The sequence below is a fragment of the Oreochromis aureus genome, linkage group 23, assembly GCF_013358895.1.
Source record: "Oreochromis aureus strain Israel breed Guangdong linkage group 23, ZZ_aureus, whole genome shotgun sequence".
Taxonomy (NCBI): Eukaryota; Metazoa; Chordata; class Actinopteri; order Cichliformes; family Cichlidae; genus Oreochromis; species Oreochromis aureus.
The window spans coordinates 39,333,601-39,388,289 of NC_052963.1; the positions used below are offsets into that span (position 1 = coordinate 39,333,601).

General features: G+C 40.6%; 2 long non-coding RNA genes across 5 annotated transcripts; one reads left to right on the forward strand and one right to left on the reverse strand.

Annotated features, from left to right (window-relative positions):
• Nucleotides 1–12,998: 12,998 nt before the first annotated feature.
• LOC120436176 lies at nucleotides 12,999–22,681 on the reverse strand. 3 transcript variants are annotated; one of them, XR_005610210.1, is made up of 6 exons: nucleotides 22,548–22,681; nucleotides 19,810–19,877; nucleotides 17,758–17,815; nucleotides 17,578–17,667; nucleotides 14,451–14,481; nucleotides 12,999–14,372 (listed from the first exon to the last, which is right to left on the reverse strand). It is a non-coding gene; the product is annotated as an uncharacterized LOC120436176 (long non-coding RNA). The 3 variants fall into 3 exon arrangements; XR_005610212.1 differs by lacking the exon at nucleotides 22,548–22,681 and adding an exon at nucleotides 21,832–22,540; XR_005610211.1 differs by lacking the exons at nucleotides 12,999–14,372; nucleotides 14,451–14,481 and adding an exon at nucleotides 16,184–17,288.
• A 7,056-nt stretch (nucleotides 22,682–29,737) lies between these two features.
• Nucleotides 29,738–39,446, forward strand: LOC120436417. 2 transcript variants are annotated; one of them, XR_005610410.1, is made up of 4 exons: nucleotides 29,738–29,849; nucleotides 29,942–30,007; nucleotides 30,700–30,886; nucleotides 39,110–39,446. It is a non-coding gene; the product is annotated as an uncharacterized LOC120436417 (long non-coding RNA). The 2 variants fall into 2 exon arrangements; XR_005610409.1 differs by lacking the exon at nucleotides 39,110–39,446 and having other exon boundaries at nucleotides 30,700–31,930.
• Nucleotides 39,447–54,689: the final 15,243 nt, after the last annotated feature.

A 54,689-nucleotide genomic window follows, 5' to 3' on the forward strand; every position in this document is an offset into this window, starting at 1 on the left:
AGCTCTAAACATGCTAAACAGGTCAACAACGTCAGCTACTCATCCCCTCTAGCTTACCCTAAACCTTTATAGGGGTCAAAGGTCAGGAGCTGCCCTTTACTGATGTCCATATGAGTGTGGGTATAGTTCACCTGAGGGTGCCGCTGAATACAAACTTGTCACATGACCAAGTGAACTTTGCAAACTAATATACACATGTGTGTTGTAGCCAACACTTGATTAGGTTTTACATTATTACCTGCTGACATGAGGAACTAGAGCTACAACAAATTTAGATCCATGAGAGATTTTAAGCAAAACACTTCATTTTCAGCAGTCTGGGCAAAATTAATAATATATTTGTTTATTCTTGTGATTTTGTTTATTCTGGTTGTTTGTGATTCATCCAGCAAAGATAGCTGGAAGAGCATGGTTTTTGGCCAAGAGACTCCAAAAAGTGAAAAATTGTTGTTTTTGTAGAAATAAAATTGTTTAGAATTTGTGAATTAATGAGCTTTAGAGATGCACAAGGTGTGACAGAGGAGGAAACTAGGGACAACCCCTAAAGGGAATAGCCAGAGGAAGAAGAAGAAGGAGAAGTAGAAGAAGAAGAAGAAGGAGGAGGAGGAGAAGAAGAAGAAGAGACGGACATGACTGGATTCCTCTACTATTGTGCTGGGATAGCTGCTGCCATCTAACTCTTGGCAAGAAAGTAAATAAGCAGTCAACCCATAATTACTTTAAATATTAACACTTAAAAGAGCTAAGCTTTTTAAAAAACCTACATGCCATTAGCAGTGAAATGACTCTTAGCTTTGCTCACCTTCTGGGTAGTAAAGCAGAGAGTCCCCACCTGTTGTAGGATCTGAGCTTATCTGATGTTGAACAAAAACTGAAAGTCAAATATTTGCTGTTTGTTCTTGGATTACAGAAAATAAAATGTGACTTGTTTGAATAACCAGTGGGTATTTATGGCTCTCTCAAAGGTCTTAGTCTTATTCTTGATACGGTGTAGTATTTGCATTAGTGTGTTTAGGACAGCAGCACTGCGGTAACCAGCAGGGATCAAGGGATTACACCCAAAGCTCAGTCCAAGACATTCTTTGGCTTTCCGTTTAACTCCTGAATGACAAAACAAAAATATCTGAAAAATTGGAAATCCTGTTAAATGTTGCAGATAACTTTTGGGGTTACACGTGCTTTTCCACAAAAGGGCAATGTGATTAAAGCTCCTGTAGATATGGTAATGAAAGACAGACTAGTGTACTACCTTGTCTCAGGTAGGGCTTTGGCTCTTGACAGTTTTTTTAGTGGGGAATTTTTTGTAAACAGCTTAAGTTCAAGGTAACGGCAGCAGGACGGGGAAGAGGGGGTGGGAGGGTGGGGAATTCAGATCTCCAAATAGAAAGGGATTTCCCCGCAGCCTTACTTTCTCCGTCTGCTCAGTTGTCACCTGGACTGGATTTTAGGCCACTTACAGTGGGATTAGTGCCATGTTTCAAGCTCAGTGAGCCTGATCTTGGTCTAAAAATCTCACGGTGATGACATCACAGTCTTGTTGTCAAGGGATTATGTATAAAACACTTATACAAACAGGGCAGGATAATCACTCTGACTCTTTTTTGAAAAAACAATGCTGCTGATGGAGTAATAGACAAAAGGGAAAGCTATTTTGGAAACTAATCACATGTAGTGGCTGCTGGATAAATAACCAATCACACTTACAGAGAGAGACGGAGACAAATGAAAAAGAAAGAGACGGGAAAGGAAAGAGAAAGTTGACGGACGGAAAGAGAAAGATGGGATGAGTCATTCAACCTGCTATATGCATCCACCTGGAGAACTGGAGAGAACCGATTGACAGGGACAGACAGAAAAGCTGATGCCAGTAAGAAAGCAGAGCAAAGAGTGTGGAGGTGAAAGGCAGACAGAAAATCACTTTTCAAGTGTTGCCCAGCATTGGTTAACTCTCAGAGCTGCTGCCAGGGAGAAGTTTTCTGTGCCACTCCAGCACAGTGAGTCTTTGTAACTTGGGTTCTCAGAGGAGCTCAGCGCTGCTCCAGCTGGCCTGTACCCAGCCAGGCTTTCTCATGTCAGGACACAGACAATCAGGCACAGTGGGGTGTACTGGATGCTGGGGAATTTTGAGCATGTTTCTTATCTTAACTTAACAAAATACCAGCTAAAATCTACTTGATACCATTTACAGAACATACTGGGCAAAGGCTCCAGATCTGTTCTCTAGGATTTAACAGCAAACAGAGACCTTTTTAAAGAGAGGTCTTTGTTTTATTGCATTCACTGTTGTTACTACTCTGCTGGGAACTAAGCAGAAACAATACTTATACTGTACCAGAGTGAATAGTTTTATATACCAATGCCACCACACTGTACTGAGAAACTCAAGTTTGCCAACTCAAAGTACTTAACATTTAAACACTTATGGAAGTTAACTAATCAAAAGTACCCTCATACTGAGGTTAAGTAGTTTTTTATGCACTTGTGCTTTTTGGATGTCTTAATATAGGTTGCTCTACTTGACAGCGTTAATGCAGTAATGATAATTTTCCAATAGCAAGTCACTTTCAGGTATAATCAAGTAAGTATAATAAATGTAATCAATATTCATTCACTGACTGTGACTGAATGAAGGAGACTTGTAAAAGAATTAGGTGGATGTTGATCAGTCCACAGATTTTTAGACATTTTTAACCTTTTTTAAAAAAAAAAAAAAAAAAATTTCCTGCTTGCAGTGTAACTGGATTCATTTATTCATTCAGTTCTGCTCTGAAACATTGCTTGTAATGGCTTCACTTATTAATAGTGTATGTTGTTGATCCTGCATGAGGAGACATGCAAGGCTGCAGGTCCACCATGCTGACAAGGGCTGTAAAACATTTTTTGAGCTAAAGAGAAAGCAGCAAGACAAAGCAACCAGTGGCTCCTTTCACCACAAAACAGGAATAAACTCCCCATTATTTGCCCAGAAGGCTGTGCTAGCGGTACCACGATAAAGGCTAAGTGGATTAGCATTCTTTGACATTGACATATTAGTAAACATATTCTGAATATATATTTTATATTTATTCCATGCACAGACCATACATAAATTATAATTTTAGTGGTAGGACTTATTTGGTCCTTCAACTATATAGATGCCTGTGAAAATAATTTCCCTGCCGCTCACTTTTATAACCTCTGTGACTGCTTTGCTAATGAGATTACCTTCAGATTTTGTAGATTCATGTCTTATTTAATTCAGCATAACGCCTCTTAAATTTCATGTAGCATGAAATAAAAATTAAAGCCGGGTATTCTTAGAGCCTGGCTACCTTGTAATCCACACACTGCTATTGTGTTAGCATTCAGCATCCCTCAGTTTCTCGTTTAGACTCACCAGCATCTGTGAAGTTTTTCTAAAAATCAAGGTTGCCAAAAGTTGATACTTTGTTCACCATTTACATACACTGTGGTTGGATGTTGTTACATTTTCCTTGTAAATGCCAAGATATGGAAAAGAGCAACATCAAGGGTCTTATGAAGACCATTCGTCAATAGTACATAAGGGATAAGGGAACATTGGCTTCACTGTGAAAGATTTTGTGTTGTTATGAATAGCTGTTATATAAGGAATGTGGTTTAACATATTTCTTCAAAACATCTTATGTAGTCACCTAGTTTGGGAGCTGCTGACAATGATGGTCATATATATAATGTCCACAATTTTCATGCCCATTCAGCCCCTCTGTAAGGAAACTTTCATATGTATAATATTTTTGTCTTTGCTTTTCCATCTTTACTTTTGTGCCGTGTTAATTGAAGTCGTCTCAAAGACTGAGAGGACACCAGTTTCGGCATCAATAGCAACATTCATCATTCAGTAGCATGCACTATATGTTGTTTTGTCAGCGCTAAAAGGTGAATATATCTCACAGCTCAAAAGCAGAGTAGGGATGGGGGGATGGAGGGAGGAGGGTTGGCTCCTCCTCCTCTCCTCCTTCTGCACTGATGCACAGATAAGAGCAGACAATACATTTCTTTGAATGCATGCAGGGAAGAGAGGAGTTTGACTGATGAGCGCACTTACAGGCACGCACACACACATAGTAGCAGATTTGTCAAGAGGTCTGTGACAGGCACATGTTCACGAGTGTGCTATCATCTGTCTTTATGAGTCTTTGACAGGAAATAAGGCTGCACTCTAAATTACATGTCTCTCTGTCCCCAGTCCAAAACAGACACGTCTGAACTGTCTGCGAAACAAGGCCTTTTACAGTGTGTGGTAAACAGAACAAGTTATTGCAGGTACGCTTGCACGCGCACACACATAAACCAAAGCTTGTCCTCGGCAATGTTTGTGATGGAGGAGTAGGTATAAAACAAGCAGACAGCTGAAAGGGCACTTTGCCACTTGGCACACAGCCATTTTCCATTTAACGTCCCCTCCTTTCTCCTCCATTTAAACCCAAGTGCATCAGCTTGGGAGTCGTTTCAACTTTGTCTCTCTCTTTCTTTGGAAAACCCACTTTTAGATTTCTGCCCTTATGTTAGTGTGTGGCCAGGTTTCCTATAGCACCAAGAAAGCTCCTTTGTCTTGGTGATCGGATCCTCATCAGAGGAGAGGAGAGGAGGAATGAGGACAGATGTGGAGGTGGGGGGGAAAGAGCTGTGGGAAAGATTACCAGGACAGCTGCAGGCGGAGCAGTTACTCTTACAATACTTTGGCAGCAGTTCAGATTTCAGCTTTGTACCACCCTTCTTTTCAGTTCCCCTCCACTATCCTTTTCTCTGCCTCCACATAGCTGCATGAATAATGTCAAATCAAATCTTTTTCACCATCTTTTCTCCTCCAATTTAATTGTTGCGTTGCTATCACCATCTCCCTCCTACATTGCCTCTTTTTGCCATTTGCCAAAACCGCAACACAAGCTTAAAGTGGGCCTGCAGTTAGTTTCTGAAGGTCAGGTTTGATGTGAGAGCAAGGAGGCGAGGGGAGGGTGGGAGGAGAGGGGGAACTGCTTTCTGGCCGTGATCCATGAGTCCTCCACAACACAATGTCACGATGAAAGAGAGAGAGAGCGAGAGAGAGAGCGGAGTGAAGCAGTGTGGTTAGTTGAGACTCTATCATCGTGATGTAAACATGAATACAGCACCCACAGATGTGGTTACCTGAACACAGAGATAAACGATCAGTCTTCTGAATCACCTCCCCAGCCAACATGTGCGTCAGTGTGAGTTTCACTTTGATCTCAAGCGCATCTTTGCTGCCAGGTTGGTGGATGGAACTCTGATGATCAATTCTGACCGATATCTTCACAAAAGATCTAAAGTTTATCTTAGACTGTACCGTGTACAGTGGAGGATTGGCCTTTTACCTCTGACATATCTAAAATGTTTCTGCTTTCTCATTCAGATCAATGTGAAGTTATTTGTTTACATAGTGTGTTTGAATATAATGCAAAATTATTTTAGCACAAATTTGAATAGAATTTCCATACAGGTGTAAACATTAGTGAATATTGCCATCCAGAATGAATAGTTAGTTCTAGAGATAAACAGTTTGTGCCATAAATTGTATTAATTCAATAAAACCCACAGACTGTATATGCACAGTAAGAATCAAATGATGGAATCCATGAAGAAAAAGTTGTTTGATGGTTTCATTTGTTGCAAGCTTTTTGTCTCTTCAGAGAAATTTAAAGGATGCTTTACTCACATGCTTCATGTCACATTATTTTCAGCACAGTTATTTTCCACTGCACATTGGAAGACAGAATGTTTTTGTTGTTTTTTTGTCTGTCAGCAAGATTACTTAAAAATTACTGAGCTGAAAATCTTATAACTCGATGAGGAGGAGCATATAGCTAAAGGAAAAGACTATAAAACGTTGGTGCAGATCCAGATAACGTTCTCGATAATAAAAAGTGCGAGATGGGTTGTTTGCCTTGGCAAAGTATGCAGTCTTTCATTACCGTTTTAGTTTGATACCAGATGTATTAAACTGAGAACAGCAAGAAGCTATGTTAAACATCTACAGTAAAAGTAGATTTTTGAGTGCAAAATCTTAAGCCGTTCTCTCAGCTTGTCTGTGGAGCATCTGTTGGTCCACACAGGAGTCTCTCAGCAGACGAGAAACCGCCAGTCAGCCACACACACAAACACACGCACTCACTAATTCTCCTCAGTAGAAACCTGATCCCCCTCATATTTCAAGTTCAAACGCTGAAAGAAATGCCTGAGAAATGCAATTTGGTGGAAAAGCTTGGCAAGTCAAACAACAACGGCAGCAGAACCTAATGAACTTTGTGGGAAAAGATGAAACGCAATTAGTTTCGTGGCAGATATAATGCATGTGTGTGAGTCTGACTGAGGGCAGGTTCCCATACCATGGTTTTTCTTAGAATTAATTGAGCTTCTTTAACTGTTTAACAAAGAAGAAAACCATGTAACAATGTAACAGTAAGAAATTGTTTCTGTGCACAGATAAGCATGTGCAGATTTAAGGAAAAATGCAGTAATCACACTGTTTTTAGTATCAAGCATAATTGTTTGTTAAGCATTTATCGCTGATTGCAATGGCCAAGTAATGGGATACATGTGACGGAGAACAAGTGGAGGGTAAAATATTTTCTTTGCTGGTTGGTGAAACTTAAATTGTGATCCAATCCTACTTCACAGAGACACTTTCAGAGAGGTCTTCAGTGCACACACAGCTATTGTAGCACATCCATCAGGTTAGAGAACGAGGGGACTGAAATTAGCACTGTTTGTTTTCATTTCAAATGGACACATTTCACTGGGAGCCTTTAATAGGCATAAAGGGCCTGAAGGGATGGATGATGGATAGAGCAGTGGACAAAGTAGTGTAACAAAGAAAAGAAAAGACAAAAGGGTAAGGACATGTGAGCAGCCACCAAACGTATTTCCTAATCATCCTCACTAATCTTTTTTCAATACCAAGAATCTTGGTCCTTTTTAATATTCCAAATGTAGAATAAAGTTCAGGACATTATTCACGTTTATTCCTCTTCATCAGCTGAATGGTCGTGTACTGGCAGGTAGGCAGGCACTTTCTCATTGGAGCGGTGTAAGCCTGCCAAGCTATAAAAGCAGCCATAAAAATCACCTCCAAAACCAGCTCAGATGCCGGCCATATGGCTGTGAGTTTAACAAGGACAAACTGCACCTCCTCACAGCTGCTTGCTCTCTTGAGTTGAATCCTTTCTCTGAAACCCTTCCTTGATCACTTTTTCTGACTAACTAGCCCAAACTATTAACTCACTTAGCTCCCTGACACTGACAGCTATGTCACTGTTTCACTTGTGACACCCTAAAGCGCAAAATGTACTTCTTTTAAGTAGAGTGGACATTTGAGGCAGACCTTGAGCATCAGTTTCCAAAACAACATGCATAAATTTAACTTGACTCTTCTGAAAACTTTAAATTCAAAATAAGTATACCTCTTTGTTCACCAGACTTCGCCATTCTTCAACAAAGAGGATTTTTCAGTCTACAGGTAAACTCGTGCCAGCAATTCTCCATCCCCTGGGCCTCTGTTCTTTACAGCCAGGCTTCAATTGCCGCCCTGTTATTACCTCAGAGCTTTAATTAACGGACACACCTGTCACCATGCTGTGCACAGACCCAGCAGGTCATACTGAGGGCGCTGGGGAATTCCTGCTAAACTGTGCTGCACATCAGATTATGAAGTAGTTGCTGATCTGCTCTAAAGAAAGCAGCACTGTTGAGAATCTTTCCAGGTGTTGGAGTTCAGGTAGGCCTCATAATGCATACACGCTCTTATTTATACATGAAGGGCATTGACCTGGATTGATAGGAATTCTAATGGAGACATCTGTGGAACTGGAAGCGGTTGAACAGAAAGCCATCAGCAGCGAGTTTGCTGGTTGTCTGCCATGCTAACAAGCAGAGTTAAAAGCCCAGAGTGACAGCCCTATTAGGGACTAATGGAGGCAAAGACAGCTGAGACCCTGATGTACACACACACACACACGAACACACACACATAATAAAAGACCACCACCACACCCCAGAACGGCCAAGAACCTCCCCCCCACCCTCAAGCTTCTCCGGCTGTTTTTACCTCTATCACTCCTGTCCTCCATCCCTGTAGTTAAAGATCTTTATGGGTGAGGGAGTGGCATAGAGATGGGGCGATGGGATGGGCTCTCATGCTATCAGCAATCCCTGGAGGTAACAAAAGGTCAAGGACTCTCATTTTTCATCCTAGCCAATTACCCTTCCATTCCAACCTGGCTTTCCTCTGTCTTTGCATCTCACCCTCTTACCCTGCTGCGCTCCATCCAGTCCACTAATCAGATCTATTTTGCTTCACATGACCACACACATGCCTGTTACTCTTCACACACATGTGCCTGTAGCCCTACAGTGTCCTTCATATGAACAGCTGGAATAAATTGATATACGATAATTGTTAAAAGAATTAAGCCTGATTTAAAAAACAAACAAACAGAAAATTCCAATCCAACTAATGTTACATTTTCCACTATCATTCTGAAGTGTCCTGGGATGTAACCATAAAAAGAACATAAAAGATGAATGTAACCACCTTGACATTACCCACCCATAATAGCATTATTTGGGAGTATTTTTTTGGAGCCAGAAGTGACCGTGATTGGATGAGATGGTGGAGTGATGTTATCAGCTAATGGTAGTAAGCTGCATCCATAAACTGCAATGTGCATACACAGTTACTGCAAATTATTGCTAAGTGCCTACTGATAAGTAACAGACTAATGGAATATTAGAAAATTCTCTCAGTAAAACTGAAACGTGAGCATTTTGGATGGCTGCTGTAATAGTCACAGCTATTACACATACTTTGTCGTATCTGCCTTCTTCTGCAGAGTCTCCTCATATCATGGCCTGCAGGCAAACAGTTTCCCTTTCTGTAGACAGAAAGATGTTCTTATGATTTGATATGATTTTTTTTATGATAATTCCAGTATAAATGCTTCCAATATGATAAACACAGTTGTGAGAACCACTTCAGTGGCTCAGCTTAGTGTTGTTATCAATGAGTAAACTATCTACAGAGGCCAAAACTTTCAGCTATAACAGACTAGAAGATGGTCCCTGATGTATCCAGACAAAACAGGGGCTCCAAGTCTGAAACTGTGGTGGGGTTGTGTATTTGGACGATCCCTTGGGTAGAGTCCAGACAAAGTCCTTAGGGAAGAGGCCTCGGCAAGGCCTGACCTTCTAGCTCTCTTTGGTATGCTAAATATGTAGCAGGAAACAAGAAGGACATCTATCTGTCTACAGAAAGGGGAACTGTTTGCCTGCAGGCCAGGATACGAGGAGACACTGCAGAGGACAGAAAGCCGAGCTGCTGTTGTAGCTGTCAAATATATGTGTGTGTCTGCTTGGAGGCAGTGGGAGGGTATCAAGTGTGGGTGATGTTGGCGATTGCTTCTAAGAAGAACGACAATTAACCCTTGAATTCTCAGTGACCCTCTCATTCCCATACTTAACCCCTCCCAGAGGTCAGAGGTCAACAGGCTCTATGTGGCCTGTGGGTCTCTAAAAGGGGATTTCACAAATGAATCAGTCACAGTGAGACAAAAACAGAAGTCTGCAAAAGAGAATGATAATCAGTGCATTGATAAAGTAGTTACCAATCATAATTATGAATTTTCTACATTAGTATTACTATTATTATTGGTTTGGTTGTAGCTCAGTAGAGGTAGAGCACATCATCTACTAATTAGGAGGTTTCAGGTTCAATCCCTGGCTGCTCCAGTCTGCATGCCAAAGTATTCTTGGGCAAAATACTGAACCCCAAGTTGTGCTCATTAGAGTGTGAATGATGCCACATGACCTGGTTGTCTCGCAGTCACTGAGTCAACTATGAACTCTCTGTATGCCACACTATTCAAGAATCAAATGTGAGGCCATCTGTCTGACAGCTAAAGCTTGGAAGAAATAGGGTTGTGCAAAATCTATAACAGAATCGCTGAAAAAGAAAAAGAATCAAAGTGATGTAATTGCACAGTCAAAGTCCAGACTTCAAGAGACTTCAAGAGAGTTCTGCATAAACAAATGTCAACAAACCCCCATGAACTGATGTAACATCGAAAGAGAGACTGATACAGAGCCAATCATACAGAAAATCATTTTGAGTTATGGCTACTAAAGGTAGTCGAACATGGCGGAGGTGAATTGCTAAAGCCATAAGGCCAGCAAGAATAAAAGAACTGGCAATGCCAGCTGAAGTGTGATCGAGTATCGTAAGACTGTTAAGATGTCCTTTGTTTAGTTTATGAAATGCTACACAAACTGTACATAAAAAAACCTATTTAAAAAAAAAAAATCTCAGACCTACTGTAGTCTCCATCTTTATATACAGAAGAAGGCAGATACGACAAAGATAGCACGGAAGGAACTCTTTGTGCTAATCTTTACTGTAAAAGGTTGGGGATTGTCCACAGTGATCAAGTGTTAAAGGATTTCATGCAGGCAGATTTTAAATGAAATGCATGAAAATGAGAGACTGCTGGTTTTGTGACCTTTTGTTGCATTAGCAATGTAAGAAATGCAATCTTTTTTCTTTTTTTTTTTTTTTACATAACTTCAATTCCCTTCTGAGTTCAGACAAGGTTCTTTTTTTTACTGAAGGTCACATTTAGGAAAAGATTTAAGAGAGGCAGAGAGAGTGCGTGTGGATAATGAGTGAAAACGTTGGGAGAGAGACATTTTCCACAATAACTTCCCTGAATAAATTTCCACCAAACAATGCAGAATGTCAGCCAAGATACAGGATTTACTGTGACTCATTAACCGTGTTTGTACCGTGTTTATGACCACACATGACCTTCTTCTTCCAATGATTCCAGGACGATTAGTGTACCTGTGCCCCCAGGAGAGAATCACAGTTTGGCTATGTGCAGACCCCCTGGGTCATAGTGAGGAACACTGGAGCCAGGCTGCCTGCAGTAGCTCCCCAGAGAGACTGTAGGGGATGTGTGTGGAGCTTAAAGTTAAGGGTGTGGGGGTGAGTGAAGAGGATGATTTTTCCAGGAGATATGCAGTTGTCGACCATAGGTTTAAATCGAGGGTGGACATCTGCTTAATATACTCAATTAGTCACACAATTGATTATTTCATACAACACACACAAATTACAATCTGGACCATAGAATGAAGTGTTGCTGGACTCTTTATAGCTTGTGAAGGCTTAAATATAGTCTACACATGCATTGTGTGGACATAAAGACTTTGACAGTTCAACTCAGAGTGAACAATAGTGAAAGAGTCTAAAGAAAAAGCAGTCTTCAAAATGTTTGAAAGACCCTGTCAACACTTATTCTGATATGAAGAGAAAGACAGAAACTTAGGGAAAGACAACAAAAACACAGCTGGTGGTATGAGATGAGACCAAAAAGTCTCAGATTCGCGTTGTGAAAACACACTTTCGGTCTAGTTTGAAAACCGTATTCTGAGGGGAACTACAGTCAGCCATTGCTTTAATTGGCTCTCAAGTTTAAGATAATGTAACAACAAAGATTAGGTTAAGCAAGATTTAATTGTCATTTTCTGTTCAATTTAATTTTATTTTAACTCATATTAGTGTTCGCTGTTAATCTTATTGATAATGCAGTAACCATATCCCTTTTTAGTTCTGTAAGTAAGAGCCTATTTCAGTAAGCAGATGCCACATGTGATTCATAAGAACCAGATAGTAGCGCCTGGTTCAGAAAAAAAACAGGAGGCATAAGTGGGTATTTTGAACACTCATCTGTACTACTAATGTTTTAAGGAGAAACAGTCTTTTTTTAAACTCCACCTTTGCATAATTCTCTATTGCCCATGATTCGTTTTCTCCCTTTTTCAACTGTCGTTTTTCCAAAGCGGGACAAAAATATCTCCCTAGAAAAACATTTTTACTGATTTCCTCTGCCAGTAGACACTGTAGACTTTGGTCAGTTTGAGCAAGCTTGGTTTCCTGGATTGTTACTTTATGGGTTTGATCCTCGCTGTTGCTGAAGGCCTGCTGACAGAGACAAATATACTGCAGAGTGGACACTCACACATGTTAGAGGAGGATTTTAACTATCCACCTGAAATCTGTAAAACTCTGCACTTTCCAGAAATGATTCTTCTAGCCTTCTGAATGTAGCCAGGATTAAGTTGAGGCCAGCTGAATCCCACATTATATGTATATTAAGATTTTTAGATACAAGACAATTCTATATATTTAACCCAAGCATCACAGATCTACAGACTAAGTATTCTTGTTACAAGGGTATTAATACAAGATTTAAATAAAGCAGGAGTCTGGTAGAGAACAGGAATCTTTGCTCTCTTCTTCTGTCCAAACGTGACAACTGTGATTACAGAGAAGATACCCAGCTTGGCAGGATATCAGTGAGCCCACAGTAGATTATTGTTTGAATTACATGAACATAAGAACAGTCTTTATCTGTGTAGGTCTGTCATTTGCGTGGCGTGCAGTTTTGCTGGTGGGTCATTATGTCGTTCTCAACCACATGCACGTGCTTGCATGTGCACGTGCAGGGTACAGCCACACACGCGAATGTGTCTGTCTTTATCTCTAAATTTAAGGTCATCCTCTTCACATTACCTCTTGACTTGTCAACTTAAAGGCAAAGTGACATTTGAATGCAGCTAAATTGTCCTGCATTCAAATGCAGGACCGTTTGGCTGCATTAGAGTCGCAGTTAGCATAAAGCATATAACTGCCATTATCGCCTAGCTTTCTTTTCTGTGTTTTACAGATTTACTAATCAGATTGCCAAAATTTCAGTATGTACCAAACACTATATTAAAAGGACAAAAAGACTTTTTCAGTGTTTTTATTGACTGCGCCACACTAAAGCCATGACTGACCCACTGGCCTACCACATGCACAGATGTTAAAAAATGCTCCCCACACAGTATCCTGTATATCCTGAAATCAGTACTGAAGAAAAGTAATTTAACAGAACCATCATGGCTCACTTAAGCACCCCCCTCTCTCTCCAGCTGTCTCTCTTTCATCCCTTTCTCGAAGTGCCGTGGCTAAGGTCCAGTTTCATGGGCTTAAATTGAATCAGGAAAATCAACTTCGTCTTCATCCTCATCTTTAATGAGAAAGATGGTGGGATTTCCAAGGTGCTGCTCAGCTCTGTTTTCTTTAAAAACGTCTCACTGTTCTGGGAAGGAAGCCTAGAGAAATGGATTAGCTAAAACCCAGAGGAAGGAAGAAATAGATATACTAGACCACATCGCAGTATGCACACAAACTCATATATTGTAGGAAAAAAAACCTAAAGGCCAAGATAGCAAGGTGTTATAGGAGCTCTTAGGAGGTTATCCCCTTGCAGCTCAGAATCAAACAAGAGCAGAGAGGAGAGGGAAGGAGGAAAATCTAAAACACATTTTTACCCTTCGCCCCGACATGTGGAACCTGTACTGGGACTGTTTTCTTTTCATCTGGCTGTGATGGGGCTAAGGGGTTTCTACAGTGTCCCCTCTGCCCTCCCCTCCCAGGAGGGCTGTGCTGACCTAATTATCGACCAGGACAGCCGCTTGCTGAGAACAACAACGCCTTCGCAGCTTTATGCTAAGTCCCCATATCCTCTGCTAGCTAAAGTTCAGCACTATATCACCTTTATGCTAAATGGTCTTGCATCCTCTTTTGCTGTGAGTTGAACCCATGACCAGTCATACAAAGCTGGGACTTCCAGTAAGATTAAGGTCCTCACAAAATAGTGAAACTGCACTTTTAATTAACAGAAATATGTTGGCAAGAAAACTGGCTTCAGTATTGGCAGTGCTAGTGGGAGTGGTTCATTTCCTTATTGCTGCATCTGCAAATGTTGCTGGATGGCAACTGGTAATCAGCATATATGAAAAACAAACAAACAGCAGCAGCAGCAGCAAAAAAAAAGAGGTAACCCTGTAATTTTAACATACTTCATCTTAAACCACATGATAAATGGCGTCTATCACTTGAAGGATCATGTTTGATGGATGGAGATGTAATGCCTCTCTGAAACTTTCTAAGTGTGGTTCAGAACAAAGTGTGTGAAATGTAGTGAGGCAGATTAAGAGTGAGTGGAAGTTGGCAAAATCAAGTAAAGCAGCATCAGGTTTGAAATAGAGGATGTGTGGGTGTGATAAAGACCACCGTCTTCTCAACCTCAACTCTGTCTGTCAACCGTCAGTGCTCGCTCATGCACACAGACACATGAAATTTGTGCAATGAGGGCTTTCCTTTTCCCTCACAAGTTTCCCCCACAGCTGAGACACTGACGAGCAGCACTCTGCCCACACACAGCGTGGGGTCCATGTCAGCGCTCTGCTTACATTTGTGATCTTCTGCTGGGTTTGTGTCTTCTTGGGATCCCCTGTGTACCACAAAGTGACATTTAAATAAAATGTGGTATGGTAAAAGGTTGACGGATTATGGTAAATTTTTCTCTCACCGAAAACTCATCTGTCAGCAGCAGGTCAATTCTGAAAAAAAGAAGAAAATGAGTCCTCTGATTTACTGTTACACCCAGTTGCAGAGCATTTAAAGTACAATTCTGGTTCACTGCAATTTGGTGAGATCTGGGACAACAGCCATATAGTTTAAACATAAAATTGTCCATTATTTAACTCATGCTTTTGGTAAATTTCTACAAAACAAAAAACAGACTCTTTGCATTTAGTGCTCATGGGTAAATACAAGTCTGCTAACATGCTACCCTAGGTGGCAAAACCAGTTTTACAGTTGGTATTAAAAAATATAAATAATTTCCTAACCACTTGTTGTCAGATAAACTCTAAAATCAATTGCTAAAGCCTTGTTCACGCACGCCTTGTGTTTAGTGACCTCCCAGAAACCATCCATCACTTGGGAAAATATGTATTCTGTGACCAGTTGGCAAATGGTTGCTAGAATTTGCTGGTGAAACTGGTCACAAAAAGGTATATGGTGCTGCAGCAAAAACCTCCTTGGCATTGCTTTGGTTGCCACGGTTGCCTGTAGTTTGCATAGAAGTTACTGATTTGTCTGTAAACACCAAGTGAAAATGTGTGATGCAAACCAGAAACAGAGAACATTTGTCTCGAAAGAAAAAGTGACAACTTTTCAAAGGTGTTAGTTGCAGCTGTGAGGGGCAAAATGTACTTTGAAGAAAAACTTTCTCAGTTTACAGTTTTCAGCTTCCATGCAAATTATGGGCAAGTGCAGCAATCTGCTTGAGACCAAAGCAAACATGAGGAAGTTTTTTTTGCAGTACCCGCTTTAGGATTTTCCCTAGCGATCACAGGTTGCCATGAAGTATAAAGTTAGTATAATTTTTCACCATAGATATGTAATATTTATGCAATGTCGCGCTTTAGGAAAACTAAATATCTCATAGTTGCAAAAACAATTCAACCTGTCACTTAACTTAGTTTCACTTTTGCATAACTGAGAGTTTAAGTGCAGATTTTGTATTCGTTGTATTTGTGTCCTTATGCGGTTATGAATAGACGAGATGGGGGTCTCCTTATGGATTCCATAAAGATCAGGTAACCACATCATTTCTACACCTTTGCATTTAACTGACTCACAAACAGTGACATGCTCACCACAGTGTAGGCAAGAAAAACCACAAAGGAGGTGGGAGGTGACAGCGATGCAGGGGGGTTTAAAACTAACCATAAACTAGCTGGGAATCCCTCTCAGGCTGCTCAGAAGAGGTGTGGTGAGTTAAAGGATACAGATGTACGCATAAATTAAACCTCAGTAGTTGAAGTTGCGCTGTAGAGATTCAGTGCTCCGCAGATGGTGCAGAGGTGGACAGAAAGGTCAAAGGTTTCTTCACATGTTTACATTTTTTTTCATTTGTAAATTACAGCAAAAAATCCCAGCTGAGAAACAGCTAGGTTTAGTGGAAACTTTCCCTTAATTTCAAGTAAACCAGCTGTCACAAATGTCCTGAGAAGCCTTAACTTGATGTCTATATCAGTGTGTTGATACATTCCTGATATTTAAAAATGCAAAAAGTGAAATCATGTGATGCAACTTCATAAACATCAAGAGAGATCAATTTCACCTGGAAAAGGATAAAAACAAACACTGCGTAAACAAAGTGAGCTCAGTTTGCAGTTTCACAAGAAGGAGTCATACTGAAAATACAAACTTTTACTTCCAGTAAAAGTTAGTTCAGTTGACAAGCTTGGTGGCCCTGTGTTAAATGACCGGCCATTTTGACTGTTTGTCTTCTGGGAAAACAGCAATCCTCCCTTACTGTATGTGTGGGCACAAACTTGTGACATTTACTTGAATAGAACAGAAGCAAGTAGCCTAATTTGGAAATAACACACGCAGATGCGGTTGGCGTGTGGTAACTCAAAACACGTTGATGCTGGAAAAAAACGGATGCTGATTTAAGAATATTTCAGTTATCTTCATATTACACATATTCCTGTGCGTTTTATGTAGACATGCATCCTATGTAGTAGGTGTTGGGTGGCTTTTGCACATGGTTGGTGGCCCAATTACAACCCCCCTCGAGCAAAACACTGAATGTTGAAATTACTCTGCATGACAGTTGCACAGCAGCTCTCATGCCCATGTTGTGTGAAAGACAAAGATCCTCTAAGGTTAAAAGGCGTTACCACATATTTTAATATATTGCACTATACTTTTCAGCATTTAATGCTTTTGGTCCACTCACAAATTCAGAGTTGGGTGGAGGTATGATATCATGTCTTCCCGTTTGAGTGGTAACAGTCAGGTTAGTGGTTTTGTATGTCTGACGTAGTGGTACATCTGAAGTGCTAAAATGGGGTAAAATGAGTTAAAGACTGTGGGGTTAATGCCACGTTTCATAGGTCAGAGGCCTTGTTGCAGCAGTAGTGTGAGTGTTAATGTGCTTGGTTGGAAAGAGATGCAGACACGGGACTGGGTTGTCATTTGAAACCTAGCTTCTGAAAACAGAGCACCCTGGTGACATGTGAAACCTGAAGTGCTGATTGAATTTGGTCACAATCACGAAAGCACGCAATGACAAGAAAAGAAAGAAAGAAAGAGCGCAATAAAGAAAGAGCTCGCACACAAGCACACATCTTCTCCTCTCAAAAGCAGTCTGTGTTATTGCACAGCATGTGCATTTGAAGCAAACTTCCTCCAGATAAAGCTTGCACAGACGTCTGGGTTCCAATGGAAAATCCTGAATCCAGTACCACAGGCGTTCTTTCTTTGCAGCTCAAAAGCTCCTCCCATCTGCGCCCCACCTGATGGGTTTTCCTCCTCCTCTGCGTCCAGACGGACCACGCCAAAACCCAGACTGGAGTACAAACACAGGCAGGAGAGTAAAGGTTTGGCAGGTGTATAGAGAGACAGCAGGGTAAAGGGAAAGTTGGGCTGACTTGAATTGTACTTTCAGAGTTGGAGAGGGCGAGACAGGTAGGGTGAAAGGGAAAAGAAGGTAAGCGAGCGAGCGAGAGAGTGTAGTGACGAGAATGAAGTGGCTTGCTGTTGTGGGTGTGAGGGAAAGGAGAGAGAGGGAAACCCAGACACAAACATAAACACTGGCAAACACTTCAATGATTCCTCTTTCTGGCTTTAAACCTCACCCTTCACCTCCCTCGTCAGTGGCCAAGCATAAAAAAATATGACATGGAAAAGCATCAGACAGCCTCCATACATCGCAAAGAAACACCAGCCTGTGAGTGAACAAGAAAAAGCAAAAAGCATCATGGTAAATTTTGTTGTTTCCATTCAATAAAATGACCAATTGGATTAGACTATCTGACCGTCATTGCTACTGCCATCCCATTAGATGTCTGCTTGTGCCTCTTCATAGTCACAAACCTGAAATAGACGAGAAAAAACAGCAACAAAGTCTTGCGTTTCTTTACCAAGAGTGACACACAAATGCTCTCACACTTAAGAAATATATACCCAAAACCAATATCTGAGGGTCATCGTTTAATGATCGGACAGAGCAGACCACGAAGGCGTGTAAATGATACACAGACAGCTGAAAAAAAAACCCTATTCCGTCACCATACATATATGCATAGTCACACACTATTGAGTAATAATGTTAAAACACAAGCACATACTAGCTGCTTGGCTTTCTCCTTGAAAGGCACCATGTCACAGATTACTGCAGCTCCCTGGTCTGACTAGCAATGACATCATGCCTAGGCCTGCTCCCAAAGATCCCTATGGCTGGCAAACGACCAGTCCTACATCTGCAAGGAGCCCTACACATATGAACACACATGCACACGGATACCCACAGAACAGCATAAATAACCCAATGTTAAGAATCAGCCAATCCATTGTCTCTCTGGGCAAGAGTATGGTAAAGATGCTCTGCTGGTTCCAGTCCCAGAAAACAACTGTATGCTCATTCAATAGTGAGACTCAACAGAGCAAAATGATTCGGGTCAATTATGTCGACTTTGTTTTAGTGTTCATTTTTAATTAACATTTTCAAAGTCAGAGAATAAAATTTAATCAGAACCCCGTTAAATGCTGCAAAGCAGACCAAATTGTGCAAAATCCAAAATGGAAGAGCCAAATTGTGTGAACTGTACAGTGCACATCATCAAAAGTTTCCACTAGAAAGCCATGTGCATGCATGGAGGTTGACATTTGTGAACAGCTTCTTGTATAGAGATATGAATCATATGTTTACTACTCTAACAGCTGCATGCTCATTTTTGACTTTTTCAAAAATCACTCAATTTGTAGCAGAAAGAGTGGAGCTAAAGACTCTAATGAACTAAAATGCACCAGGAATTCTAAATATAATTACCAAATTATGAAACCTGTTTTAAATTTAGTAAAATCAAGTGTGTGGTTTTATGTCATCATGATGGGAAATCAGTAAAAATTTTAAATAGTCACTGCTACCAGCCACGAAAGTGCACAACAACTGATGTTTAGCATGCTAATTAGGAAGATTCGGATACAAATAGTGCCAAGCTAACAGAGTAGGCCTTTAAGCTAAGCTAAGCTAATCAGTAGCTGGCTGCAGCCCACATTTACCATAAGACTGGTATCATTGTTCTCAAGCATGCTCCTTATATGGAGTTCTAGCTTCCTCATGACCACTTCATCTTCAGCTTATGCGTGACTAAAGTGAATAACTTGATTTCAAAACATTAATTTCATATGTTGTATTTTGTATTTTGTTTGCTTCCGCTGTTTATGTAAGCCAAGCTACCAGATGCTTGGCTCATGTGTAGTGTGCAGCTATGAGAGTGGTATCTTGGCATGAACACTGAACATCTTCTGTAAGCCATAACAGAAAACAGCGGGATGTATAGCTTTCAACATGTGTTAATTTGCCATTTAAATAAAATTGACCTTTTAATTAAAGTAGTGGACAGGACATATTGTATCTTAATGTGCATGGGTGGGGGTTGCTACACAGTGAAAGACAGTTTAACATCTTGTTCAGCCACTTGACCTAGGATGTGAAAGTCTAGCAGTCCGGTCCTCTCCATGAGCTTCTTACATAGCTTCTAAAAACACATTATTGGGATTTTAAAATGACAGGATGATGCGAGTATGTTTAATTATATATTTCTAGCTTCTTTTAAGTAGACTGTTCTACCCAGTAATTTAGTGTCCATGTGTTCTTCATTTTCATAAAAGAGGAGTGAAAGTTTATCAGATGCATAGAGCCTGATTCACACAACACAACGTGGCACAGACAGACATAATAAACAGTGTGTGTGTGTGTGTGTTTTATGCAGACATCTCTGTGTATGCCTTCTTGTTTACTGAGTGTATGTGTGCAACCATATGTGTGTGTGTGCGAGTGTGTGTGTGTTGGTGCTGGATCATACCGCTGGGGTCAATCTGGGCCAGCTGCTTGGAGCTGACGGAGTGAGCCACACACATGCTCAGTTGTGACCTTAAGGGAAACAAGAGGAAAGATGAGAACTGAGAGAAGGAAGAAGGAAGAAGGAACAAGGGAAAAGAGGGGAAAGGGGAAGGGAAAACACCTTAAACACTGAGACACATCAAACTATGAGTGAATATGAAGCCAAAAAAACATGGCATGAATGTCTAATCAAGTGCATAAAAATATGCTTAAAACATACATTTTTTACAATGTTAATTACTTGTAATAACAGGTAATTTACCTGCTATACAATAAAGGGAAAAATGCCAAAAATGTTATTAATGTTATTTTTCATTTTAAAAATCCAGTTTTTGATATTGTGATATATGTTTCTTGTCGTAGTCTTTCAATGAATTTAAGGGAATTACCTACCTTTCTGCATGCAGCCTTCTTAGTCAGAGGCAGTCTGCTGTTGCAGACAATAACTGACTCACAGGAAATTATGGTTGTGTACGAAATGCAATGTTTGTCTATACAAAGGTTGCTGGAAGTTGCTGTGAAATCAACTCCTACAGACCCCTTTACGCAGGTCTAAAGACTGGTCAGTGACCCCTTGATAACAACTGGTCGCCAAGGACAGCTTCCTCGATTTATCTACGAATGGTTGTGAAAGATTGCTTGCTGTTGCTAGGTGAATTTGGTTGCAGGTTGCGATTCCTTAGGACAACAGCAGGATGCTGTGGTTGCCCATAGCTCAAAAACTAGGAGAAATACTGAAACTGTGAACACTGGGACAAAAACTGGAAACCATTTGCCTTCATAGTATAAATTCCACATTTGGAAGTGTGTTGGTGTCAGTGGTAAGGCACATGTTTTCCTTTGAAGGCAAACATACTGAATTTCTGGGATGCTTTGCACTTTTTCCAGATTTGGTGGTTAGCTAATGAGTACTTGCAAGTAAATTCACACCATGGGTGACCTTAGCATTCTGCTAGTCACCAACAATATCTCAAGGATTTTGGTGCAGCAACCTCTCTGTGACCATTTTCATTCAGCAACAACCAGAAACCTCAGGCAACCACGCGCCAACTGGTTGGGGAGGTTGTCAGGAGGTCACTGACCGATCACTAGGCCTATGTGACTGAGGCTTTAGGCTATAAATACTCTGATGGGGGACACAGTTCATGATACACATCACTAAACTGTTCAAAAACCCAACAGGCAAGGAACTTCCAGTCTTTGTATTATGTTTTTTGTGTTAATCTTTGTAACCTTATCTGAGGAATGTGATTACTGTTAAATGTTTTACCGTCCTGCAGTAATAATATTCGCAATTATAGCCTCATGTCCATTTTCATGCAAACAGTACATTTAAGAAGAACAGTTCTCCTTAACGATAATTGAGCCTGAATACTTTTGGCTGTCTATACAGAGCAAGTAGAAAGTAAAACTATGTAAAAGTCTATTTTTACATCAAGAGGACTGTGGTGTTCCAGCTTGTGAAGCCAGTAAAGGCCTCACACAGAGATAGACACCATTTCTCCACACACATACTGCTTCACCACCCACTGCATGGTGTTTGTTTAATATAGCATTTCAGTGTGAGAACACTATATCCCACTCCCATCTTTCCTGTATAAGGGCACAGCTAATACATTTGTAATTAGTCTCACACTACACACGCACACACACATGCACACTTAGTCCCTGCTGCCTCATGTCACGGTCCAGAGTTTATCCTAACTGAGAAATAGCATCTGCTTCATCTCTCTTTTCAGCCAACCATGCTGCTCACAGAAAATCACTAACACTCTCATTCTCTTGTACACAAACTCATCCGTCCTGACACTCGCGCACGTGCACACTCGGTCGTTAAACAGGCACAAACGTTATTAGGGCTGGCACCAGTGCTGAAACCTTGTCTGTCTTGCTGTGATGGCGAGAAGTGCTGAAAGAACAGATTTAGACTTTTGTGTTCTTGGTGTAAGTAGGCCAACTCCTCGAAAGACAGATTCCTGCTTACCGTTGGCCTGGAGTTGTCACTGTGGTCGTAATAAATACTGGAAAAACAAAGTATCATTTGCTTGAAATCCTTGTATAGCCAAGTCAGCTGGGTATCTTGTTGCCAGAGAACGCAACGGGTCATTTTTCAAATTATACTGAGCCGTTGCTAAATTCAACTCATAAATAAATTGTGTCAAACACCAATGCGTCTGATATTCTTAACGGACATTAAGACGTGACCGCTGGCAGCAGATGTGCGCTATATTCGGCTGACTCTGGTATTTAACAGGAGTGAGACAAAAGTTTGTCTTAGCTTTACGACCATGCTACTGCGGGCTGTTAAATAAAAAAGAAATTGTCTTACTTTTACTCATGCTAGCTGCATGCTAACTTTTGCCTCCCAAGACTGAAAAATTAAAGTTATTTAAGGTCGTAAATCACTCCTGTGATGTTTTTTGGGCCAGAATCAGCTTAAAGTTTAAATTTGGCCAATAGTTTAGTCTTTAAACAATTACATGCAAAGCTAATGCCATTAGCACCATAGCTTCAGTATGCTTTGTGAGCACCACTAAGTAGTAGCATATCTGTAGGGCCTAATTTCAGGCTGTGTGAAGGACAAAAATCGCTTAAAATCATGACAGGAAAAGTAAGCAAGCACTTTGTTGTGTATAGAAAAAAAAGCATGCTAAAATTAAATAGTTTTCCAACAGATTACTGGTTTATTCCATTACTTACTTAGACTTAGATCCTCCCGCGCCGATCAGCACATTGGGCGACAAGAGAACGCCATCGAACTAGGTCCACAGTTCGACCGAGCGTAAAACTTCGAGGAACGTACTCCTCCACGTTATTTTGGGTCTTCCTCGCTGTCTCTTTCCATTTCTCGGGTTCCACAGGACCGCGACGCGGGCGGGTCTCGGGTCCGGTAGCTGAAGAATGTGACTGGCGAATCTGAACCGATGCTTGGTGACTTGGACGTGGAGCGGCTTTACTCCCGCACGGCGATATACTTCCTCGTTGGTAACGCAATCCCAATATGTGATCTTGAGCAGCCGTCGAAGGCAACGCTGTTGGAATGGTTTATTCCATTGCCTTCCCAATTACATTACAATTATTTATTTAATCAATTTCTAAGGATTAATTATTGTTTTGGTTCGATTATATTCAGAGGTTATGTTGTTAGTGGGAGCATTTTGAAGTAGTGCTGAGTATACTTTCTGGTTTCTGGTTAAGCTAAGCCTGAAGCTTAATTAAGAAAACTGAAAAAAATGTACCACAATCAAAGTAAATGTGGCAACTTTGATAATCTAGGCCAAAAAAATTTAGAATTAAAAAAACCCAGTGAAACTGTCTTCATGACCAATGCTTTTGCAACCACCTCTAATCATTATTTTAACAGTAAAATCTGTCTAGACTTTAGTATGAAGCACAGTGTAATGAGAAAACATTTGGAACTACTTGTATAAAAATATTGGCTTTTAGTTTTGTTTTCACGTGTCTAAGCTCCTGCTTTTGGTCATCATCGTCTTGCATCCTACTCACGGGAAAAAAAAAATGCAACACAATCAGACAGAGGCACACAAAGACCAACTGGACATCTATGTTTAGCGGAATAGAGAGCGAGCGGAAGAAAAACCTCAACAAAAGCTGAAAGCAAATATCCTCTGAAGCATACAAAAGAAGAAGAATGATTTTGCATATAGAAGTGAGAAAACAGTCCATCTCAGAACACAGAGGAACAGGAAATATATATCAGGCTGGAGCCACTGCTCTTCCTTCCTTTTACAGAACTTACCGTCTTTAGGAGATAAAGATAGATTTGGGGGGGGCTGTTCAATACAGAGAAACTTTTTGGAAAGGGGAGATAACCCCAAAAGTTCTTCAGTTTCTACATAAGACCACCGTCATGCTTGATAGAGTTTTCTCATACAAAGGACTCATCTGAAAACACCTGGGGAAAAGTGTGTCCTGGAAATTGCAACCATAAAAAATGCACAGCGTACCACAGATTTCTGCCGAACCCCAGAACTGAAACTGATTTCTGAGTGAAACACACCTCCAGCTGAGGTTTGCTAGTCTAAAAAATCTTTAAAAACTCGTCATTGTGTATGAGCAACATCCAAAGCTATAGAACCAAAACTGAAAGGACATCCCAAAAGCTTCACAATTACCAAGCTGTACTTAGGTTCTCTGACAAATCAGAAACAATCTAGGCTTACAGCTGACTAATCTACACTATTGCGCTCTAACGTCTCACCAATCCTGGCAAGACGATTACCGCTCTCTAAGGGCTTGCTGGGAAAAAAAAAACCCCCACTCTCACAATGATAGACGTCACAAGCCCAAGCAGAGCTAAGCTGCATGGCATTTCTAGGATATAAGTCCAAGTCCAAGTTAACACAAATTCCTGCTGGCAAGATGTTTAGTAAATCTATTTTTACAAGCACAGAAAGGCTGATCATTGTTTATATCACAGTGTTTAATCCCCGTTGCTTGAGGAGGCTTTCTTGTGGTTACAGCTCTCTAGCCAAAAGCGTTGTCTTTAAAATCCCATTTATACAGAACGTGTTGGAAACACTGCTGAAGATCTCTCTAATTTAAGCCACATCAATCAAAGAACATTTATTTTACAAGGTAGCTTGTTTTGTATGTAATCCAACATTGTTTAATTCCCTGGGGTGCAATTTGTTTCATTTTTAAATGATGTATAAAGCCCCAATATTATACAAAAACTCTTTGCATGCTTCTGCTAGCTTTGTAGAAAATTGAAGTTCATTCTACGTTACACAGGATAAAATAAAAAGTACCTTTTTTAAATGGGGGACATAGATACCAAACAGTGTAGGAAATTTTGTGTATGCTTTACTAAAATTCTGACACTGAGAAACATTGGCTTAAATAGCTTGGTTCAACTCAGTTTCTTTAAGACTTTTAGTTTTAGAGGACCGCTACAATCAACGTCATGATACGGATCATGTTCTGTGTTCTCTGATTTACTCCTAAAGCCTCCATTTGTTTATAATAATCCACCCATGTGATGTATTGAAGGCTGCTAAACCATTCAGTTCTGTGTCTTTTGGCCCAAATTGGGTAATTTGTTTTGTTTTAATAAAGTAGGTGTTTTTCTTGGGTCAGATTGTCAAGAAGCAAATTGCTTTGTAATCACATCACACATGGAAAGTTCAGATAATGGCGGACAGAGCATAGCGCTGCTTCTCGGTTGTATGCAAATATTAACACAGCTATGTTTTCATTGCAAAGGAAAACATGTCACTTCATTTGCCCCAGTTTAGCCCATAATCGCAGCGACTGGCTGGAAGGAGGCAGGCGCCTTGAAGCGAACTGCAAGATGATCAGTAAACACTCTACGATCTCGATTTTTAAATTTTTTTTATTTCGAGTCACGTATTAACTGATTTGCATCCAACACACACACAGATAGAAGCAGGCTTTATTTATTGGGTTGTTCAAAGTAAAATTCCACTCAATTGTGCCACGCCGTAGAGTAAAAGGGTGCCAAAATAAAGACAGAATAACATAAAAAGGGAACAAGTTGTGCCCATTATGTTGAACAATGCTCTATGAACTTGCGCTCACAGAGCAGCACAAACAGCAAAAGCAGTCCTCAGGAAAGAGGCAGGCAGCAGAAGGGGGCCTGTGTGACCATTCAAACAGGCAGCGTGTGGCTGTGGGCCTAGAACAGCCAGCAGTACATTTCCATAACAGGAAAGGTCAGTGTTGTGGCTCCAGGGGCTTTAGAGACGCTAACAAAATCCATTCTGGGAGCTTGCTGCTCTCCTGCTCTACAGTACCAGTTTACTGGACTCCGTTTACTGCTACAGTCTAATATTAAACACTGTAAAGCATATCACCATATATCATCAGTTACCTCTGGACTCATATTTTCTATATTATATTTAGCACAAATTACTCTTTGGGGATTTTATCTTTTAACAGTTACATTCTAAAGTTGTTTTATCTTGAAAGCAAGAAATGCCGTCTAGGAAAACTCAGATATCCAATATTTCCTAAAATGGAAACAATAAACCATATTATACAAATGTTTATATCGTTAAATATCTGATTTTATGATAGTGTCTTACAGTTTTACTGTAGTTTTTACAGCACTAGCTATCAATATGAAGATTTTAAATGCAAAACGCATGATTGTTATATTTTAAAGGAATCGTCTTTATGTATTTAGCAAACTGAACATGTCTGAATAAAATAATAAAGTACAATTCTGGATATGTATTACTTGTGTGGAGTGTGTGTGTAGTTTACAGGGCTTTTTTATTTATTTTTAAAGATATTAACTTTGTGTAACTGGTAACCAATCTTAACATTTCTTCCACTACTGAAAAAAATAACACGTAGTATATAACTAAGCTGAGCTGAAAAGAAGTACAGATCTCCATACTCTACTTAAAGAAATGTATATTTAACAATATAAGTAGCTCGAAATAGATTTTATTGAAAGCTCAGCAGCATAACATCAGCAAACACTTGCTTGATTATTTTACCTGCCAAAATCATATCAGTTCACTCCTTCATTCAAACGTCACTGCAAATTTTTCACTTTAGAACATCTGAACCATACAAAAAGCTCAGTTTTAAGCTGTCTTTTTATAAAAGGGGAAAAGAAAAAAGGTTGTTGTTCAAGGCTAAAATAATGCGTAGTCATGTCTTTATTTTAGAAACCCCACGTAAAAAACAGCTTTAATTTTGTGGGCAGTTTGTGTAATAAAAACATGCTGTATTCATGTGTTGTGTGTGTAGCTACGTGCTTTGACGTACAGTGTTTGAAGTGGTGTTCCATGCAAAAAAACAGTGGAGGAAGTTGAAACAGCTTCTGGTCTTTCTCTTGGACCAGGCCTTGGGGCCTCAGGGGGCCCATAGGAATAAAACACTCCTCAGCACAGCCTCATATACCTCAACACCTGCAGCACACAAAAGCCCTCTGTGAGTCAAACAGTCACTCAAAAGTCAGAAATGCTTGTGTACGACAAGAAAACAAGGTATGTTGAGCATAACAAGTTAAAAGGTAGACTTGACTTTCTATTAAGCCAACAGGTTGACATGAAATGTATCAATATCATAGCTTTAGTGGAGTAAACTGAATTGATTAATAGCAACTATTTTCACATTTTTTCAGTTTTTTATTCTAAGTGATTTTTTAAAAAACTAAATTATAATTTGGCTTTGTCTTGTTTGATCAGACGTGTCATTACATGCCTCAAAAATCACTGCACGCATACAAAATATTTCACTTATTATTATTTGAGCTTTACTCCAGAAATTAAAGAAAATGCACAGAACCCATTCACTTTTTAGGTCCCGACAAGCCCCTTCTACAACCACCTCACAGTATTTTCCCATGGGGCTCCCGCACACTCAAGACTTAAATTGAAAAAATATTGACATTGGAGTGGCTAAAAAGACACGGCGTACCTAATAGATATAATTATCCAACATAATTATCTCCAGTAATAACAACAGATAATACCGCTCTGTCTGAGTGCATGTTTGTTGTTGTGTCTGAAGGGATCCTCCCTGGAAAGATGGGCAGTGCCGCCTCTGCCCCAGCTGAACTCAGCCAGGTGTGGGTGTGGGAGAGTGAGACTGCAGCCTGTCAGGACCAGGCATAAGGCTGATGTTTGAGGTCACCCACTGTGTGGGTGAATTCCCCCTTTTGGCATCAACAATTTTTGGTCCTTGGAAACTGGAGCATTCACCTTGTAGGAGGTTAAGAAAGAAAAGCAATAAAGAAGTGGGTTTGTATGCATAATCCACTGCACAGCAAGATTTTAATAACATTGAGTTGAAGCTCATTAATTTAAGAAATCGTTATGACAGTTCTGGAGTCCAAAGAGTGATTTCTGTGTCTGGTCCCACAGACCTAGGCCCATTTACCTAATTAAAAAAACAAACCAGCCGTCTCTGCGGCTCTTGTGTTTACTGCTCTGTGATGGAGGGCATAAAATACAAGCAGCAGTAGAAATGCAAATAGAAGGCATGGTGACATAGAGCCAGATGAAAAGAGGCAAAGGACAAAGAAAGGAGAAATGAACTGATGAAAGAGGAGTCAGCTTTAAGTAAGGCTTTGAGGGAAAAAAAACAACACGCTTTTGATTTATTTATTGGCTTTTGGTGCAGTGGGAATAGTTTGACATTTGTGTCTAATTATTTCTAACTGAAATGTGATCCCTGCTTGGTAAATATGAAGGCATTGCCAGCAGCTGGTTCAATTAGGATGGCATAATGACTGGAAATATAGGGAAATGGCTAGTCTGGATATGCCAAAATGTAAAATAATCTCTAAAGTTCACCAGTTAACATGTAAGCCTTGTTTGTTTAATATGTCCAAGAAAATATAAAAATGACTCATTAAATTACAAACACTGGTCTTTTCTTATTTTAGTGTTTGTGCTGTTCCAACTGTGAATATGGTTACACATGTATTTCTTCTTTTTTGTTGGATTCTTTATTGTGCAACAGCTAATTTTCCAAAAGTTAATTTGTCAGAATTTTATACTTAATTTAGTGAATTCTGAATTGTAATTTTTATGTGTTAGCGTACTTTGATTTAAGGTTAGAAAGAACACAAAAGGTACTGCGATGAGGCTGGAGAAGAAGAGGAGAAACAGAACAACCCACAGATTGTGGGGTCTGAAAAAAGATGAGAGTGAAGGACAATGAAGTCATAACAGTGTAGCGGGTGGAGGATGAAGGAGGAATGTGAGATGTGCTGTGTGATGAGGTGGAGGCAGAGGGAGGAAGGACGGGGAGATGATGCAGCAGTATGTACAGCAACTAAATGCTGCAGAGGAGATCATCTGAACATATCTTAGTTCCAGTAAGAGGCCCACAGCATCGCCTGATGACTCACCTGCGGTAACACTGCATCACCCAGAGTATGAGATCATCAGTTTAATCTCACCCAGATACAGATCAGCGCATAGCAGAAACAGCTAAAGATTAAAAACATTATTGTTTCATCATCTTTATCTGTTTGGAGAGTATCAGCACTAAAATGTAACATTGTCTTTGCTAAACATCACCTGCATTATAATTTATTCTTGATCAATAACTGATGTTGGCATCAACTTCATCTTAATTTACATTACAATATTGCACAGGTCAAAGCCATCCACAATCCTAGTGTTGGTTCCAAGCCAGGATAAATGAGTATAGTTGTGTCACAAAGTGCATTTGGCATAAAGTATTTGCCAAATAAAACATGCAGATGATCAAGAAGTAGATTTTCATATTGGATTGGCCTGGGATAACACCACCGATGAAGTCAACAAGGAGGGTGCTGGTGGAAACTGTGCTACTGCTGGGTGATGACAATAGAGGAGGAGAGGAGGAAGGTGTGTTCTGAGGCAGCAAAAAGAAGGAAAGGTTGGATTGTAAGGCCACAGAGGTTTATGGATGTAGTGAGTGTGAATGCTTGGATTGTGGGTGTGACAGGATAAAAAAGATGCAAGATAAGGAACGGATGGTGGCGGATGACTCGCAGTAGCGACTCTTGACAGGAACAGCCAAAAGAAAAGGAAGAAGAAGAAGAGGAAGTAGATGCTGCATAGATCAGATAGAAGGTTGGATGATCTAAATATCTGAGCATTTACTGCCGTTTCTTTCAGTTAATGAAAAACTTTAAAATAATTACCAGCAAACGATGAATGTCTTTCATGGTCCTGGGTCTCTGACCCAGCGTTTTCAGTTTGTTGAGTTTGCTGAGTTTATTTCTAATTTCTGGCTTTGGTTATTCATCTGTTTCTACCCAGTTCCTGTGTGAAGCACACGTCTTAGCCTGCGTCTCATTGCGTGTCTTACTTCCTGTTTTATTTTGATAGTCTTCTGTTTACTGTGTATTATGTTCAGTTTTGCTCCCCCTGTCTCTTCAGTCAGATTAGTGTCAGCTGTGCTCCACCTGTGCCCCGTTCGCTCGTCATCCTCTTTGTGTATATAACGTCTGCATTTCTCTCTTGGGACAGTCCTCCCTATCACTCTGTGGTCATTGGTGTGGCAAAGGTGTGAGTTTCCTAGTTTCGTTATTCATGTTGTTTTGCGTTTCATTTTACTTTAATTAAACCAGCTTTTATTTTAATCCTTGTGTTTCTCAGTCCAGCATTTGGGTCCCGCCTCTGCCAGTCACACAGCCTTGTGTATAAATGTTGTTCAGCCTCCAAGTAAGCATACTTCTGAGGAGATCACCCTTAAAAGGAAGAAAGAGAGCAAAAGATTGATACTTTGCAGTTCCACTTGCTTTGATCTGCTCTATCTTGTTGGTCAACACAGGATACACGAGTGACAACAGTGATATAAACAGAATCAGAAGTCTAATAGTTTTTAATACTGTCTTATACTACAAACTGCATTTAAGGCAATCATCTGAATTATTCATCTGTCTAATCTGGGCTTCTGCTGATCTGTAAGGGTTAGAGCACAGCACAAAGCACACGGAGTACTTAAGCTGCTGCCCAAACGACACTTCAGTGCTGTGGGACGAGCATTGGGTTACATAGGAGAGCAAAAGCTCACTCGCTTCAATTATGTTACAGAGAAAGAAAGAGGGAGAGAGATGAATCGAGGTGGGGGCTGAGGCAAGGGAAAGCAAATGCAAAACAGAAAAACTCTCTAGATGTCTGTCTGATTATTTATTGCCACAACAGAGCTGTTTATTATTATTATTATTGCAGTGATGATGGCCTACATTAGATCATAACAGAACTGTGTTTCTTAGTGATGCTCTGAAACAGGAGTGGGCGCTGTGAAACCAGATTGGTTACGTGTATTTCAGTAAAGTTATAAGAATATTTATCTCACCTACATTTACCTGGAACTGCTGATTATTTTTTTCACAATTCTCCTTCCTTTACAGAAACATGATGGGGATGAGAGACACCAGCTACAGCACTTCCTTTTAAAAACAAAGAAATTCACCCTCGTCCTGTTTCTGGCGCTACTGGCACGAAAACACCGACCAGCAAACCACCCGGAACTAAAGCAAACAGTACATTCCCATCAGGGATGTATAAACGAGGGCATCCTCCAGGGTACACAAACCAGTATGTGCGCATGGAAAGTATTTAACGTCTTTTCATAGTGAGCGCGCTTTTCAGTGCCTGCAAGCAGTGAGACGGGCCATAAAGTCCATCAACGAACTATGCGGCTATGGTTGAAATGTGTTTATTTAGTTACCCAGAATGCACAGAGCTTTAAATGCTGATCAACTATGGTGCGAATTAGGTATGAGCAACACTCGGGGCAGAATATGTTTCATGTTACTTCCCAAAAAGCAGAAGTTATCTTCTAAACCTCTTTCAGACCCCTATTACTAATGACTTCTCAGCACTGTCCTTCATATGAAGTGTGGCATGATAAGGCAACTGCATTTTAAGTTATTCATCAAATCTATATTTTGAAAAACTTTTTATTACTTTTCACTCAAAGCATTTATGTCAGAACCCTTGATATGTTTTTTTATGGAAGCTGAAATCGAGACTTCTTTGAGATAAAGTGTTGAAAAAAAACATTTTAAGGGTTTATTTATAATTTATAAATTCAGTTTAATAGTGATTTTCTAATTTAAATATAAAACTGAAAAACACGAGTGAGAAGGGAAAAAAACAATCTTCAACCACAAAGCATTTTACAAATGAAAGAAACTGGATTGATCAAACAATCTTGATCACACCCACACATAGCCACTAACTGGTTAGTCATTCACCACTGTGGCCTCAGCTTACGGACCGACATGTGGTATCTGATTATCAAGAACATATTTAGGTTTGGCAGTGAACTTCCACTCAGAGAGTGTATAATTAAGATTTAGAGTACTGTTATTCTGAGAAAGGCAACTGATCAAATCCCCCTGACTTTCTAAACGATAAGCATGCTGAACTGTAAATGTCATTCTAGCTGTTTTGTTGTGTAAAATTGTGCGCTTGAGTGTGACTGAGTGGGTGTGAGCCAGCTGGCCCAAAAGTCCAGCAGTAGCAGAAGAAATAAAAAGAGAATTACCCCAGTTTAGACTGTGATCCGTCATACTCCACTCTTCAAGCACCTCTGAAACTGTCAGCACTTAAACAATGATAGACATCTGTGGGCCATCTTCTTCTTTTTTTCTGGTTGATTGAAGAATACACATTTTTTTATTTTGATGTTATATATTTAAATATTTTTGTATTTAAAAAAATGATCATGATCATCATGATCATTTACAGCACTGCTGTTATAAACTGTAGTCTGTGTTAACAGCTTGTTTTGACTTCTGGGAATTGCTCTCAAGCAGCAGGCTGCATTTCCAGTCAGTCAGGTGACCAGCTCTCGTCAGGGATCTCCCCACGGTCACCTGACATGTGCCCATTCATTTGCTCACGAGCTTTCTCCTCGCTCTCTCCTCCCTTTCTTCTTTCACTTTTGACTGCAGCTGCCCCCCTGGTTTAACAGTGGTACCCCCAGCTACCCTCTTCCTCCCATCAAATTTCCCCTCCACATTTCTAATGGGCTAAAATCCCCCCTGTCCTCCTGCTGTTTCATCGCTTTGCCTTTTCCTCTACAGGGACTTAATTCACCCTCTGTTTGTGCCCGCTCTTTGAATTATTCAGTGAGTTGCTGCTGCTCGCCACAAAGAGCCATCTCTAACACACTGACAGAGAAGTGGGGTAAAAAGCAGATACAGTGACAGTATGGTGGCAGAGTGTGAGGGAAGTAGTGGGAGGGTGATAGACTGATGGCAGCAGGTGGTCTGGCTGGGAGCTTCCCAGGAAACCCCACACTTATCTTCCTCCTCCTCCACCTCCTCCTCATCTCATGCAGCCCAAATCACATAACCCTGGTTTATAACTAGCTGTCATGCTAGGCGAACTGGAAATAGATGGCATACTTGATGGCAAGCCTGATCTGATACAGAAAGCAGCAGGGTGCGTGCTGCGGGGGGGATCGTGTGTCCTGGGCGGCCATCATGACAAAGCAAATCTGCCCACAGCCTCGTGCAGAACTGAACGTCAGCCTGAAGTGGAAACGCCACTCATTTCTTTTAAGTTGTTAGCATGTGGGCCAGGATAGGCCTTTTGAGCAGAGGGAAACAGAATCCAATCATTCACATCATGACCTTCTGATAATTGCTATCAACGTTTTTGGACTTGTCACTGCAGTTTGTTGAATATTCCGAGCAGATTACCTTGATTTTAAGTTTTTAATTGTGTGGCTTAATCTTTGTTTTAATATAAATATTTAAACTTTTACAATATCTTGCTGAAACTTTGATAGGAATATTCATAATTTACTGATAGCCTACAATATCTAAACGGTTAATATGAAGCATGTTATTAGTTATTAGCAATTATAGGTTAGCAATAAGATTAAAAAAAACTGGGATAAACAGACACTCCTGCTCTTTCCAATCTTAGCATTATGCAAACTTACATATACCCATTTAAACTCCATAAGACAAATAGGAAAACAAAAGCAAATCATACTTTTATTCTTTTAAATTCAAATCCCGTAGCCATGTGCCGATGATGCCATCTGCCCTTTTGTTAGCACCATCAAATAGCAGCTAAACACAGCAGCCAATATTGCTGCTGACATGACACAACTTTATGAAAAACTCTTTAATGCTTCAGTACCTCTGCTGCTCGAAACCACTGAATCATCTGAATGTCGCTGATGAAGACGCTTCACCGCTTTATTGGAGGCATGAAATGACTTACTTCAGTAAATGAAAAGGAGCAAAAGTGGCACAAGATAATCAAGTTATCAAATATTTAAATCTAGACAGATCTGTATGTGTGAGGCTTAGCTAGTTCACAGACCATATAGGAAAGTTGTATTTTTTTCTTCTTCTTCTTCTTTTTTTTTTTTTTTTTAGCTCATAGCTCATCTCAAACTGAGTTGAGGGCACTTTGAAACATTTGCTGCATTGCCAGTTATAGGGATTGAGGCTGACATGATTGCACACAGCAGCAACCAACTGAAAACAAGCTGTTTTCAGTTGGGCAGCTTCCTGTAATCTGTTTTCTGCTGAAGGTTTGATTCCTAAACCAGAAAATGTGCTCTTAGAAAATTCCTCTTGGTGTTTCCGCGAAAGGCTTCAGTGTCCATGAGGACTCTCAGTTATGTCATACCTTTTAGCAATTTAAACTTGTTTGTCCAGTTTCTGGCTTTGCGAGTGAGCTCTAATTTTCAAACACAGCATAGTGTACATACAATTATTCACACAACATACAGTAATATACATACTATTCCCTTGTGTCTCACTTTATGTAGTATTCTCTGTTTGAGGGAAAACCCTGATTGTAAGTCCCATGCAAATACTGAGGGGAAAGGGTGGAAGAAAGCCCCCCCGGTAGGTGAGGCACATGCTTCACTGAACACTGAGGCAAACCAAAGCACACTGGTGCTGCTGTGGGAGGTGTTGCAATGTCAGGAACTAGAGGCTGAGGAACTCCTGACCTTTCCTATCATCTGTACTTTCTGTCAATCTGACATCTATGCATCACTGAGTGTCATTGTGAAATGTGGGAGGGCTGGGAGAATGAAAACCTATTAAAAAAACAACAAAAAACAGAGTATGAACAATGCTTTCAGGAAGCACAGCATACACAACAGATTAGTTTTGCATGTTAATGTATGTGTTTCTGATTGAAAGTGAAAGAGAAATGAAAACAGAAGAAAAGGCAAACAAAAAAGAAAGAACTAGGTGAGATCAGTCAGAGGAAAAAGAGTGTAGGGTGAAAAACGTGAAATGAATATGACAAACATATGAGCAACATTGACTTTTTTAATATAAATGACTCCAGGTGAAGGACATACAGCCCTACAGAGTGATATTATAGGATGAGGTGATGTTTGGGGGAGATAGCGTGTATGGTAATACCCCTGACGGGGCTATTTCTGGACTGTCTGTAAGCCTGTGTGTGAATTCATGTGTGTATATGAGTTTCTCTGTATGTGAATACGAGTGATTCAGTGTGTGTGTATGTGTGATGTAGACCATGCAGAGTCAGTCAGTCTGTCGTGGGGCTGTGGGGGATTCCTGTTTAGTCCTCCAGTGAATTTCTGGGGGCTCACTGCAGGGAACAGGCGGGGCTGCTCGAGGGTGGGGGGGACTATCAGTTACTCTTGATGATGTGTCCAGTTTCTGTTGTTTATAGTTCCTGTCTCCTTGCTTCACTTCTTTTCTCTGCTCGCATCTCTTTTTCAACCACTTGAGTTAAGGAACAACACAGAAACCACACAGCGCCCTCAGCAAACGCATATCTTCTTCATATTCTGCTTTTGATCATTTTTAACCACTTTCCCTCGACACAAACAGTGCCACAGAGTGCGCAAACAACAACACTCAGCTAGTATCTAAAATGATGTATCTTCTCTAAATACAGCATTTTTATTTTGACACTTTCATATGGCTGAATGAATGTCCTAGTTTGTTTATGGCAACTTGTCTTAAAAGGAAAACTCACTTTCAGTCAGTCCCTCTTACCCAATTAGATCTGTATCAAGATACATTGTCCACTGAATGCTAGTGAGTTTTTATGATACCCATGAGAACAGCAGTAAAAAAAAGCAACAGGAATGTTGTGGAAGGAAGGAAGTTTGAATCACCCTGAACACGAGATATACAGTGACTTGCAAAAGTATTCGGCCCCCTTGAACTTTTCCACATTTTGTCACATTACAGCCACAAACATGAATCAGTTTTATTGGAATTCCACGTGAAAGACCAATACAAAGTGGTGTACACGTGAGAAGTGGAACGAAAATCATACATGATTCCAAACATTTTTTACAAATAAATAACTGCAAAGCGGGGTGTGCGTAATTATTCAGCCCCCTGAGTCAATACTTTGTAGAACCACCTTTTGCTGCAATTACAGCTGCCAGTCTTTTAGGGTATGTCTCTACCAGCTTTGCACATCTAGAGACTGAAATCCTTGCCCATTCTTCTTTGCAAAACAGCTCCAGCTCAGTCAGATTAGATGGACAGCATTTGTGAACAGCAGTTTTCAGATCTTGCCACAGATTCTCGATTGGATTTAGACACCAGACAGGTCAGGGATAAAGTTACTGAGAAAGTTAAAGCAGGCTTAGGCTACAAAAAGATTTCCCAAGCCTTGAACATCCCACGGAGCACTGTTCAAGCCATCATTCAGAAATGGAAGGAGTATGGCACAACTGTAAACCTACCAAGACAAGGCCGTCCACCTAAACTCACAGGCCGAACAAGGAGAGCGCTGATCAGAAATGCAGCCAAGAGGCCCATGGTGACTCTGGACGAGCTGCAGAAATCTACAGCTCAGGTGGGGAATCTGTCCATAGGACAACTATTAGTCGTGCACTGCACAAAGTTGGCCTTTATGGAAGAGTGGCAAGAAGAAAGCCATTGTTAACAGAAAACCATAAGAAGTCCGTTTGCAGTTTGCCACAAACCATGTGGGGACACAGCAAACATGTGGAAGAAGGTGCTCTGGTCAGATGAAACCAAAATGGAACTTTTGGCCAAAATGCAAAACACTATGTGTGGCGGAAAACTAACACTGCACATCACTCTGAACACACCATCCCCACTGTCAAATATGGTGGTGGCAGCATCATGCTCTGGGGTGCTTCTCTTCAGCAGGGACAGGGAAGCTGGTCAGAGTTGATGGGAAGATGGATGGAGCCAAATACAGGGCAATCTTGGAAGAAAACCTCTTGGAGTCTGCAAAGACTTGAGACTGGGGCGGAGGTTCACCTTCCAGCAGGACAGCGACCCTAAACATAAAGCCAGGGCAACAATGGAATGGTTTAAAACAAAACATATCCATGTGTTAGAATGGCCCAGTCAAAGTCCAGATCTAAATCCAATCGAGAATCTGTGGCAAGATCTGAAAACTGCTGTTCACAAATGCTGTCCATCTAATCTGACTGAGCTGGAGCTGTTTTGCAAAGAAGAATGGGCAAGAATTTCAGTCTCTAGATGTGCACAGCTGGTAGAGACATACCCTAAAAGACTGGCAGCTGTAATTGCAGCAAAAGGTGGTTCTACAAAGTATTGACTCAGGGGGCTGAATAATTACGCACACCCCACTTTTCAGTTATTTGTAAAAAATGTTTGGAATCATGTATGATTTTCGTTCCACTTCTCACGTGTACACCACTTTGTATTGGTCTTTCACGTGGAATTCCAATAAAATTGATTCATGTTTGTGGCTGTAATGTGACAAAATGTGGAAAAGTTCAAGGGGGCCGAATACTTTTGCAAGCCACTGTAGTTTTGGATTTACAGCTAAATTGTAGCTTTCACTTGGTGGCCAGTGCTCCACTGGTAGTGTGGGTATCCACTAATAACGGGACTTATGGTTTAAACTAGAGATGGACCGATCCGATATTACGTATCGGTATCGGTCCGATACTGACCTAAATTACTGGATCGGATATCGGCGAAAAATAAAAAATGCACTCCGATCCATTAAATATCAAAAAGCATCTCACAAAACTTGCAACACGGGCGTAACTCGGCTCATAACCGTAGCACGTTGCAGCAGTATGCCTCATGTGATAGAGCGGCTGTGTGTATTTGTAGCCTTGCTACCAAACCAGCATTTCACCTCTGAGGAAGTTATCCCAGAGAGAAGTAAAGCAAGTGTGTAAGTTCATCTCTGAATGTTTGCAAAGTGTTCCCATGTTAAGCTTAACAACCGATATATGGAGCGACTGCCTCTCTCTCTCTCCCTCTCCTGCGCTACTTCAATCGTGAAACTGCTTAATGATCAGCTGATCGGCTTTTCTGTTGCGAGTCCATCTCTTTCTTTGTTTTTGCCCACTTCGCGCCAGAAAAGAGGAAACCAGCGGCTGAACAACAGCAGCACGTTTAAGCTTGATAAGCTGTTGTTAGAATTTATTTAATATTACTTTCTACACCAGGATCCTTTTCTACGTAGCTGACGGCTGGTAACTGTGCAGGGGCGGATCTAGCAAAGTTTAGCCAGGGGGGCCGATAGGGGCATGAACAGGGAAAAGGGGCACAAAGACATACTTTTCTTTCTTATTCTCATTTAAAATATGTAGCTTTTAATAAATAATTATCTGAATCTTACACCCAAAGTTTTAATCTGATGTAAAATGTATAGAAGTCCATTACTATATATTCTAACTCTTAAGTCTATATACCCTAGTAAGCTATAGTACTTTTTCCTTTGGGAAGGTACCATCTGTGAATTCTGCAATTCTGTTGAAGAAAGATGTTGAATCTATTTAATTATTCTTGAAAAATAATTTGTTTCTGTGCATTTTTTCACCCTGCATCAAATTAAAGTTGATTACATCGATTAAGCATCATGAGGTGGAGGGTGGGGGTGGTTCCCTATTTTTTTTTTTTTTTTTTGCTGGGAGTTTGCAACCCTATTAGTTAGGTTGGTTAATATTTCTGCTAAGTACTCTTTAAAATACCAGAATAGGGAGGATGGTGTAGGTTTAAGTTAGGTTTTAAGTTAGGTAAGGTTTATTAGATTGATCAGTGTTGCTGAACTATGAAATATTTTGGGTGCAGTGTATTTTTTACACACAGGTATAACAGAATAGCTTTAGTGTTGTTGTTTATTTAAACTTGAGTATGAACTTATACAAAATGCAGCAAGATATTAAAAAAAACAGTTTTATTGATTAAAAAACACAATATCGGATTCATATCGGTATCGGCAGATATCCAAATTTATGATATCGGTATCGGTATCGGACATAAAAAAGTGGTATCGTGCCATCTCTAGTTTAAACCCATCGTCTTGCGTCTTGACTTTGTGTCCTGATGGGGGAATGAGGGAGAATATGTAAGCAAATTATTATATATCACAATGGCACATTGTACACTTGTTATGACGGGACACCAAAATCGGTTTTGTACGAGGCAGTGAACATGTTTTGAAGGTTGGGCATTTTAACATGGAAGTCACTTTTGGAGTTGTTCTTAACAACCCAAGTTATGGGTCAGCCAGTGCATAAGAATTTAATCATTTTTATTGATTGAAAGTCTTTCGTACAGTATGTACTCAGCCTGAGAAAGGACAAAATACTCTAACAGACTCTTCTGCATTACAGATCATGTGGTAAACAGGCTCCTACCACACCACTTTTAACTTCTGCTTTTTTTCAGCAACATTCTCAACTATATAGGTTTTTTCCTGTATTCAAACAGCTTTTTTATTTTTTATTTTTTTGATCTCTGTGCTTTATCTCCTCTGCAGATGGTTTGATCTCCAGTCACACCCTAACCCTTGCTTCATCGATCTCTGGTCTTCCTCTTTCAGAATGCTGAATCTCAGATGTACGTGTTACGCATCTGCAGTCTTCACAACCTCGAAGGACCGCGGTGAGGTCAGAGGTGAAGCGTCCCTTTCTGCACTTCAAAACGTGACACTCAAGACAAACGGCAGCTTAGACCCGGATGAGTGATTGTGCATGTCTGTGCATATGTGTTCCTCTGTGTAATATGATACTGAGTAAACAAAGTGCAGCGTGTTCTGGGGAGAAATTGTTTATTTAAATTAGAGGCTGACTGGTATGTGAACATGCGTGTGAACTGCAGGCTTGTGTACATGAGTGTAGTTACATATGTGCGATATTGTGAACAAAATGAGTAGATAAATACACCGCTGAATAGTTGACAATTTGACGAAAGGGTGTCTTTTCTCTGTGGAAAACCCAACTTCCTTACGTTTGCCTTCCTGCGATCTGTGGCGTGTTTCTCCCAGCCTGTCAGTTTGATACACACATACGCGTGGAGTAACATAAGTGGGACACGTAGACACACACGCACACAAAGAAGCCCAGCTGTCAATCAGCATTCAGTAAGAGGCATGAAACAGACAGGCTATTCTGTCCCTTGGCACAGGTCCCTAAACTGTGGCCTAGCTGCTGTAGAGAGAGCACTGTGTGTCACACGCTACAGATACAGCCTAGCCTCTGTCATGCACAAATAACCTCTCCCTCGTTCTTTCTGTCTCTCCCTCTTGCTCTTTCTTCCTGACACAAACCCAGCATTCATCTGCATACGTACATCTGTGTACATGTATGTATAAAGAACATTTTTCATAGCGAAACAAAAAAGAAGAAGAAATCTGTCAGCTGGCTCAGAAAATCCCCTTTATTGAACATGTTCACCCCAAACAGACAGCATGTGTGTGCAGACACAATACATGTGCAACAGTTGTGACTGTTGGCACAGCATCCCCACACACCTGATTCTCAAACCTTCTGTTTGCAAGGGGCAACCAATCAAGAGAAAGCTAGATTAAAGAGTGGTAGGTGGGCTAAAATGGCTTGTTTCGCGCAGAGAATGAGATCTCTAGCTACACCAAGTGCAATTATGATCATTTTCAACTGTATCTCATGCATAGCTACTCTAGTATAGTCAGAGGCTAAACATATGCAGCTGGGATTGAGCATATGAGGTGCAGTTACAGTACCATTTTGGAGTATTAAGATTTTTGATCAAAGCTTGATGACAGGGTGGTGCAGTGGTTAGCATCACAGGTTTCAAAGCTGCTGGCAGACTGAGGCCTTTCGTTTTTTTTATTGGTCCTCTCTGGGTACTCTGGCTTCTTTCCACAGTGAAAAGACCAGCATTGTTAGACTGTTTGGTGATTTTAAATTGGCAATAACTGTGGATTTGAGTGGGAATCATTACTTTGTGTCTCTCTATCTTAGCTCCAGAAAGGATTCCCAAACTGTCCAGCATGTACCCCATCTCTCACTCACTCCCAGTGAAGCTAAGCTACAGCCGCCCCCATCTTCAAGCGAAGATAGAGGTGGTTGTAGCTCAGGAGGGAGAGCAAACCATGGGTAAATGCAAAGCTCTTTAAAGAGCTTTGAGTGTGCAGGTAAAGTAGAGAAATGCTTTATAAGAACCAGTGCATTTACCACTTACCAGTTCCCCCACGACCCTAAACTAGATAAAATTTCAAAAAAATGCCAAATACTACCTTGGCAGTAAATGATATGATACAGTCTACAGCCTAGCTTTCAATATTACTAAAATAGAAGCTATACACCAAAATTGAACAAAAATATGTGCACAAGACATGTGGTGACATACTTCTGGCAACATTCAGAAGCTTCAGGCTTCCCCTCCAGACCCACATGTACTGTTTTACTTACTATGCTCCAGTTCCTTGATTCACTTGGTGTATGAAATTTGCATCAGTTGATGTCATACTTGTTGCATTTCTGGAGCAGTTGCACTGTGGCAGCAGGCAGAGTGGGTCCTTCAGACATTACCTCACATTCAAAATCACACATGTATCCTTACAAACTGTGTGTTTGCAGAAGCAAACTGTAGAAAACAGTAGAAAGAAACAAGTTGAGGCTTTAAGTCTTAACCTAAGGTGATGTGAGGGCCCATCTCCTTAATTCTGGATGCATAGCTGTGGAAAACTGAAGTTGGTCCGACGAGCAGGGCGAGGCCAGGGATTAGAATAAGTGGAAAAGGAGGGCACATGAAGACTCAGGAAAACCCCAGAATAGTTGATTTAGACTTTATTAACACTACAGCGTGCTGACATTTCAAATTAATTAATATATTAAAAACTGCACAAACCATCACAATGATCACATTTTATTAGCAGGTGTATCCCTTTGAAATGATTACATTTGCCCATCCACCACCTCCCAATGAAAAGAACTCCCAGTTCTTATTAATCTAACAGTCATTTTTTCATTTCTCACATTGAGGGAAACTACAGCGGCCTGGCTGGCACTGACCTTCAAGTAAAGTCTTCCAACTCACACAGAAGCCATAATGAGGCTTTTCCTTCCAGAGGCTTTTCTGCAGTCACTCCCCAAACGACCGCAGGAAATGGAATCTTCTGAAAGGATCAAAACAAGTCGAGAGTTGCGAATAGTTTGAGTTTCCGATAAAGACAATGTGCCAGATTCCAGCGCCTTCAGGGACATTTCACAATGAATCCTCTGTGTGTCTAAAATGGAACACGCCCACTTGTGCGCACACACACATACACACACCACACACACACAGAATATATATATAGTCTTACGAACCAGTCAAATACACACACAAAACACACATTGTGTTTATTAATAACTGGGAGATCCTGGGAAACAGTGAAGTATTGCAGTGAGGTTTTTTTTTGTGGAGTCTTTTTCATACCTGTTAGTCAGGGCTTAGTGTGGTGCATGTCTCTGCATATCCTGAACTGTAGGTTGAAGTTTGTGTGTGTGTGTATAGTCCTCTTGGCTTCTAATTTTAACAGTGCTCTGCCTTTGTTTGGGGCAAGAAGGTAATTGAGAAATTCTGTTTCTGCCTGTATGTAGGTGTGGTTAGTGTCTGCCCAGGGTCAGGCAGCCCATTAGCAAGACCTCCTCTCCTCTGATTGCCTCCTTTCAGCAGCCAGTTTGACAGCTCTGTAATCTACAGTTACTCAGTGGATTCATCATTGTAAGTCTGTTTGTGCATGGGTGTACACGAGTGTGTGCATGTGCATATGCACAGAGTATGTGTGTGATGGCTGGTTGCTAGGTCAAGTCACAGATTAACCACTATATTTCCTTCTGCTTATCCTTGTTGGTCTTAAATATGTGTGAAAGCTCACACTGAGGTAAAAAAAAAAAAAAAAAGGATAAATTCATGACGCACAATTCATGACAGTTAAATACATGTTGTGTTAAACTGTGACATAATGTGTTTTAAAGACTGTCTGATTCAGAAATTTAGCAAATAGAAATGACTTACCTGTAGAAGTTACTGGCAAAAGCCACTATAGGAGCAAAAATGGAAAACATGATGATATCCAGCTGTAAAAATCCAAAGCTGTCGCCAACTCAAATTGAAAATGTCTTACTTCATGCGGTTAATTACACAGGTTTTCATCATATATGACAGTTTATGTATTTAATCTCCAAAACAGCACAAATATGGAAAGATCTTTTAATGGGTGTTGATTTGCCACTAGAAAGTAGAGAACATCTGACATGTAGGATACTGCAAAGAACTCCCTAGCTGCTATAGGTGAAGTGAGTAATGCTCACCAATTAAGAAAATGCACTTGCTTTTAAAACATCAGGTTAAGAAGCTGCACGTATTTTGGAACTCGCCACCATTCTTTTGTGCATTTAGGCCTCCTCAGTATCCTCAATAACTTGATGATGTTGCAGCGTACGTGTATGGTCATTGTGCTTCATGCAACTATTTTTATTTTATTGTATACTTCATTCATTTAAAAGCCTCACTGAAAATAAAAATATCATTTTCAAGAATAACCTGGCCAAGAGGGGAACAGAAATAACAATTATAATACAAACAAACATAATGTATTGGTTACACGTACCTAAAGATTAAGATCAAAACAGTTACAAACTAATTTCAGTGCAGCAATCACAAAAGTAGCCTTTTTTTGATACATTTGCACCTAGTTATACTGTTTCACATTTTTGCTAGCGAATACATTCAGATAGCATCTAGGAAAAAATGATGAGAAGATGTTACATTTCCAGATATCTTCCCTTTTGTCCCATCCAGTCCCCTGAAAGGTTTAATCTGGAAACAGGAATTACACCGCAGAATGAATTAGTATTCTGGGACCATTTAAATGTCTCCCTGATTGTATTCCTTGATGGGTAATAATAACATCCAAGCACTGTGCATGGTGACTGCAAATGCATGCATTATCTTAAATGTACTTACATTAACATGTATCTAATTTTAAAGATGCAAAATCATGACTTATCTCCATGTTCTCAATGCTTACAGGTCACTCACATAGTGTTGCTCTTTCACACACATTCACACACGCTAGAGTGGGGGGTGGTGGTTGGCAGAAAGAGAAGTCAGCTTTAAAGAGAATGCTTTCATCTTTCCCACAAGCAGGCTGAGAGTCATCTTATCTCTGAGGCTTGGCCGGGCTATCTAGAGTAAACCACAGAGTCTGCAGACAAAAAGCTAAAATTGATGGTGCAGTCCAGTTTCTCCCTGTTAAACATTAGTCCCAGGAATTCCCCTTGGCTTTCTGCATATGTGTATGTGCGAGTGTGTGTGTGGGTGTGCAAGCATGCGTGTGTGTGTGTGTGTGTTTGGACCAGGTTGTTTCAGTGTTGTGGGGACGCACTTCTGTTTACACATTCACTATTTGGCTGCATTTGTTTCTCATGACGACAAAAAAAAGCAAGTCCCCGTAGCTTAGGTCAGTATATTTTTAGGTTTTAAGTTTTTTTTTTAAGTTATTGTAAAGGCAATGGTTAAGCAAGGAGTAGTTATGGTTACGGTTAGACTCTCCAGGAAATGAATGTAAGTCAGTGCAATGTCCTGGGTTATTTGCACACAGAGTGTGCGTGTGTGTTCGTAAGAGAGAGAAAGAGAAACACAGTACTTACTCTATGAGATTTCTCAGAAGATAGCACCTGTTCTGAAGAACAGGGAAATAGCATTCCTGCAGTCTTTGTGTTTGAGGAAGGTTAAGACAAAAACAAAAAACAGACATCTAAAAGGAATACCATACGCGCAATGCATCTCATCCCAGGAAGTCACATACCAGTGTTTTGTAAAATGCTGCCTCTGTCTTAGGATTATCAAACTTTGGGGGTAACAGCCTCAAATCACTGATGTAATGCATAATGAAACACCACCAGAGAACATCTTGTGTATAAATCTGCATTTCATGCCCCAGGAATAAGATCCATACCCTGGTGTGTAGCTGCTGTCACTAACTGAAGACTTCTGTGTGAAGGCGTGGACTAGGTTTACATAAGTGGCTTCTTACTCTGCCCATACATATCCCCTCACTTCCTGGGGATAAACACCTCTCTTGTGTTGTATACCTCCACCTGTTGCAGACTTTGGAGCAAGGTGTAAAAAATGAAAATAACAGGAAAAGAAAGCTAAATATAGAGGTGGATGATAGAAAACCTATGAAAGAATGACACACAACAATGAACCTCTGCCATCCTGCATCTCACACGCTACTCTACCATGCTCTCCATGAAGAAGACAGCAGGCCTTTACCTGAAGTAAGCATCCACCAAAACAGAGGAATCTGTTAAACACAACACACTCAAATACATCTGCGTGTACCAGCAAGCCTAAACTCCCCACCTCTCTACATAGACATAAAACTAAATTTGCATGCTTTCCCAGATTCTTAAGTGTGACTGTGAAATATAAACAGCAAAAAATTGCAAAAGCAAGCATGTTTTTTTTCACTTGATACAGACAGAAAGGCAGATCCACAATTCCAAAAAGTTGGGACATTGTGTAAAATCCAAATAAATACAGAATGCAAGAAAGGAAAATGTTTGTTTGATGTTGAAACACATTTCAGAAAAGAGGGGTACATTCGTGCACGTGGAATTAGCACCTTGCACATTGGAAAGGCACCATCGATGCTCAAAGACACATAAGATGTTCGTGCTGCCATTCATACAACATATTTTTCAGAGAATACAATGTGTTGCTGCATGTTTCAGTAACACAATGCTAAACCATGTACCTCAGCTATCACAACAGTATGGCTTTGCAGTAAAAATGTCCAGGTGAAGAACTAGCTTGCCTGCAGTCCAGACTTTACAAGTACAAAAAAGCAGATGCAGGACTGGTGAGCACCTAGAATCCCCTATCAGACAAAAACAGGACAACATTCCTCTCCCAAAAGTCTGGCAACGGGTCTCCTCAGTTCCCAGATGTTTACGGAATGTTGCTAAAAGAAGAGGGGATTCCAACCAGTCATAAACATGACCACTTCCCAACTTCTTTGACACGTGTTGCTGCCATCAAATTTTTCTTTAAATTGAATATTTACTCAATTTAAACAACGGATTTGTTTACAATGTTCTGTTGTGAATAAAATACAGGTTTATGAAATCTCCAATCATTGCACTCTATTTTCATTTACTTCCCAATTTTTGTGGAGTTGGGGGTTGTACGCGACATCTGACACAACAACTTTTATAAAAGTCTACAGGCTCAACCCGTTCATTTTCCCAGGACTGTTTCAAAACATTGTTTTCTCCTCTTGACAGTTAGTAGTGTGTGTGAAACAAACCGCCTGTTTCAGCTGGAGACTGTAGCGTCAGAGTCTATTTTATTTTGCTATATCCTAGCAACAGAGCTGTTTCTGCTTACTTCTCTCTCCACCCTCTGGCCCAAAGTCCTCTAGGCTGCTCTTCCACGTGTGTGTGTGTGTGTGTGTGTGTGTGTGTGTGTGTGTGTGTGTGTGTGTGTGTGTGTGTGTGTGTGTGTGTGTGTGTGTGTGTGTGTGTCACACATCTGCTTTGCATTGTGCAGGATCTCAGTGCTGACTGCTCTCTAAGCCCATGATCCTGTTATAGCAAGCCAGCGAGACAGAGAGGCAGCGAAATGGTGGAGATTGTGGTGAAGTGGGTGTGAGGGGTGAAGATGGAGAAAGAGAAATCAAAGACAGGGAAAGAGATAGAGAGGAAAATGAGATGGCAATAAGAGTGCTACAATAAAGGCAGGAAAGCTGGGGCACGTGAACAAAGAATGTGACTGCTTCATAAGAGAAGTGGAAAAAAGAGTTGAGGGGAGAGGTTTAATATGGAGCTATAAAAGTTTTCCAGCGCTTGCTTCATGTGAGCAGCAGAGGTTTCATGCTTTGCCTCCTGCAGGGCTGGATGAGCTGTCGGGCGGGGCTGGCTCACGCTGTTCTTCTGGTCTGGACCAGTGTTTGGTATACAAGGTGAGGCTCAGAAAGCATGATCAAGGCCAGACTAGGATGGAGATGTCTTGCCGCTGCCAAAATAGAAGAACAACAGAAATGGAAAGCACTTGGATGAAAAGAGAGGTCACTGGGTTCGTTTGGCTGTTCCTGTGTGCCTCCATCACCTCTTAATCTTTGTCTCCCCTCGGTCTCCCCCTGTTATTCTCCACTCCCTCCCTCAGTATCACCTCACTCCTATGGGCATTTCCTCATCTTGATAGCCCTCTCACACCAATGCCAACTAATTATTGAGCATCACTTTGTGATTATTTATTGCGCGCATAGGGAGTGTTGAGCCAGAGCAGTGGAGAAAAGGTGAGAGAAAGAGTGCAGCTTACATGAGGAATGGCTGGAGTCAGTTCCCTGTTGCAGTGAAACATTTGGCAAGGGCACTGAACAATCAAAGCTTAAGGGTTGCGTACGAGTGTGTGTGTGTGTGTGTGTGTGTGTGTGTGTGTGTGTGTGTGTGTGTGTGTGTGTGTGTGTGTGTGTGTGTGTTAAGAGGCACAGAGAGAGAGTAATGAGTCAGGTTGGCATTAACCCAGAATATCAACTATAGGGTGCTTGAACTTTGAAGAACCAAGATGCTGCCAAGAGAGCATTGTGCACTCGTAAAAATATTATACAACAGCTGCGGTGTGCGTTTGCATCTGTGTTTTGTTTTTATCACTTGCATGTTCTGTGTGTATATGTGTGTATGTAAATGTATGTTTTTCAGCTAAACCAGAGGCTTTTCAATCAAACTAAACAGAAGAAGGGAATGCTGAGTGATGAGAACAGACCCACAATTACTAGAGAATTCTTTCATTCTGTAACCTCTGTCGGAAAAACACTGATTGTGCGTGCACATGTGTGTCATTCATCTATCTACCAAACTCTGAGTCACATCTTAAAATCTATGTACGCAGTCTATAAATGTCACATCACGTGTCATCAGTGTGTTGCTGCTTTCATTTACACGCTGACACATGCTGATACAGACCTCAGCACCTCAAAACTCGAATCTTGATCAGTTGTAGATACAAGAGAGGCAAGAGTCTACTTTTTCATTCAGCTTCTTTTGAGCATTGTGCATACTCACACACACAAATTATGATCAGTTTAATGTTTTTTGTGCTGTCTTTTACACATTACTTTACTTTACGCCTTTAAGATGATCACACCGTGCAGCTAAAACAGGAAGGTGCTATAAATCTTTGTAGTAGTCTTTACTACATGTAAGCCTTTAGCAACCACAGCTGACTTGCAACCATTTAACACCTAGCATCCCAGTAACCACATATCATGTGAAGCAAAACATTAGGTAGCACTTCAAGAAATATTTTACTGAGGCAGAAAATCAATGAATAGTTTGTTTAAAAAGCTTTTTTTTTTTTTTTTTAATATACTGTATCTTCCCCTTTACACCCCCATACTGGTTTTACTTTATGATATCACAGCTGGGTCAACAAAAACATTACTGGAGAGATTGTCTGCTCTCCTCCTGACTTAACAGGTCCAGAAAACAAGCTGTCTGAATGCATGTATGTATCCAGCTGTTACTGCCTGTCTGTTTAAAGCTCTAACTACAACCTAATGGCAAAAAATGATCTGGTATCCACTAATGTGGAGTTATTTGGTCTCATGTGCACACACACAGAGACACATGGATCCTGTTAGTTTCCAGGTGGAGGGGGAGTTTACAAGGTCTAGTTCAAGACCAAAATCTGCAAAATCTGGTCCTTGTCCCTTCTTGACCTGAACACACGCACACACACACACACACACACACACCTACACACACACGCACATATTCATACACATTCATCACTGGCAGGCTAAAGCCCTGTGGGCAGTAATATCAGAGACAGTTGGTGTTTTTGCAGCACTTAGTGGTGCAGTATTCCCTTACCACGACAACATCCAATCACCTGCCAGCTCCTGACCCTTGACCTATGATACAGAGCTGGGGATAGAGAGGAATAGAGTGCATACCACTGTGGGACAGGGTGGTCCACAATCCACGGAGTTGCTCTGGTTTGCCTCCAAGCAGGGAGACCTCAACAAAGCCTGTTACCTCTCAGCTAACACGAATGATTAGAGCGAGCAAGAGAGAGAGTGGCTATTAGCTGTTCATCAATACACTACAGTAGGCTGGTACACGAATCACTATCTTTTCATTACATATGTGGACAGATAAGCCTCCCTGAGGGACTTCCCCTACTTTCACTCCACGACCTCTGCATCTCACATACTCCTCATCATCCTATCTCACTCCTCCGCCTCCCCTAAACTGAAACCCACCAAACGTCTTCTATCAGTGCATCTTCTCACTTTCCTTTCTCTATGCCTTCTTTCAATACCATTTTTTTTCAGCCAACCGTCATCGACATTTTTCTCAAAACATATTTGACAGAAACAAGAAATCCCAGCAGTAGTTTTGGTACTTTGTCCCACTCTGGACACCAAAAAAGGTTTTAAGAAAATAATACAAATTGGATTTCAGGCAATTACTTTGGTAGCTCGCCTGTTACGCAAGTCTCTAAATTCAACCCAGCTTGACCTTTCATACTTTGTCCATTTTCTTGGTATCTAACAACTCAGCACTTTTCCTTCAACTCCAGAGTTTTATTTACAGTTTTACATCTAATCTCTAGATTTCATCCTTCCACTCTTTTCCGCTATTTCCATTTAAAACAATAAACAAAATGGAAGCCAGGCACCTTATGGGATGGGTCTTGTACTGTAAGCAATTACTATGAAATCAGTCTTTTTATTTAATTATTCATATACCCAGGGGTATGCACTAACCCAATTTGGCCCTGTGTTTTATAAGAGACTAGAGAAGCACATCACTTGGTGGGCACAAAAATTCATTAGTCACTAAACACCAATGGACAATAGTTTGTTTTGATAGAAAAAAGACCATATGTGTGTATGTGCATGTATATGCATGTGTGTGCCTGATGGGAATCAAGCTATGAAAGCAGAGGGAAAGTGATGATTGAATTCTAGGCCATACTCATGACTCAGTACTTTATGGGGAGCAAAGCTCCTTCTCAGAACCACTAAGTGGAAGAAGTCAATGTGCTTTACTGTGTGTGTGTGTGTGTGTGTGTGTGTGTGTGTGTGTGTGTGTGTGTGTGTGTGTGTGAATACTTGTGTGTGTGTTCTGTATCCTCATATGCAGTCTTGTTTACTAGCACAGACTCTTTTTTTTCAGCCATAAACAAACATCTCACCATCCTGGGTACTTTTCTTCCAGTAAGCTTTCATATTAAACCTCTCACTATTTCCTGTCATATGGAGGCAGATGCTGCCAGCAAAAGTGTGAGAAGGAAAGTCATCACTTATTTCTTATCATTCATTTCCAGTCACATAGCAGTGAAAAGCTTCCCTATAAAGGCCAAGTGCTACTGCTGCTGCATTCCCATTTTCTATTAATTGTATTGAGCTGTTCCAGCTAATACAACTGTCTACTGTCTAGTCTGAATGTCAGTTTGCAGTCAAATATGACAAATAAAGATTAATTCGGAGAGAAATATAAAACTAACAAATCCGAAACCCCCAACTGGTACATATTTAGGTGTCTGGTCTGCTGGATTTCCTCCCCTTTTATTAAAATATTCATGTTATACATGTGCAGTCACTTTGTTCATGTTTTTATACTGAATACACTTTATATGTCTTTGCAGAGGAAAGATTAGAATGACAGAGCAGAGTTAGCTACTTGTGAGGCATAAGGTTATGATTATCAAGAGGTACGCAATGTACCGTCCTCATCTGGTTATATGTCAAATAAAGCCTTTGTGTTTTGGAGAGCCCTTAGCATGGGGTTGGGCTGCCACCCTAAAAGCAGCAGCTGTCTGTCTGATGTGCCCACACCCTGGCTCCATGTCCCCAGCCCGGCGTGTCACAGGGCTAACAGAGGCTAACTGGATATAAGTGAAGGATTAAGCACCTGGACTTCACACAAAGCAACCAGTCTGACTCGACATGAGATGAATGTCATCACCTGGGAGGGCGATGAGATGAATGACAGAAGTGCTGAGGAGCTTAGAGCCTAAAGAGGAGGAGAAACCAGGAGTGTAAAAGGTATGATACAGAAATGTGCTTTCTGTCAAAACCAAGCGGAGGAAGACAGTTGTAGAAGGAAGTGAGGTGGGTCCATGTCTGCAGTGCCTGTGGAAGTAATAAACCATTGGCCATCCGTCAGCTCTGACATTAAACAGAACAGGTGAACACAAGAAAAAGTGAAATGGGAGCAGAGGAAAGGAGAGCAGGAAAGGGAGGGAATCCCCTGTATTTGGCAGCACCTTGTGAATGTCGTCAAGCCGAGGATCACACTTCCATGTCAGAGTCTGGGCCTGCGGTCAAGTTCAGCAACATGAGGTTCAGCATTGTCACTCACTGGAATATTAGTTGCTGTCACTTTGCTTGCCACTCCTTTAGCTTCTTTTCTGCTGACCTGTCAGGCTGACACCCTTTTTGCTTTCCATATACTTTGCACCTTGACTTGTTAGCCATGCGATTTTGTCTATTTCCTGCAATAAATAAGACAGAAAGTTTTTTTCTGATGCTGCTATCAGCAGAACAACTCACTGTTAAAAAGTTTAACACTGGTTCTTAACATGTGGAAATTTTGCAGTTATACTATATGCATACTGTATGTATACACAAGATTGTTTTCAGAGTGGAAAACAACCTTGTGTATTAAACTTTGCTGAGTTGTTGACTCATGCAACCATCTCAACCTCGTCTTTACACAAACTTTGTTGCACTATAAATAGCAATATGCCCCGCAGCTGGTAGAGTGCACTTGAATGTTAAAATGTCATTATGCTGACATGACTGATAAGGTATCTTTTTCTTTTGAAAATAATGACTGTTGCTTTCACAGAAGTTGACAAAGAGTCAAAAAATATTTTTTGACATAATCCCTTTTGAGCAAATGTTAAATTGCATAAACTAGCATTAAAAACATAGTAACAACGTATGAGGTTTGCCATGTTCGCCATCCTATCTGTTTAAGCTCCCTACTATTTGTCTGTTTTTTATGAAGGCTAAAAAGGTGCAGCTGAGGCTGATAAGAATTTCATTTATTTTAGTGGTGTTTCAGTGATACGCTAAAGTCTTCGTCTTCTTTCAGATGTTCCCTTTAGGGGTTGCCACAGCAGATCATCTGCCTCCATCTCACCTTCTGTACAGCATCCTCCTGTTTCATCACAGCCCTCTGTATAGTCACAGTTGGTCTTTTGTTTCTTCCTGAGCACTAGGTTGGGATGGGCAAGGCAGGCCTCACTTTTGGGTGGAGCCGCTGCACCTGTTGCAGATTCTCGTCATCAGTTAACTAATACTTCAGTGTCATTTCTTGCCTCCGGTCTCCAGATTGTCTGCCTAACCAGTGTGGTAATCAGGGCATTTCTTGTTAAAGTCTGTGTGTTTGATGAACCTTCTTCCAACAACCACCTCTTTTTGCAGTTTTCTGCTTTCAGCCTGAGATGATGTTCTGTTAATGTTTCTCTTTTGGCAAGTTCTTCTGGAGGACTCCCTGGCTGCCCTTTCATTCTTCCTGCTGTCCTTGTTTCTGCTGACTTTCATTCCTCTTCTCTTTAGTACATACCTCCATCTTTCCCTACCTACTCCCTAAGCTCACTACAATCAAAATGGTCATCTGCAAACATCTGAGTCCACGGAGACTCCTGCCTGACCTCATCTGTAAATCTGTCCATCACCATCCCAAACAGGAAGGGGCTCAGAGCCGATCACTGATGTAGTCCCACCCCCACCTTGAAGCCATCTGGTACTCCAGCACAACCCTCACCACTGTCTCACTATTCTCATACATGTCCTGCAAAACGTCCACGCCCCTCTCTCCTAGACATTTTCATACCACTCTGAGGTATTTTTTCGCTCTTCATCCTCTTCAGTCTTTGTCCTCCTTTCTAATCCTTCACACCTCCTGATTTACTAACTGCCCCCTTATTTTCCACATGTATCTACATGTTTAGATGCTCTATAGGTTTTATCAGTCTGTTGTTGCAAGCACCATCTTTGCTGTGGCATGCTGGGGTGCAGAGGATGCAAACAGACTGAACAAACTCATCAGGAAGGTCGAGTCTGTTGTTGGCATGAAGCTCAGCACCCTGGAGGAGGTGATCAGTGACAGAATGCCGGCAAGACTGCTGGTAATCATGGACAATGACTCCCACCCCCTCCATAACACACTAGACAATCTGAAGAGCAGTTCCAGCAATAGGTTCCTTCAACCTCGCTGTCTGAGGGAACGTTCCAGGAGGTCGTTCCTTCCGGCTGCTATCAGACTCTTTAATTCATCCACTTGTGTCAGGTCCACACATGTGGAACAGAATTAATCACACTGTCACTTTTGTACACTACAACATATTTGCACACATACTTGTATATTTATGTTTATACCTATATCTCTATATTTATCTATTTATCTTAATATTTATCTATCATAATTATGTTTCTACACTCATTTTATAGGAGTGCTTGTTGTTCGTTGTATATTTGCTGCTAATGACAACTCAGTTTCCCTCTGGGAGTAATAAAGTTTCTCTGCTTCTGATTATGCTTCTCATCACTATCTTAAAATATTTTGTTCACTTTGTCAGCACGCTGTCATTACCCATTAGTACATTTTCAGCTCCGTCTTAATCATCCTAATCTGCTGCACATCCTTTCCACCTCCTTTTCTCACTCGCTAATTGATATAACTCATTTATTCATCTCTAGCATCACGTGCAACTGACGTTAAGCCTCTTTCTTTGCCTCTCACTTTGCTGTTTACCTATGCCATTACTCCTGTCTACTTTTTCCATCTTTCTCAGTATCCCCTTTTCTTTGCTAAAATCTTTCTTTGAATAAAAAATTGATGAGTCATACACTAAAGAATTGGACAAATTAAAATGTTGAAATTATGGGCAACATCTTTTAAGCCGCATAAGCCACAAATACCAGTTTAATGACGAAAGAAAAGTCAGGGTACTACCTAAACGAATGACATTTTTTAATCTGGGGATCAAAAGTGTCATATGTGGACCACAATGGTGGCCAGCTGTCAAACCAGCACTGCCAGGCATAAAGACATTTACAAGCAATTGCTTAACACTGACTACAGACGTGTTTTTGGCTTCATCTTAGCTCTGTGACGTCAAAGATGATTGCACAATGCAGTGGCTATAGAAAAGGAGCAAAAGGAGTGTTACGGTGTCAGCCTTGGGGTAAACTGAAAGTAACAAGAAATGTGGTTGTCACCCAGACACAGAGACACTCAAAGCAACTATCAGAAGCAAAGGCTGTTTGTTGGGTGGTGGAGGCCAGGAGAGAGGGGCGAGGTGGATGCAACAGGAATGAATTCAACCCAGCCACTCAGCAGACAGTGGCCTCTATCAAGACACACCCATTCCAACACCTGAGGGAGAGAAGAGAGAAAAACCCACAACCATCCTCACAAACAGTTGTTTTAAGATGGAAAGCAATCCTGTCCACAAAGGAAGGGTACAGGAGATGAGTTTATTATTGCTGGTTCAGTCCTTGAATATCTAATTGCTAGCATATATTCTCGTTTGTCAATGAAGCTTAAAATGAAACTTTTTTTAAACACATATATGTATATATATATATGTATGTATATATATATATATATATATATATATACACATATATATATATATATATATATATATATATATATATATATATATATATATATATATATACTTGCTCTGTCTGTTTTATTAAGCTATCATGCTAGAACAAGCCAGGTGAACAAGAGAATTATTATTTATGGTCTTATTATTAGCATATCATTGCTGAGTTGCTTAAAATTTATAGCTGATGCTGAATTTCATAATTGTGTGTGAGAGAGCAGCAGGGATACAATTATTATGTCTGTCAGTCAAATGCAAAACAGAAATCGATAAGTTACTCCCCTCTCGTTTCATATCTGGGGAAGCCACAGATATGAAAACAAGAGGGGAGCCAGCAGAGAGTGAAATGAATAATTTCTGGAGTGAGAGCAAAAGAAGATCTGAAGACTTCCTTTGGTCTGACAACACGCGACTGACTGTTGTTAAGTAAACACAAAGCAAAGTTTTACTCAAACAAGTACAGAAACTGTGAGGAGCATGCACACTTCTTTCCATGTGTACGTGCATGT